The following is a 60,948-nucleotide window of genomic DNA, read 5'->3' as shown; positions in this document are numbered from 1 at the left end:
TGACCTTATGACCTCAATGCTAGAAGGTGGTAGATAAATGATGGCTCTTCATTGAATTGTACTAGGAGAGAGTACAATTTAGACAAACATTTGGAAGATAATTGTGTGGTCTGCAAAGGGACTCCTTTTTGGTATATCGCTATGGTGGCAATACTTTTCTGAAGAGGGTAGCTGGAGTTTAGACCCCATAAGTGAAGTTTTTTTTCTTGTTTCAGGTACCTGTCGACATGTTGATCCAATGGCTTCTGAGGCTCTTGTGTTTGCTCATCATTGCTGAAGGTGACTGTACTTTTTTTTAGAAGTAATTGTTATTAGGTACACAAAGTAAATGTAGTAGAATAACAAGCCTCTGTTGTCCTATACATTGCAAAACATAGAAAACACAAATGAACTTTCCTCAATCTTTGCCAGTGTGGTACACACAGCTTAAGTATTCCTCATCTAGCGCATATTTCCACGAAGACTTCTCTTGCCACCACATTACTCCAACTTTTGCTGTACGTTAAGCACAAGTAGTACCTTAAAGTCTTACTTCCTTAACATTTTTGCCCCTTCACTGCACTCCATACCATTGGAACCCTAAAAATGATCCAAGGGAAGCCCAAACATCTACATGGGCCAAATGAAACATTGAACAAACTCAACCCTGGGCAATGAGGCATCTTCCCAAGCAAACTCCAGCAGAACAGCCTCTCATTCCATCGCTAATAGTGTAACCCCCCCGCTTCTGCTATTTGCACATCCTGCTGATTTCCTGTTGGGTCTATCTGTCATTCTTCCAAAAACTGGATACCACCTCAGAGATCCAGAAGAGTTAATGCTTCTCTTTCTAGGATTATCTTGGTTTGCCTGGGTACACAATCTTATCTTCTACGACAATGCCTCTGAATGACCTCTTAATGGCTCAGTTAATCTCTCATCTTCTCCACTGCCTGGCTAACATCTGGCAGTAGCAAATTAATGAAAGGTGTTATTGTTCTTCCTCGATTATTTATCCAGGATTTTTTCTCACCTTTCACCCCAGTGTTCAATCTGACCAAGAAAGTAACACATTTGTCATCAATTCGTTTTTGCAATTTTAGGGACCTCCTGCACAAGACCCAGTTGCTCTTCAAGCCAGTAATTGAAGGGTGTTGCTTTCATCCCCAGTTAGATACCAAATCATGTGAACTTTTTCAGACCTCCTATGTTTTTCAGCTTTTTATGTATATTCAACTGTATGATTGTTTTTCTATTCAAGGCTTTAGTCCAAATGTTTATCTGCTGAATCTCAGTCTCTAGTTCCAGAAATCCAATTTGCTGAATTCTAGTGATACATTCAATCCCACCACCCTCGTTTTCAATTTTTGTGTGGACTCAGTCAGTTTATTCAGCTTAACGCTGGTCCTGGTAGACTTTTGCTTTGTTTCTTGGGATTGTTTTGTTGAGAGCATGGCTACAAGGTGGTAGGCGCTCAAGGGAATATCCATGAGAATTTCCCTCCCTTTGAGACCCTGTCCTGGAGGGAAGCTCTTACATTCCTTTGCCAACATTTATTTCTTTATTTGGCCTGCAAATCATTGCTCGGCTCCATGTCAGTCCTTGCCACGGTCTTCTATTCTTCCCTGCTCAAAAGACCTCCGACTGTCATCTCATGTGTTATGTTCTGTAAGTAATATGATAAGTCTTTCTTCTTGCAGCAGCCACTGTACCAAATTTTTAAAAGAGTCAGATAAGTCAATCCTCTCTTTCAACAGCAACATTCTCAGAAGCCCTCTCCCCATGCCTGACTGGGAAATTGTGAATTTCCTTACATGTTGGCCTTTTACTGTCCAGCAAAAGGCATATTCTATAGGATGCTGGTTCTCCTAAGGAGTTCCTGCCCCAGTCTTCTTTCTCCATCTTCCAGGAGACCTATGTGCACACGCTCTGCTGGGGTTTGCAGCTATTATCCCGCATTTTTTATCCCGCGGACTTTCAGGCCGCATACTATTTACCTGCAAGGACATTGACCTCGCATACCATCATGCCGCATTTTTTCAAAACGCATGTGCATTTATCACGCATGCCTTTACAACGAATTACGTTGTAAAGGCATGGATGGTAAATCCATTTGCGTTTTGAAAACCACGATGACGAGAGAGGTAAGGGGGTTTGGGTTAATTTTTTAGGGGTGGGGGTTGTGCTGGGGTAGTTATAGTGTAGTGTAGTGTTGTGTTAGTGTAGTGTAGAGTTGTGGAGGTTGTTTAGTGTAGGGTCGTGCTGGAGGAAGTGTTAGAGGGGTTAGGGTAGTGTTGTAGTGTTTGTGTAGTGTAGGGTCGTGCTGGGGGTAGTGTTTTAGGGTTTAGGGTAGTGTTGTAGTGTTTGTGTAGTGTAGGGTCTTGCTGGGGGTAGTGTTTTAGGGTTTAGGGTAGTGTTGTAGTGTTTGTGTAGTGTAGGGTTATGCTGGGGGTAGTGTTTTAGGGTTTAGGGTAGTGTTGTAGGGTTTGTGTAGTGTAGGGTCATGCTGGGGTAGTGTTTTAGGGTTTAGGGTAGTGTTGTAGTGTTTGTGTAGTGTAGGGTCATGCTGGGGGTAGTGTTTTAGGGTTTAGGGAAGTGTTGTAGTGTTTGTGTAGTGTAGGGTCATGTTGGGGTTAGTGTTTTAGGGTTTAGGGTAGTGTTGTAGTGTTTGTGTAGTGTAGGGTTATGCTGGGGGTAGTGATATAGGGTTTAGGGTAGTGTTGTAGTGTTTGTGTAGTGTAGGGTCATGGTGGGGGTAGTGTTTTAGGGTTTTGGGTAGTGTTGTAGTGTAGGGTCATGCTGGGGGAAGTGTTATAGGGTTTAGGGTAGTGTTGCAGTGTAGGGTCATGCAGGGGTAGTGTTTTAGGGTTTAGGGTAGTGTTGTAGTGTTTGTGTAGTGTAGGGTCATGCTGGGGTGTAGTGTTTTAGGGTTTAGGGCAGTGTTGTAGTGTTTGTGTAGTGTAGGGTCATGCTGGGGGTAGTGTTTTAGGGTTTAGGGCAGTGTTGTAGTGTTTGTGTAGTGTAGGGTCATGCTGGGGGTAGTGTTTTAGGGTTTAGGGTAGTGTTGTAGTTTTTGTGTAGTGTAGGGTCATGTAGGGGTAGTGTTTTAGAGTTTAGGGTAGTGTTGTAGTGTTTGTGTAGTGTAGGGTCATGCTGGGGTGTAGTGTTTTAGGGTTTAGGGTAGCGTTGTAGTGTTTGTGTAGTGTAGGGTCATGCTGGGGTGTAGTGGTTTAGGGTAGTATTGTAGTGTTTGTGTAAGGTCATGCTGGTGGTAGTGTATTAAGGTAGTGTTGTAGTGTATGTGTAGGGAAGTAAAGTGCTTTATGGTAGTGTTGGGGGGTCGTGCTGGGTTGTGTAAATGTAGGAAAAGGACTGTGTGTCAAGGGTGGCTGGTGCAGGGGTACTACATTACAGTGTAGTGTAGGGTTGGGTAGGGTACTCATACTTACCTTAACTACTTTAACAACCAGTATACCTTTAATATGCATGCCTTTTCGTTGTAAAGGCATGCGTGTTAAAGGCATATTCGTTTTAAAAGTATTCGTTCTTTTTATTTGCGGCCCAATAGTACTTGCGGGATCAAATTTGCGGTATGATGGTATGCGGATTGTTTGTCTGCGGTCTGACATCATATATTCCTCTGCTGGTGGTCACTTCTCCCCCACTCTGCGATCCTTAGGCTCAATGGTGGGGTTGAGTCATCTGCATGCTTTGGCAAGCTGCTGGGCATGGCAATGCTGCCATCAGTACCAGCTGTCTGTTCAGCAAGAAGACGCAAGAGTGACTCCCAAGGGCCTGCACACCTTGTTCCATGCTGGGCCCTTTCAGTTCTACTCTGCATATTCCGCACAATCCGCAAGAGAACTCATGGCATACAAAGCTATCATCATGGTAACTTCACTGCCTATACGTGGTAACTCTAGTTTTTTTATGAATCTTGTTATTCTTTATCATATACCGGATTTTAGAAAGCAGTGAGAAAAATATTCATTGATTGAAGTTAGACATAGGCAACTTTCTAACAATGTGATGGTTTAGTGTTTCGGTACTGCTCATTACTTTGAATGTGAAAGAAGGTTCATCAAAAAATGCCTTTCGGTATGTTTTAAAGTAGTACTTTCTAACTAAGAGTAGGTTATTGTCAATGTTGTCTCAAGCAAAACATACTTTTAGTATTGCCCCTTTTTAAGAAAAAACAAAAACACTTTAGAAGCTGTGAGTAGTGCCTACCTCTAACTTAGCCTGAAATAATGTTGCCATGCATTTTCTACCATTGACAGGGGATGGATTTGCCCACTGGAAAGACATTTCACCACTCAAGGATTTAATGAAATCATAGTCTGTGCGGTGGGTGATGCTGTGAGATGTATGATGTGGTGATATCACAGGAAGTGACCTGCTAGAATGTGACCTCATAGAGAGTGGATAAGACAGCTAAGCAAAAAATAGAATTTCACTGTAGCAGACACAAAAAACCCACAATTTTCATTTGGCTGTTGTATGGTAAATATGCTGATCAACTTGACAGTTCCATATAATGGCACATGTGTAGTTACACAGGGTAAGAAGTGTAAATAAACATATCAAGTCCAAGTTGACTGTTTGATGCTGTAGATATCCATTGTACCTTGCAACAAAATGTAATATTGTTTAGTAATGTAGACTGCAGTCACTAGCTTAACAAAACTTGAGGGGGCCTCCCCTCTGGACTCAGTCAGGAGCTCCCAGGCAAAGGTTCAGGTTCAGAAACAAGTTTATTTAGACATTTGTCCATAAAACATTCTAAAAACACACTTGACAATGAAAACCTTTAAAAGAACCCACCTCCTGGCTACCTCAACCCCCCAACCCATTACATTTCATCATAAAAATTTTGTTTGAGAGATCGTAAAAACCGAGCCAACGCAACTGCCACATCTAAATAACGCATCCCAGACAATAACTCCACCGCTTTGTTCCTATGGAGAGCATCATGTTTAAAAACAGAGGTCTTAAAAACTTCATTTGATTTGCGAGATAAAAGACGCAGACCATAAAAATATGCCTAAGGGTAAATTTCGCTTCCAAGGGGCCGGGGCAGAGCCCACTATTATTCTGCACCCTAATCCTATGTGGGCGTGATGTATAGATTGGATTACAGCCCGCCCTAGCCCTTAATATTTCGTTTCTCAATCCTGAATCTGGTAACCGTGATAAATAAGGGAAGACACTCTTCTGGCCTAATGTAGCAAACAAGAAGCTAATGGATGATTTCTTCTTTAGATACCGTAGATCGATCGATTCTGACGCCATAGCAGCAGATTGTCTTAGTGCTCGTTTGCCTGGAAAGGGGAGCCAAGATATAACTGTACCACTATTTAAATGGCGGTTCTTGGTTGCAGTTATTCTGGTTCTTACGACCTTTGCCCACATCCTTTCACTACTTTGGATCTCTTCCCAACACAATTTGGATACTTTAACCACCTCGTCATCCTCCAACAATGTGTTAAAGTATCTTAGAGCCCGAGTAGAAGCTGCCATGTTCCAAGAGACCAGAACTAATGAAAAAGATGCAGTGTTGAGCCTAGATGCTCATAAAGTCATCAACACTCTAAATTGGGCTTTCATGATACAGACTCTACGTAGTTATGGGATATGAGAGGGATTTCCTTCTGTACCAAGATAGTACGGAGTGGGTTAAATAGGTACAATGTTATCAAATAGCTGGCATATACAAAGGGGACTAGACAGGAATGCTGTCTGTCACTGCTGACATTTGCACTGACATTTGAGCCCCTAGCGTGGCTGGGTTACGGACAGCATATAAGGGACAGGATCTCCTTGGGAGGCACACACAGTATAATCACTCTGTACGTGGATGACATTCTCCTGACGATACTAGAAACCTTGGAGACATGGCATAACATAGAGTGCACATTAAAAAAGACAGAATATGCAGGCTCCATTTGAATGTGAATTATTCCTTTAAGTATTCTATAAATGGGGCAGAGTTGAAGGATGTCTCTGTCATAATGTTTCAGATTATCACTACCTCTTTCAGACACCTGGGGATAATGCTTTGTAAGGCCCCAGGAGAGATTTAGAATGTGGAAGCAATGCTGTGTAAGTTAGAGACAAATATGAATACATGGCTGCACTTTCCATTGCATCTGATGGGAAGAATAGCTTTAACTGAGATGATAGTTCTCCTCAGGGTTCTGAATGTGTTTACACACATGCCGGCGTTTATTGCAGAGAAGTGTTTCCGGAAGTTGGATGACTTGCTGCAATTACTATACTGGGGCACTGAAGGGCCAGGATGGTGCTGGACATATGGAGACTGCCTTGGGAGACCTGGGGAATGTTGGTACGAGCTTCAGGAAATATTACCAAGCAACACAATTACAATATGTGGTCCCCTGGATTCTTGAAGGGACACTAGATCCAGTAAGCCAACTGCTGAAGAATCTAATCAACCACAGAGAATTGTTGTCCACCATGTTAATACCCAGGAATTGCTTAGGCATACACCTATACATCTCCAAACACTGGTTGCAGGCTGGGTCATAGCAGAAAAGTTGGAAGGCCATAAATGCATGTATATGCCACAGTTAGAGCTGTGAGATAACAATGCTGTTCCGAAAACTGGCCAGATTTGTAAGGGAGGGGACTGAGAGGGAAAAAACCCAGACAGGTGGAGGATGTCTATGAGGGGAGCATTGATGGGATTTCCTGCCTTCAGTGACAGATGGTGCTCCCCCCACTACTTTTCTAATGTATGCATGGATTGCAGCCACAATATGGAAGGTATGATCAGATTTTCCACAGGAACCTGAAATACACAGGCCAAACCAGCTGGTGGTGTCGCTAGTGGAGAGTGGGAAACTGTCCACCATTTCCAGAGTATAGATCCCACTGGCGCACAAAAGAATATAATGCCTTATAAATCACTGGTACAGGGACATGGGCGAGGAATTAGAGGGTGCATTTTGGTACACAGTTTTTGAAAGCTGCAAAACAGTCACACGTAAAGCAAGACTGAAACGTATCCAATATAAGTGTGTGTATGGAATGTATATTACTCCAGTGATGCTCAGGAAGATGAACCTGGAGCAAGCAGATACCTGGTGGAATGTAAAATAACCACTAGCACATATACACATATGTGGTGGGAATGCATGGCTATGAGACATTTCTGGAATTACATCACCACAAACCTGAGAATACTAACAAATGTGAGCGTGCACAACATTCAGACATGTCTCTTGGTGTGCACTGGCCAGAATTAAAAACACGAAATAGTCAGTGAAGATAATAGAATTAGGGCTGACGGTAGCAAAGAAATGTATTTTGATAAAATGGAAGCACACTGCACACCCTAACATGCGCCACAGGGAAAAAGAATTTCTGAAGTGGATCACTGCTGAGTGCAGGGTGCATAATAGTCTTCAATGTAAAATTTGGAGTGGGATCCTATAGCAATTGAATTCAAACACTTAGAGGACAAAACAGAATCTGTACCAAGTGATAGTGGAGACACTAAATAAGTTGCTTGAATGTGAAGAACACAACCTGTTTGATCTGGTGCTGGAAGGTGCAGGATAGCAGGAACAAAGTGTAAGGTTGATCTTCGATTTGCTATGCATTGTGATGGTTATTGAGTGCTCACTTTCATGATGGGGACATAGAGAGAATGTTTATCACTGTTATTGTAGTGTTAATTTGAAGTGAAAATCAATTTTAAAAAGGCATTGCCATTTGAAAAAAAAATCCGACCCCACCAATGAATCAGACTTTTAATAAATATGAAAACAACTTTCAATGACCATTTTGGTCATTTTCTATCAAAAGGTACAGATTACATGTTCCAATCTGTACTTTGACATTTTCTAGGATCCAGCTACACTCTTACCAGTGAAAAGAAACATTTGAGGTTTAGTCACTGGAAGAACATGCCAACTTTAATTTAACATATGTTCCACTCTTAAATATCAGGGACTGTGCATTATGGGTGACAAGGCTTACTTATGGGTGACTTATTACTATTAAAAGCATGATTTACCACCCATCAATAAGGGCCTTATTGACATGTTTAACATTAGGCTTTTTAGGCTAATGTTAAACATGTCAATAAGGCCCTTATTGAATACATGGTAGGCATGACGGCACATTGTAAAGGCCAATCCTGTGAATGGAACAATGGGAGCTAAAGTTCATAGGTGGCAATCAGTTTCCAGGCCCTGACTGCATTTTCTACACTATATACTAGGGGATTTATGCAAGTTATATATGTCATTAAGTGATGAGACAATTTAACTATGTTTAAAGGGAGAGAGCAGGCAGTTTTCTAACAACTAAAGCTCCATTAGGTAATAGATAGGATACAATATATTCTTCAGAACTGACGCAAGCATCGTACATTTCAATCCTTACAAAGAGATGTGAGATATCAGATAGGGTGTCTTTGTTACCTGTGTACTCTAGAGGTGCTGATTATCTGTTGCTTTATCTTCTGTGCAGGAGAAAATGTCGAAGACAGGATTATTGGAGGTTACAAGGTGACAAAGAATTCAGTGAAGTTCATGGCATCAATCCAGGGCCCAAATGGACACTATTGTGGGGGAACTCTTGTAAGCCCCCAGTGGGTTCTCTCAGCTGCACACTGCTTGTACCCGTATGTTTCTAAACATTACTCTTTACTTTCCATAAAATGTAAAAGTACGTAAAATTAATGGCTCCTTTTATGTTCCAGAATCAACACACTAACCATCATAATGGGATTATACAACCTCAGTCGTCAGGAACCTACTTCACAGAAATTCTCTGTGATAGATGTTGCCCTGCACCCTCAATACGACAAGAACACACTGAATTACGACGCCATGCTGTTAAAAGTAGGTGCAGCTTGGTATTCATCAATAATAATTCACCTTCCTTATATGCAGTTCCACCAATGCACTTCATTGAAGTCATTGATATAGCTCTCACACTTTTCCATTGCGAAAACCCCATAGGCCTCTATCTGTTGACTTCAAACAAGCCTCCTAGAGGACAAGGAAGGGATTTACACATTATTGAATGCAGGGATATGTGCCTTGTGAAACTTACATCCAGACAGCACACAAGAGCATTTAGAAATTGGAGTTTGTGCATACATAAATTAACATATTTTTGAGGTAAGGGGGTATATGAAGAGGGGGACCGACAAAGGGTGAAGAGCCCGGCCTGGACTTGAGTCAAATGGCTGAAGGCAGATTTGATGAGAAGAGTTCGTTTTTTTTTTTCTAAAGTGTTGCAGAATGGGGAGAGTCTGAGAGTAAGAGCAGCCCAATTCCAAACCTTGGAGCATAAAGGGAGAAGGCTTGTTTGTGTGTATATTTTACTTTATATCTCCTTACTTTTGAAGCTTCTGTGGAGTGAGCAGAAAGCAATTTGCATTGAGAACATTCCTGGGCACTGACAAACAATCCCAGAGAAAAGAGGTACTGGTGTCCTGGATCCAGTTCTGTGACTGGGGGTGAGTGTCTGAAAAGTGTCAGCGCTCTATCCATCATCCTCTTGTATTTGCTTTAATCAATCAAAGTTGGCAAAGTATGCCCAGACGTGGGTCCCTTGCTCTCTTTGCCCCAGGATTCAAGCTAGCCTGGCTGATGAGAGGTGTTACCCCAAAACCGGTCCCAAGATGCTTGTTTCCAGTCCAGGGAAGACCTGGCTTAGCAGTTCGGGCTGGACTGGTCCCATGAGGAACAGGATCAAGACTGATTTGCATATGGCTGGGTCTGAACTGGGGTGGTGAAGTGAACTAAAGAACGATGATGGACTTAACCTAAATCTGTGACTGGGGTGAGTGTCTAAAAAGTTTCAGCACTCCGTCCATCATCTGCTTGTGTTTGCTGGATCCAGTTCCCATCAAAAATCCCTACAACCCAGAACATATCTACAGCTGAGTACTCAATCCATCCAGTGCTAATGCTCAGTCGAACAATAAGAGAACACAGTCAAGCTCATTACCCCAGTTTATGGGTCACATGGTTTCAAATTAGCTTCTGTTGCGTGTTTAGCCGATCGTAGACCTTCAACATACTATCTTATGGATGTTGGTGTCATCTGGTTGCCTCGAAGGCAGACTAAAGACAATGGATGGTAACTGAGATCATTTTGCTAACAAGGGTGCTTTATGGCTCCAGTGACATCATCACATATCCCAAGCATTTCAAGTGAATATGTGGTTTAACCAGCCATGCAAAAGGGAGAGGTTTGGGTCAGTGAGGATCTGAAGGTAGATATAGTATCCACCAGAGAGAGCGTTACCAAAGGTATGTGACGTTTTCTTCTGATAGATACTTCTATCTGCAGATCTCTAACCTTTGGAATAGATTTCCCAAGCAGTCCTTAAACCAGGAAATGGATACATGGGTGGTATTACAAGAAATCTTTAAAGACCGAGCGAGCAAAGTGACCTTCCCTCCTCACAGAGCCCGAACAGTAATGCTTTGCAAAGATGTGGAGGGACACCCAGGTAGCTGGTTTACAAATGTCTACAACTGGCAAGAGTTTAGCCAGAGCAGAAGTGGAAGTCTTGGCTCAGGTGTAATGAGCCTAGAAGATCTTAAAGTACAAAATTATCCATCTTGTCAGTATCCTATTATGCACTGCCTTGCCCTTCATGTTTCCAAAGTGCCCCGAAAAAAAACTGGGCATTCAGTCTAAATTCACTGGTCCTGTCCATGTAGAAGCTTACTGCTCTCTTGTGGTCATGGCAGTGAAGTCTTTCTTCTTCATTCTTTGAACGCTGAAAGGTTAATGGGCTGGGTAAGGAGGGAGTAGATAACCACCTTTGGCAGAAAGGTAGCTTCTCAAACCAGCTTGTCTAGGAAGAAAGAAGTAAATGGAGGCTTCACAGTTAAGGCTTGTAATTCACTGACACATCTTGCTGATGTAATAGAACCAAAAAGACCACCTTAAAAGTTAGTAACTTTAAATACAACTGGGGGTGGAGCTTGCCTGGCTCCAAGATGGCGGCATTTGTGTAAAGCTCCCATAATCCTGTAGTACCAGACATTGAATAACGTTTGCTCGCCTCGCTGGAGGGCGCCAAAGTGCTTCTGGACTTGGCGCTCCCATTTTCTAGTCTCCTAGGACCCAGCTGGCGGGCGGTAACTGCTCCTGACTGACTGCCAGAGTGAGGCCTGTGCCACATTGCCGCAGGCAGGGAGACTGGGTGCAGGTCAGTCCCAGGCCTGCTAATCACTTTGGACATCGCTTCCTCAGTCCTGTGAGACAGGGCAGGATCACCAAGGTGCCTGAAATTGCTAGTGTTCACGGAGCTGGTGGGAACATGTCATCGACTGTGGGGCTGCGGAGACACCTCTGTCCGAGTTGCGGCCGGATTGGTCATACGGCCGTGGCGGAGGTAGGAGACTGCCACTCTGCTGGCGCCCCCTCCTGCTGTGGACACAGCCTTTGCCACCCCCGCTTTGGGATAATATGCAATAAATGGGCGTGCTGGTAGCACCTCTGAGGAGCCTCCCTGCTTAGAGAGCGCACTATCGCATAGATCACCAGCGGTCAGGGACACAATACTGCGGGTCTTTTTGTGAGTGCCATTGTGATCCACTGTATTGCTGCTATACTTGTGGCACTGCTGCTCCAGGCTAACAACAGGAGCGGCTGCCACAAATCGCTAGTGATCTGGGGAGGACTACATGAGGATCGGGCTGCTTTCGTCCTACCACCCATTTTTCCTGCTCTGGATTGCTGTGGCGCTCCTTCCTGGTGGGAGCAGCTCATGGATTTCCTAACAACGCTATAGTCTGGGCCTGGGAGGGGAAACCCAGCTGATCAACGCTGGATTTCATCGGTTTGCCTTCACCGGGAAAAGTGCAGATCCAGTGTGCTGAGCCGATGTGACAGGTGCATGACGGATTTGCTTGCGAAGTGTAGACAAACCATTGTGGAACAGCACTGGCCTGCTACAGATCCGCTACAGTCTACGATAGTGATAGCCTCCCACCAAGAGCAAGAACGTGGTGGCCTCCATTTCAGCGGGTTGTAAGGGCGGGCTATAGATATAGCGATTCGAGCATCTGATTATGCACATGTTAAATACCAGTTGAGACAAGCCAGTACAGGTAGCCTGCACCATGGGGAGAACTGATAAATCTCAATCTAAACTACAATTTGAGCCATGAAAGACAGCCAGGCAGCAGGACATGGACAAAGCTGCATTTGAATCTGGATCTGAGGCTAGAGAGACATTAGAGGATCTAGAGCTAAAATAAATCCTAGCGGCAATGTAACGAAGTCTGACCAAAATAGATAGGAAAGTAGAGCTTTATCATTCCGCATGGATAGGATGTCGGAGTGCTTAGACAAACACATTAAGTGGTTAGATTTGGTAAAAAAATGAGTTTCGGACACAGAGAAACACTAGCTCCCTGGCATACAACTAAATGGATAAGCTACTGCATGCGGTTCAGGCCAAAGCCGAAGATTTGGAAAAAAGATCTTGGCGTAGCAATATAAGACTGATGGGCATTGTGGAATCGACTAACATTCCAAACATGGAACTCTTTGTGGAACATTTGCTGGTTGCACTCCTGGGCAGAGTTACATTTTGGGCGTCTTTTGACCGGTTTCGGGAGCCCCCCAAGCCAATAATTGCCAAATTGCTCAACTATAGAGATCGGGATACTACTTCACGCAAAGCTAAAGAACTGCATACTTTGCGACATGAGGGCACGGACATTTCCGTATAGCTTTACTTCACACAACAGGTGCAGGAAGCAAGACACCTGTTTCCCCCAGTTAAGCAGAAGCTCCGCCGACCTAAATTTGGAATACAATATGATGTATCCTGCCAAACTGCACATACAAGCAGATGGTAAGGCATATTCACAGACCCAAAGTAGGCTCTACAGTTTTATAAAGAAGCGGGAGAGCGGAGGACATCAAAAGGAACCCACATGTTCGCCAGCTGTCATGAGAGAGGAGGAACCAGCCCTAGACAAACAGTGACTTTAAACAGTCATTACTTGCCTCTCATAGAGTCAAAGTCTGCACAGAATGCAAAACTGTGGTGGATGCTACCTAAACTATTGCTGTGTAGGCCATTGAACCTGAGAGTGCAACACTGGTCTGAAGATTATGCTCTAAATAAGTCTTTTTTTTGGATTACGACTTGTCTGTCAGTCATTAACAATGTATAAGCTTTACGCAGAGCTACCTATACCCTCAGGGAGCCTTAGTTGCCATATTTAGCCCGGTATCAATGGGTATATGGGGACGGCCGTGCCCAGCCATAGAGATTGTTTAACGAATTTTGGGGTGCCCCCCAAAGGGAGGTATGTCAGATATATCATGGTGTTTGATGCTGGATATTGGAATATGTTTGCAGCCGGTCACTTCTGCCCCTGCGAGTTGCTCAAAGTTTACTAATGAATCTGTTTAGGGGGGGTATGCTTTGGGGTCTATCCTTCTTTGGGGGTGGGCAACTTTTCGACTATGCCTGGTTGTGGTTTGCATTGCAAAAAACACAGTTGATGGACAGAATGTAGAACAATGTCATACATTCACCCCAGTACAAGGATCTGGGCCTAAATCCATCGTTTTTTTGCACTCCACACCACCCTGGGTTAGACACTGGCTATATGCAAATCAGCTCTGACCCTGTGCCTCATGGGAACAGTCCAGTCCGAACTACCAAGCCACGTCTTTCCCAGACCGGAATCAAGCATCCAAGGACCGGTTTCTGGCTATCAGCCTTCATCAGCCTGGATAGCTTGACTCCAGTGGTGTGGAGAGCCTGGGACTCACGTCTGAGCATACCCAGCCCACTCGGGGTGAAAATTGCAAAAAACACAGTTGATGGACAGAATGTAGAACAATGTCATACATTCACCCCAGTACAAGGATCTGGGCCTAAATCCATCGTTTTTTTGCACTCCACACCACCCTGGGTTAGACACTGGCTATATGCAAATCAGCTCTGACCCTGTGCCTCATGGGAACAGTCCAGTCCGAACTACCAAGCCATGTCTTTCCCAGACCGGAATCAAGCATCCAAGGACCGGTTTCTGGCTATCAGCCTTCATCAGCCTGGATAGCTTGACTCCAGTGGTGTGGAGAGCCTGGGACTCACGTCTGAGCATACCCAGCCCACTCGGGGTGAAAATTGCAAGGTCAGAATGGCTCGATCGGAAAGGAATCCGGGAGACACAGGCGACACCCTCCGGTTCAGTCGGAAGGGCTCCGACCATCGTTCGGAGCCCTTCGGAGCCCTTCTGACAGAAATCGGAATCGCCCCCAAAGTATAAAATTCTCAGAAAAATATTAGCATCAAGATTGCTTTCCCTGCTACCTAAAATGATACATATAGATCAATGTGGGTTCATATCTAAATGTAACACCTCACTAAATATCTGCAATCTTCAGGCCCTGATACACTCAGCTCATACACTAGCCCCACAAGCGGGATGTCTTTCCTTAGACATACGCCAAGTGTTTGATACCCTGAGTTGGCCAGATATGATGGCTGTATTAACCAATTTTGGATTAACCCCGGAATACTGCAATTGGGTGAAATTTCTCTAGAGTGCCACCGCAGCTCGTACCAGGACGGGCACCACTATCTCTCCGTCATATCATATCTCTAGTGGGACTCAGCAGGTTTGCCCCCTGTCACCTTTACTGTTTATGTTAGCATTAGAGCCCTTAGCACAACATCTGCAACATATTATGCCCCCATATGGCATCCACACAGGAACAGCAATCCACTCGGTATCACTCTATGCAGACAATATGTTATTATATTTTAAAGATCTGAACATAGACATGCAACCTATAGCTTCCTTATTTTCACAGTTTGGGGAGATATCCGTCTTACATCTTAATGCTTCAAAGTCTGTGGAATACTCCTTTCATGATACATACAATGGGCTCAATCTGCAGTTTGGTCTATCGCAGTTCAGATTGGAACCCACTACTTTTAAATACCTTGGAATACACATTTATAGGACCGGCACAGACTCCATAGATGGAAATGGGGTCAGGTCTATTAATTCCCTTTGGTTGTGTTCTGGAATACCTACCATTAACAGTAGCAGGCTAAAATGGTCATGCTGCCCACACTCCTGTATCATTTTGTGAATCTCCCTGCAGCCCTTCCAGCATGGATTTTTAAAGCACTTGATACATTACTATCTTCTCTACTCTGGGAGACAGGTCGACATAGATTAGCCGTGGCCAAGATGCAATTGCCGCCCTCCACGAGAGGTATGGGTGCAACTGATTTAAAGGCATATTGCATCGTCAGACACCTACAATGGTTGGCATACTGGTTGGCCGGCCACAACCTATTTGAAATTGGTTACTCCCCAGAGTGACTACAACTTGGAACACTGCAGGCAGTGTTCTGTCCCGGGGCCAACAGGGTGAGAGATCCCCCTTTTCTCCTACACATAGCACTCCACTACTGGAAACAGGCATTAAAATATGTGAAAATACCTACTCCGTATGCCCCAAATATCCCACTCTGTGGCTTGCCCACCAGGTGCAGAATACTATCATCTACTAGATTACGGAGCTGGACACAGACTGGCACAGTGACGGTGGGTGACGTATTCTTAGACGGTAACTTGATGCCTCATGATGAACTGGTACGGACTAACGCAGTCCCAGACACACTATTTTTGGCACATGCAGCTATCACACATTTCATTCGTAAGCATTGGTTAGTAGATCAAAGGGAACCCCCTATCTTTCAATTATTAAAAGCAATCCACATAATGTGGCATGGGAGTCACTTGATCCGGTGGCTTTTAAGTGGGCTAAGGGAAAATCTGCGTAAACCATTACTTACCCTTCGTCAAAAATGGGAGGTAGTGATAGTTATGCAATTGGATGATAGAGAGTGGGCTCAGACCCTAGAACACCCCAGGCGAGTCTCTCACAATTATCGACTGAAAACAATACAACTGTTAATATTACATAGGGCTTACCTCACAGAGCTGATAATACAGAAAATGTACCATACCGCCTCTTCGGATTGTCCACGATGATCTGTATCAAATGCAGACTTTATTCACATGGTATGGGCTTGCCCTTCATTAAGAGAGTTCTGGTCTGAGATTGCAAAAAATCTTTTATATATTTATTTATTTTTGATCCTCATCTCACCAATAAACATCTGCAATTCTCAAAGAGAAGCCGTAAAATTCGTACCTAAGCGCCCAACGACTGCTGCATATGCTTAAGCCACTCAGGGCCCACCCCCTTTGTTGGAGGCATGGTGTAATGATAGGATTTCCCCTTCTTACAAACTTCTCTTCGAGCTATTAATATCAAATATAACAAAAGGCCTCTATGTACCTGCTGGAAATACTTCACAAGGATTCCATCATCCCCACATATTACCTGGATTTTAAGTTTAAAAATGCCACTTAAAACATCCTCTACCTTCTTCCAGAAAGATCTAAGATCAGGGCAGTCATAAAAGATGTGAATATCATTGGCATTGAGAAAGTTACACCTCGGGCATTTGGGGACAGATAATGGTGCAAACTCTGCGATCTTTGCCGGGGTGTAGTAAAGCCTATTGATAACAAAGAAATGATTCTTTTTTAGAATTGTTTGTTTTACAAATTAATACAAAAGCTTCAGGGATGGTTCATACAAATCTTCAGACACAGGCTCAAGAGCCAACTGGTTCCACACTGTATACTGCGGGAGAAGCTCCAGATCTTCCATTGCCATAAACTTCTTATACCACAAGGGAACCTACTTTCGTTTAATACATTATTGTTGTAGCAATTGCTCCATCTCCCAATTTCCTTGTGTCTCCTCCTTTTCTGATGCATACCAGGAGACCAATTGTAAATATTTAAATCTAGAAAAGCCGCTACCTACTTTAGCTCTTAAGACTTCCCATGGGTACACACCTTCGGCCGACACAAGCTCTGACCAGCTAGTAATCCCCGCCCTTTTTATTGGGGTTGCGAGGCTATCCCTCAAACATAACGGAGTCCCAGGGGATTCCCAGATTGGAGCTAAGTCTGAGTAATGCCCTATACCCCATCTACGTCTAACCTTGTGCCAAACCATAAGGACTACCCTAAGAACTTTCAGCCGAACCTTTTTGAAGAACCTAGGTGCCCCAAATGTATACAAAAACGCTTCTCCGCCACCCCTCTATGACCTCGCCATTTCCCCCAATAATCTTCCCCAAGATGTCTCTACTGATTTTACAAGTAGCAACCAGATGTTTTTAAATTGAAATGCAACTGAATACCAACTATTATCTGGTAAGGCCAATCCTCCCTTGATGAGCCTACGCCTTAGCTTTTTCCAGGACAACCTTGCCCCCTTGTTAGCCCAACACAAAACTCCCGATCTTACTCTGGATTTTACATATATCTTTACTGGGGAATTTAAGGGGGATGGCATTAAACAGGTAAGTCGACTTGGGCAAGATATCCATTTTGGCCAAGTTAACCCTGCCATAGATTGTCAATTAGAGATTTTTCCATCTTGCAAATGTACGATCAATTTCTTTTATGATCTCATTCAAGTTACTCTGGGGGATTTTATCCAGATCTTTGACAATGGTAATACCCAGATATTTAAACTCCTTACTTGTAGTGCCATCCGAGCCATCGATGTTCCAGCACATCACCTTGGTTTTGGTGGTGTTAGCCAAGTATCCCGATAATGTGCCAAATTCTACTAACAGGGCCTCAGCCCTTGGAATAACTGCCCCTGGATTATCCGTGTATAGCAACAAATCATCAGCATACAGAGCCAACTTACTACCATATTGCTGAGAACGGAAAGGGGAGATTTCATCATCTAATTTTATAGCTTGTGCTAGTGGCTCTATATAGATGTCAAAGAACAAGGGGGAGATAGGACAGCCCTGTCTAGTTCCTCTGTAAATATTAAAACTAGTATTTAGCATACCATTTAACAGAATTTTAGCGGATGCACCTTGATAACAGTTTATTAAGGTTTGAACAAAGATAGGGCCGAAGCCCATCATCCTAAGTACCTCCCATAAATATACCCAACAGACTTTGTCAAATGCCTTAGCTGCATCAAATGCCACTATGGCCAAGGGATCCGCTTGACTTACTGCCAGATCGATGTTACCGATTAACTGCTGGGTCTGCTCCTGAATATATCTTCCTGTGATAAACCCTTTTTGATCCGGAATTATTAACTGAGGTGCCAACTTGACCAATCTCCCTGCAAGAACGCTCATAAAGATTTTTTAATCTGCATTTAGCAGAGAGATTGGTCTGTAGGAATCTGCTTTTAGGGGATCCTTCCCAGGTATTAAAATGAGGACAATAGTTGCTTCTTTCCAGGAAATCGGGCCTGACCTTTCACTCTATAAATCGAGTTATATAATATAGCCGTTATTGGGACCACTTCCTCAATGAGTAGTTTGTAAATCTCACTCGGAAGCGCATCCGTACCAGTTGCCTTGTTGTTTTTACATTTTCTTATTTGTTCTCTAATTTCCGTCTCAGTGATTGGGGTGTCACCCAGATCCATCGTTGGTTAACATTGGTAGAGATTTACTTTTCAGTCAACTTTGAAGCATATCAGTATTGGGCACAATCTCTTTCTGGTATAATTCTGCAAATAAAGAGAGAAGGCGGGCTTGCATATCCTCCAGACTACTTGACTTATCCCCGCTATCATTTATTATCACTTCATTAATGTTATTTTTTGTGCGGTCTACTCTTGCTTTCCACGCCAAGAGTGCACCTGCCTTCTCACCATACTCAAAGTTTTGCATATTTTTTTATGATCCACTGTGCCCTACATTTGTTATCTAACTTCCCCCTATAATCCTGGCGGGCATCCTCCAAGCACCTGTTAAGCTAAGAAACCCTGTCTGCATTCCCGGAACAGATCCGAGACAACTCCTTCTCCAATGAAAGAATGTTCTCCTGCCCTATTCTTAGAGCAGATTAGGCTATGTAGGATGCCCCTGATATTAGCTTTAAAACCATCCCAAACATAGTCCATGGAAGTGGATCCAATATTAACGCCAAAATGGTCTACTGTGGCTGATTTAAGTGCCCTACTATATCAACGTCTTCCAACATGGGCTTTTTTAGTGTCCATCTGGGGGACAGGTTTGGCCTTTTCCCGACATTGGAAAACAATATTGGGGCATGGTCAGAAACATGACGATTCAGGACCGTAATACTAGTAATATTAACCACACTTGGCCTATCTGATAGTACATAATCCAATCTAGAAGAGTGGCCATGTTTCTTGCTATGAAATGTAAACCCTTGTTTATTGCCCATTTTTTCCCTCCAAACATCCACCAAATCTAAACCATGTAACACCTTTTTCAATGCTCGTCGTACTCGAGGAGCCCCCACAAAATGACTCTGATTTGATCTATCTTTCATAGGGTCAAGAAGGACATTAAAATCACCTTGAATAAATACTGGTGATACTATTTAAAGCATGTTTGATTGTAGTTTACAAATATACATCGGGTCGTCACTGTTGGGACCATAAAAGGAGGCGCATGCAAGCTCAAAACTACCAAAATTCAAGGAAGCCACTAACCACCTCCCTGACTGGTCAGACTGGATAGATTTGACGGAACATCCTGCTCCCCTTTTTATCAAAATGGCAACCCCCTTGCTATGCACTGTCTGTTTAGAAGAACAAAAATATTCCATCCAGGGATATTTAGGGAAAATAGATCTACTCTCTTCGTAACTTAAATGTGTCTCCTGAATAAGGCAAACCTGAGCAGGGGATAATTCTAGGTATTTCATGGCCAGCCTTTGTCTACGAGGACACCTTAACCCGTTAACATTCCAGGTGATAAATATAACCTCATTATTCATGGGAGAAGGCCCTGCCATCTAAGAGTAAAACCCATATCCACCATAGCATCCGGCTTATAATGTGAGATTGAGGATACTTTAAAAAAAAAATTCCCACTGCTCCCCACCCAGTGCAAGCTTCCACTTCCCCCCCTCACTCCCCCTGTGACCCCCCTCCATTTGGGAAACCCTAACTTCTATGAGGCCAATGCCTATTCGGCCTCTGTCCCATGGGTTTTAGAAAAATGAATATCTTAATAATCAATCATAGGACTCATTGACAGTGCACCCCTTTACTTCCCCCAACCATCTTTCACTCTTCTCCGGTCCTTTGTTAAACATCTCCTTTAATCTTTGCTATAAGAATATCAGCATCTTCAACCAAGCGAAAAATATACCTATGATTGTTCCACATAACACGCAAAGAAGCTGGAAACTTCAATTGAGCCTTCGCCCCCAGTTTGTTCAATGTCTCCACTCTTTTGCCCAATTCGCATTGTTTTGTTGCTGTGATATGCGAGACATCCGATCTTATAAAGAAAGAGAACGGACTAGAAAAGGCTTTTGAAGATATACTGCCCTCCTTTAAGGCCAAGGAGAGAATAGCCTCTTTGACAGTGTACGTTAGAAAATGAATTACAATTTTCTTTGGCTTTTGCTTAGCCGGGTTCCTTTTAAATGGATCGCGATGCACCCGTTGCATCTCCTGGGCAAGATCTACATTGGGGAAGTTTTTAATCACAGTTTCTGTTAGCAGAGAGATTACAAATCCTCTAATATCCGCACCTTCGATTGCTTCCGGAACATTGATGAGTCTCAAATTATTCTTCCTAGAATGGTTCTCAAAGCGCTCAAGGTCTTCCTTCAGTTCTTTATTCTGATTTGCTAATTTTGTCATCTCCGCTGTTGAGAAATGGAGCGCCTCCTTAATTTTCAGTAAATCCTGTTCTAATGCATCCGTTCTCAAAGAGACCTCCTCCAATCAATTTTTAAGCTAACACCGCACAGGAGGCTTGAATTGCAGCCTGGTTGGTCTAAGATACGGTAAACCTACATCTCATTTCATCCTTCAGAGATAATACATTTTCTGCCAGAGAGCCAAGGGAGCCAGAAGAGCACACTGGGTTTGTACTGCCTAAAATAGCCCCTGGATCAACACGCCCCCAGGGAGAATCTTGTTGACCTTCACAAGCTTCACTTGGCTCTAAGACAGTAAAAAATTAGAGTTGGGAGCTCCTGACGGACCAGGACTCTCAGCGCCCATTACTGGATCTCCCAGAACACCCAGATTGCTAGGAATGTCCAGGGATTGCATGGTTACTCGCGAAAGATCTGGACTGCCGAAAGCACTACGTTGTGTGGGATCTAATATAATGACAGATTGCAGCCTCACAGTGACATCCTTATCTGGCGCTTTATCTGGGGCCAATATTGTAGAGGAGGATGTAGACAATACTTTATAGAACGATTTTAGGGATGGTGTTATCTTCACTTTTGAGGACACTATTCTCTTGCTCCTACCTCTACCCTTCCCTCTTCCTTTGAGCTCAGCTGTGGAATCAGCACAAGTTCCTTTAAGCTTAACTTGCTTATCCAATACACGCACTTCCACTACTGGTGGAGAAACACTCGGCGTAAGGGAAGCCTGATGGATATAAATTATACCTTGTGCCCGAACTGCCCTAGTATGCAGCGTATATCTGCAGGCCTTCAAGGTGGGTAAATCGGATTGCTGCTCACTTGCCTGCTGCTCGCTTGCCTTACTTGTTGCCATGCAGTACAAAGGCTTCGAGACTCTGCTGAGAGCTTGATCGGGCAGAACACTGGATATCACTCGATACCCCTTACAGGAAACTATAGGGTTAACGGCCAGTAAAAGTCCAAAAGGGGCTCTTGCCTTTTCGCTGGGTACACTGGGAATAAGCCACCAAATACTTGCTGCATGGTCCTACCTGAATATTTGTACCCTCAGCAGGACATTGCCAACTCTACCTCCATTACAGGGAGTCAGACTGGAATAATCCCCAGTGCTGACTCTGCCGCCGGAGACACAGACCTGGAAGCATGAAACGCTGCTGCACCACCACTCCCGAGCCGTGCCTTCCCACCGGGATGCCTGAAGCACCAGCAGAGCCCTGCGGAGCTCCGTGGCCATACACAGTCCACAATGGAAAATGAGAAAAAAAGCAGGCTGCAGGAAGGAACAAACACCTTGAAACCGGTAACAGGAGAGGGTAAGTTCCGTGCTATTTTTCACCTACGATCCGGGAAAAACCGGGGGCCCCTGCTTGAGACCAAACGAAACCCATGGGAACAGGAGCCACGACCGTCTAGCTTGCGGACGCCATGTTTTCCCGCCTCTAAGAGATTGCACAAAATCTTACACAAATCACTGAGCGCTCCTCTTGGACCACTATAGAGGCCTGCCTTTTGGGCCTTTTCCCTCTACCCAAAAAAGCAGCATTGCTGCGAAGCTTTGCGGGACTCGCCCTTACACTCGCCAAAAGACTAATCACATAACGTTGGAAATCCCGCACTGCACCCCGTATAGGAAGGTGGAAGGAAGAAGTTATTAAATGGGCCACAGCCGAAAGGGAAGCTTTACAATGCGAAGAATATAGAGGATTAATGAAAAATCCAATTTCCATGGAATGGGCCCAGTTGATAGAACAATTCAGGCTAGAATCGGACAAAGAGGCTGCAGAACAACAGATTACGCAAGGTGACCCTACATGAAGTGAGATATACATAACTATTTGCCCCCGCTCCTCTCCCTCCCTCCCCCTTCTGTGCACTGAAATTAACACCCAAACATACTATAACAATGGACATGACTAGTTAGCCCACAGCAGCAAAGGTTTTAAGGGAATGGTTATGAAAGGGTAATTGTTGCGGGAGGGAGGAATGGGAGGATTTTTGAAGTTTCTTATAAAAATGTATAGATATAACTCCAATAACAGGATCAATGTTTGTACGTGCACAAACGTTAGTGTGTAATTTAAGTTCCATTATATGCACAAGGTATCAAAAGTGAAAACTACATTTTGAGATATGCTTGTACAAACTCTTGAACTTTATAAAATATATTGTTTTTAAAATCAGGTGGGTAAAGAAACCAGTGAGACAGAAGGAAGCTAGGAATATTAGGAGATGAAAGATAGTTGGCCCTGCTGTATTCATACTGGTAATACTGCTGTATAGGAGGGTTAAATACGAAAGCTCATTATTAATGTATATATTTCTAATATGCCTTATATTTATAAATTATTGTTATCATCTACTGGTGACGATTATCTGCTCTGTTAGACATGTACGAATGTATACTAAGAGTCTTCAGTCAACTTGCTTTACCACTGGCCAACGTACGATGTACAGTACTGGATTATTGTTATGCCTATGGCTTTAAATAAAACAATTTAAAGCAAACTTTAAAGTCAACTGTGAAACAAATCAAATGGAGAACACATAAGCAATGTAAGAACAAGTTTGAGGTGTAATTGGCGCATAATAAATCGAGTAAGGAGAAGTTGGTTTGTTAGCCATTTTAAGAATCTTATAGCAGTAGGAACTGAAGCCCTTCTTTACCATTGGGTACATGTACAAGGACACCACCTCTTTAGATGGTCTTACAAGAAAAAACTTAACAAACTGCAAGAAATGTTGAAGGCTTAGAAAACCACTTGATTCACACCTGACTTTAAAGTGTCCCAGGATAAGGAATATACTATGCAGACTAAGGGGCTCATTAGGATGGCGAGTGGACTATGTCCGCCCGCCACCCTAACGGAGAACGGGACCGCCCGCCATAAGGGCGGGTGTCCCGTAAGGGGAATTAGGATGTGCCCGCCACTGTGGTGGGCACGTCCTCCATGCTTTGCATTGTGGCGGGCGATGCACTCTGCACCGGCCGCCACAATGCAAAACACTCAGGAACGCATTTGCATGTGCAAAGCGGCAGGCACCGCGCGGTGCCTGCCGCTTTGCATATGCAAATGTAGGGGGGGTACCTAACCCCCCTGTCCTCCTCCTACACCGGCATCACCTGGGGGCCCAGCAGGGGGGCCCCGCAGCAAACACCGCCTGCCTTTCCGTGGCGGCATTGCCGCCGCGGAAAGGCACCTATATGTGGCCATTGTAATATGGCTGGCGGTGTCCATTGGACACGCCACCATATTATTCCACCTTGCGACCACGGCGGTAAAGCGGCGGACGGTCTTTCCGTCCGCCGCGCTCCCCCCCGCCATCCTAATACGGCGGGGGGGAATCCGAGCATAGGTGTCGGGCGGATTGCCTCCGCCATGCCGGCGGTGGCTACCGCCAGCCTGGCGGAGGCAATCCGCCCGACATCATAATGGGCCCCTAAATTCATGTAAATCAAAGCTTACCTTCTAACTAAGAAAAACCAAAGGTGGTGATGAACGGAGCGTTGATAATACAAACACTCACCCCCAGTCAACTGATCTGGGTTTAATCCATCACCGTTCTTTAGCTCACTCCGCCACCCCAGTTCAGACATGGTCATATGCAAATCAGTCTGGCCCTGTGCCTCATGGGAACAGTCCAGCCCGAACTGCCAAGCCATGCCTTCCCTGGACCAGAAACAAGCTTCTTAGGACCGGTTTCTGGCATTTCAGAACGGTGATGGATCAAACCCAGATCTTTTGACTGGGTGTGAGTGTTTGATTGGTTCAGATGCTCCGTCCATCACCACCCCCTTTTGTACCGCTTTTGGCCGCCATAAGTGTGGCAGGGTATGCTCAGACGTGAGTCCCTTGCTCACCTTGCCACTGGATTCAAGCAAGCCGGGCTGAAGATGGCTGGAATGCCAGAAACCGGTACTCGGAAGCTTGTTTCCAGTCCAGGGAAGACATGGCTTGACAGTTCGGGCTGGACTGTTCCCATGAGGCACAGGGTCAGACTGATTTGCATATAGCCATGTCTGAACTGGGGTGGCAGAGTGGGCTAAAGAACGGTGATGGATCAAACCCAGATCTTTTGACTGGGTGTGAGTGTTTGATTGGTTCAGATGCTCCGTCCATCACCGCCCCCTTTTGTACCTTCTAACTATGGCTTATATTCGGAAAAGAGATTTGGAGGTATTTTTCAATTCTGCCTCCGTCCATATAACTTGTGCTAGAAACCAGACACCAGCTTTTCATTTCAAAACATTGGGCAATGCAGGCCCAACAGATGTTCAGCAATTGCTCCTGTTGCTCTTAGACACCCAGACTACTGCTGTCCCCCAGCTTCCGACACCCACTAAATTTATCAGAACTTTAGTGACCTATTAAGTGGTGTAAGCCTACTTGCATCTAATCTGACTTTTAAACTGATGTCCTTCGTTTAAGCCATTGTATGACAAAAATCTAAGGGTATCATTACGATGATGGGCGGATAAAGTCCGCCCGCCACCGTAATGGTATGCGGGGCTGCCCGCCAGGGGTGCGGCGGTCCCGCCTTACTCACTAGGATGCCCCCGCAACACTTGTGGGCGAATCCCGCATTTCTTACATTGCGGCGGGCGCACCAGCCGCAATGTAAGAAATGCATGTCATGCATTTGTATGCACAACCTTACAGGCACCGCACGGTGCCTGCCACCTTGTGCATGTAAATGCATGGGGGTTCCATAGGTACACCCCATGTCCACCCAGGCTGGATCTAATTCTTAATTTAAATCATTACCAGATTTGAATAATCATAATCCTCTAATCATCATCAAAAACTTTATTTCGGCCAAAAATGGCTATAAATGCACAGATAAAAAAACGACATCACGTTTTGTTAAAAACAACTAAAATTGACATCATTACATTCAAACATTGTCTTAGGCCGTTACCCCAATGAGGACATCAGCTAACGCTATAAAGACCTATTATTCATCACATTTTGTTGCAAGCAAACTAAGAGTGATACCATTGCATTTAGGCACTATTTTAGCCATTGCCCCATAGGGACAAGGGTTTCTCCTGGTGGAGAAAGATGAGCCTCCACTGGAAGATACATGGTGGTTACTCCTGTGTCTCAGTGAAGCGAGCAAACTACAGCTATGGACAATTGAGAGAATCACCAGTTTACAGCAGTGCTTCTGATCTGCAAAACCCTTACTAGCCACCTTATTATTGAGATTCCCGAATCAAAAATCTTAATCATGAAAATATTCTTGCAATTAAGTTGATTGCGGATTTATTAGTATACTATAGTAATAAACATTTTCTCACGAATGGTGATTTGGATATTTAAATGCTTGTGTGTTAACTGGTAGTATGAAAGGCAAAGTAATTCATGTTTGTAAAGCACCAACATATTACCCCCATAATGGTTTCAAGGCATGTCGGGGACATTAAGTGAGTTATGCCCAGAGTCACATGGTGCTGAGTTGCTGCCGGTACCGTGAGCCCCCCACTACAGAGAGAGACACTCTGGCCTGTGCAGCTCACCTTTCCCTATACTAGATAACTGATCATAGAGGTATCCAATTGATGTTCTGAATAGTGGACTGAGAGCTGAAGTGCCAGGTACCTTCACCCATAAATCTTTTGGAGATAGTGCTGTTTGTAAGTCTCCACACATTTGCAAACATTCAGAACAGAACTTTGACATTGCCCCCAGCTTGAGAGTGACCCACCCATGCAGGTGCTATATTGCTCATTTCCTTAGATCACAAAAGCAGTACACAATGTAGTGTGTAATATAGAATCCTTGGTAGTCTCCAGAAGACTATGTGGGTTTTAGAAAAATATGTCTCCTCATAAACTACTATAAATCCCTACATTTTCAAACCAGAGTGTTACATTTGCATCTGCTGGTCTTGAAATGTGTTAATATGACAGTGCTTTTCCAGTCTAGCTGAGCACTACTTCACACTCACTAACCATATTTGTAAGGTAGGTAGGTAAGGTAGGTTCCTTGAAACTGAAATTAAACGCCTGGTTTTCCAACGTCAAGCATCTTGTACCAGCTGCCTAAAGATCTGTCTAATAAAACTCACCTTGTCATAATTTCCAGGTTAAAAAAAAGATTACAAGGAACATAGGAAGCCAAGGTTGACTGGAGTGAAGCCAAGTGCTTTGTAATGTATAAGATATCTAAACCAAATTAATCAAATACATTTTTGAGGTTCATAAATGCTCGTAACAAGCCAAATTCATTTGTGGTTTGAACTGTAGTCCTGGACTGTTATGCAACACTATCATCCACTTTCATGATGCCACTGATTTCCAAAAGGTCCACATATAATTGCCTTAGGAGTGGTATCTTCTTGTCACTGATCAACCAGCATATCAACATATAGTCGCCACTGGAGGCATTTTGTTTTTAAATTGAGGAGATGGTGCTTGCAAAAGATATGAAGGACTTACGACCAAATGGAATTTCAACATCTTTTTTAAGACTCATTTTGAGTAGGTAATCCTTAGCTCTGAGTAAGGTGGCCACCATCCACAGAATCCACTATCAGTGCCAGAATACATCCCCTGCCATCTGAAATCATTTGCCATCAATGAAGGAATATTGACGGTGAGACGATGCTGTCAAGAGCAAGGGGCTTTTCAGGGTTGGAAAATCTTGGATGCCTGAGGACTTGAAGTGGAGGATGAGAGCACCCATGGCCTGGTTGAGCCACTTAAGCAAGCTTGACCTCACATCAACCCCTGCTTCTTGGCTTAAAACACCGGGGAGAGCCTGCATCAGCACCTGTAGTGGTTTGTCGGTTTGACTGGCTGCCCCCTGAGACTGGGCCCTGCCATTCTGGAATGCATGAAGTAACTGACTTAAAGACCCCTGGGTCTTTAAGCAGACACTGGACAGCTAATGCTTGTGCAATAACTACACCCAACGCTGTTACTTGAAGTGTAAAAGGCCATTTCATTAGGACAAGGTTGCAACAGTTAACTTCATCAACAAACCATCAATGCAAATAATATATAACTTTTATCGTAACCATACAGCTCCTCCTCCCCAGCCATCCATAACCATCACACCTGTTTCACACCCCCTTTTTTACTCTGGGTTCTCCTCCATAACCCCCATTCTCACCTTTACTTGTCCTCCAAACAACCTCTCTGGAATTTCTTCCATTGCTCATTGCATCCAGCAACCCGCCATCAGTCACCTGTGTACCCTCCCCCCGAGGGCTGGATCCACCTGTATGTGACTCACCACTTCTCCAAAGTAACGCTACGCCTACTGTCCCGCAACCTTTCCTAAACTGGCATGCTAAAACATCACCCATACCGTTTTCCTACAACCTGTAGGGTGGATTGGAGGCCTAACTTAAACTGCCCTAACCTGCGGTGCTAGGTGTGAAGAAGAGGCCGTCTCTTCCTCTCCCGACACCTTTATAGCCCACCCGATTCCCGCCCCCATCCCATTCCCTTGCCGCTTTCCCCTTTCCCACTTTGTCCTGCTGGCCTGCGCGAAGTTCCCAGGGGGAAGACTGGTCTGTGACCGTCACTTCCCCCGGAGCTCGACATTGCAAAGCGGCAGCACTGCTGCAACACCAGGTGCTAGAATCGACTCACCAGTCCAGAGGTCTTGCCCCAGATGTACATCCATTGATCATTCAACTTGGGACTGGCAAAATTAAATTATTACATATTGTTGAAAGGTGACCTGCCATTGGGCTAGGAGGATGAGGCTGCCTACTCACTGTAAACATCTTCTACCTTTGTCTCGGCAGTGAAAAACACTACATTTCCTTTCTCTGCAGCCAACCACACCATGCTACACAATGCACCAAACAGTGCATGTTCTTCCTATCTGGAGAGAGGGCCTAAATCCACAGAGTTGGCAGCTTTTCTCAATGTTTTGGGCTTATGACAAAGTTTGAATTTTTTCAATCTTGATTCACTGGTTTTGCCGTCGCTGTTTACACAATGCAGTGAATCTGCGTCTCACATCCCCACTGTAGTCATGCAGCATAATTAGGAAGGAATTTAGTCTCAAAACGGCCTTTGCATACAGTAGCGGCCCATGGTGGGAGTGCCTCCGTGCGCTGACGCGGGGCGGGGAAGGGGCAGGGTGGAGCATAATAAACTACAGATTACTGCAGATTAAAGGTAAGTAAACATATAAATAAGTAAAACGAATTTCATTGCGCGCGCTGCATCGACAAATTTATTTATTTATGTGTTTACTTACCTCTATTCGGACGTAATCCGTAGTTTACTACCCCCCCATCCTGCCCCTCCCCTGCCCCACGTCAGCGCCCGGCAGCACTCCCACGACAGGCCGCTACTGTTTGCATATGTTCTGTTACCTGAGCACAATGGATGGTACTACCAGTAAGTAGTGACACAGCTTCTCGCAATCTTCAAGATTTAGGATGTACATTTGTTTGCCTTACAACCTGCTTTTGGTCACTAACTTCTGTTTCAGCTTGGTGATTACTGTTAAAAGCAGTACACTGAATTTTAAAATGCGCTTACATGCTTTATTCTATAGACTACATTGTAAATATTCATATTAGAATACACTCTTCACTTAACTTCATGCCAGATTTTATGCCCCAGCCATCCAAATAATTCACAAATTATTGAAGTTCAGTGTTGTACTTTGTTATCATATGAGGGCATGACGCATAATGTCACATGCCAACATGCATCCTCCACACCCGATTGGGATAAGCACTTCAATGCCACAGGACATTCACTGCCATATACGCCATAAAGATGGGTAGAACATTCATACCCTTAACCTGAAATAAAGTAAGCATTGGCAACGCCAATAGGTTTCTCCTTTAAAATGTGACTGCTAATCTATGAGCTTTGCAGTGCTTATTTATAAAGTAAAAGAAAAAAAATCAAATTCTGGAGGAAAATAAAAACATATTTTGAGACATCTCGAAAATGAATATTGCATTCAATATATTCAATCTTTACGTAGGGCATAGTTTATTTTTAACATTTCATGAAGGGAACTCTGTACATAATTTAAAAAGACTGTTGCGCATGGTCCAGCTTAAGAAGGACCAGGTGCAGGTACTTGAAAGAACATACCAACTTTCTGAGGAAGTGACGGAAGTTAAACGAAAAATTCTTGCCATATACTTTGCACATGACTAGGACCTGGAACAAATACTCCCAGCGATTTGGTGCCCTGTAGCAGCCTGTGGCGCAGTTTCTGAGTCTCCAGTCACTTTAAGGTACAGCCTTTGGAATTATGTGACAGAGGAGCACCAAATGACTCAAGGGTGTTTACTAAATTGGGCGGCAAGAAAAGCCAAATTAAACGGAATTATGCAGCACGTTTTGACCGTATTACTTGATTATTTTGTGATTATGCAGAATTATGCAGCACATGTTTTGCCCGTATTACTTGATTATTTTGAGATTATGCAGAATTATGCAGCACATGTTTTGCCCGTATTACTTGATTATTTTGTGATTTTTTACTCGTGGGAAAACAGTCTCTGTAAAGATTTTGTCCCATTTCTACCAGTTAACAACCAAACATAGTAATAAGCAACTGAAAGATAACCACTTAACTTTTGCAAAGGGCCGTCCTCTACATGCGAACACATGTTGCCATGTTTTGAGTCATTTATGATCCATTTGAGCTATAAATAAATGTTTTTTGGGGGTAAAATCTGCAGATTATGTAGCAGGTGGCAGATTATATGACAAATGCAGCGAATCCCTAATTATATGAAAAAAAGCTGTAGCCACAGATGCGCATATTTCCAGTGACCCTGCTCTAAGTACACCTTCTGCCTCAAAGGCAGGCTGAGTTACTGCAGCTGCCTGCCCTTCCCCTAGCGCCACAAACACTGCCTTTGTGCCTATAGGACTGGGCTTTCATGCATCATGTGAAAGGCAGGAGATAAAGGAAACCCAAGATAAATCTGCTCTTTTGTCAAACCTGGCAAAAAAATACCTGTTGCTTTCTTTGACAGATGTGAGCGGGGATGTAGCATATGGAAAAGAGAAAGAAAAAAAGCAGTTCTTTTGAGTACTTAACAAATAAGAAAAAAATACTTCCACGATTTAAGTCATTGGATGATATGACTAATCTAGTCAAAAGAATGTCAAAGTAGTTAAGGTATAGGTATAAACAGAAGAGGAAGCAAAGCTGTCAATAAGATGGAAGCAAATGAGATTGGCTATGTAGCCAGAAAAATGATAAGCAATGGGTTGACCCAAAGTGCACTTAAAGTGTAGGTAATGTACACAATAAGTCTTCCACTACAAAAACTTAGGGCCCGATTCCGATCTCGTTCGGAAAGCATACCGAATGACTCGGGTCCGGAATGCTTTCCGTACAACTCGGATTGGGGAGTCTGACCCAATGAGTATAATGCATTTGAATGCATACGAAACGATTCGGTCAGACTCACATTGACTTTAATCGGAGCCTGTGTACTGAATGCCTACACAGGCTCACATTGAAAAAAGGGGGTGGTTGGGGATAATCATGCACCCTGTGGCAGGCTGCACGAATCAGATCCGATAGGCTCGTCCTGTCTGAATGCCTTCTGAAACTGATTTGGTCAGCGCTTACGGTTTCCAGGCATCGTACTTGGTCGTTCTTAACTGTGAATGATTCAGTCGGAAGCAAGGGCTCTGTATCAGTTTAGGCAAGTCCAAATCTGATTCGGAGCCCTTCAGGCCGAGTTCGGAATTGGGCCCTTAAAATCTCGGCTGTTTGTAGCGGTGGACTACAAAATTAAAGAGGACATTCTTAATTTACTAATATTACGCAAGAAAGTAAAATATGATTCAGTTGAAAACAAACAAGCACACATGCTAGGATTAACTCCTATATGATAGTTCTCAAATTAGTGTGACTGGACCAATTACTGAGTCACAAACAGTGCCAGGTCAGTCAGTACAACACTTACTAACTTGGGCATCATTAGCACCAGTGCCAACAGTGATTCTCTTAATAACTTCATCAAAAACAGTGAGGCGCTAAAATATTATGCACAAAATATCCTGCTGCAAAAATATTGTAGCAAAAATATCAATGCCCAAATATTGCCATAGTACGTATATGGAGGTAAGTCTAGGTTTACTATACTTCACTCCACATCTATATAACGTGATGTTAGATATATCTTCAAGGTTCAGAGATGTGGAGTTGAGATCAGGCTTTGAGTGCTGCAAAAATTATGCAGAAAAGGAAGCAAGGATATCTGGGTAGTTCCCAAGTTTAGGTGGAGGGCAGCTCCTTTACATGGAGCGCCCTGTTACGCCACTGACATTCTGAATCTGCTCTGTTCAGATGTCTGCTTCTCAGGCAGTATTTAAGCCTAGGATAACACAGTGCCAACCATACCAAGCCAGAGAGTTACAAACCCTTCTAACCTTTTTTTTGTTATTATTTATTTGTTTTTTGTTTATTTTTTGTTTTCATTGAAATGTACTACCACACTGGAAAGGTTGCTACAATTCCTGATATTATTCTTGTGCTCCGAAATCCTGATCTTGCATTCAGTTTTGCCCAGTCCACATGGGCATTTGAGTGTATAAATACAATTTTTACTGTCACAAGCTGTGTCATAGAACTCAAGAGTAATATTTGGAATTGTAGAGACAAGTCCACTGTGGCAGTACATTTCAATAAAACAAACATAATATTAGCCATTTGCAGTTAAACATGTTGGAGATTATTGAATCCATTAGAAGCATTGACATGACTAAAACGCTTTTTCAAAGAAAGATATTTTCGATTAAGCGGCTCAATACGATACAACCCAAAGGGATAAACAATAGAACTGATATATAATGTGTTTTTTTAATTTTCCTGGAATTAAAATTAGTATTGCTTTAAAGAGTGGTTTCTTTTCATCATAAAGAGACATTGCTCACAGCACACCTTGCTGTGTGCACTGTCCCATTTAGTTCACTTCACACTTTATATATTGATATAGTTAATCAAATCTACATTTGTGTATTTTAATCTTATTACTTAACTGAACATGATGTTTCGAAAGACTCATGAATGAATTATGTGTACAGGAGGAGTGTTTATGTCGAGGTGTTATTCACACCTTACCCATGGTGCAGTTAATATGACTCACACCTTAATTATGTACATAGTATGATTGTTCTCGGATGTAGGTTTCATCTATAAGTGTCAGTTACTCTACACAACAACCCAACAGTTGCAGTATAACAGTGTTCACCTTCAGGACATGAGCTCTTGGACAGTGCTTTGACAACACTTTCAGCTCTTAAAATGAACAAACAGGTTTGTAAAAAACATCAGTTTTATTGAGATAAGAATTGTACATCATCCTTCAGCTATGGAGTCGCACAAGCTGGTGTAGTTGTCATTCCACATTTAAAGATGGCTGCACCAATGCTTAGGACCACACGCATACACTTAATTTGTCACCTCTCTCTATTCTTGTAATTAAGCATTTGAAAGAAAAGGGCTTGTGAAGAGACATTAATTGTAGTTAGATACTAGTCTTACACTGTGGGGCCGATTACGATGTCGTAGGGACAGGAGTCCGTCCAACATCGGTCAGGAACTGGAACCGAACCACCTCTTGTCATCTGTTCAAGACCTGCAAGAAAGATGGACCGAATCCTGTTTGCTCGCAATCTTATACTTAACAATGGGAGCATGCATTCCAAATAGAATGTATGCTCGCATCGTTAAGTGCAGAGTTGCACTGCCACCGGGTGCAGGGATCAACAGAGGGGCACCATAGGTGCCACCAAGGCTGCCATTCAGCGGCCTCACACCCAAGGGGGCCCTGCTGGGGGACCCAAAGACAGTTTCCCACTGCCTTTTTGTGTCGGAAAGGCCGGCACAGAAAGGCAGTGGGAAACTGCCATTGTACTCCCTCGGCCAGAAAGAGCCAGCCGGGGGAGCACTGAAGCGTTTCCGGATGGTGGACTGGCTGTCTGAGCCCGTCAGAAGCCGTCCGGAAAACTGAGTTTAATTCCTTTTTGACCAAGCCCATCGGAATGGCTCTGTTGTAAAGGAATCCGAAAGGTCAAGTCAGATGCGGTTTGGATGGCTCTGACTAAGGGTCGGAGCCGTTCCTAACAGCACCGGAATTGGACCCTTTGTATTAATTGAAACCATTTAGTGGAAGAAATTTCCTAAAGTTAAATGTGGGTGAAAGGGGCACAGCACAGACCACTGACACTTTAATATGTGTAAAAAAGGCTGTTTTATTGAAACAGGTGCACATCATAAAATTACCTAGACATACTGCCTTACAAAACAAAAACCTCACTATACAAGTTTGTAAACTACTATTCCTACTACCACACCTAATTTACCGCCCCCCCATCTAAAGTAGCACAGCAATTATCTAAGTCATGACATACTGGATTCCGGCATTTGTAACATTTTAACTTTCCCTACTGTTTAACAGTGAATCTTTTAACATCAACTAAACTTAACTTCCTATAACCTAACCTTTAACTTCGTGCCTCAGTCTGGTGTGACCCTGTTTCACCCTCCCTTTTAGCCTGGTTTGTCTGTGTCAGCAAAAATAACTGTATCTAAACCCCTGCAAACTTGTGGGCCATCTGCCACCAGAAAAAGGCACTAACTCGACTTTTTCTGCTCTCCACCTGACCAGCTCATCCATCTATTCTCCTGTTCGTGCCAAAAATTCTTGAACTTCCATCAAATATAATGCTCAACCCAGCCCAGTTCTTGGTCCTTGCAAAATCTTCGCATATCTCTATTAGCTTTCATTCTCGCCTTATCGATTGCTGCCGACTTACAAGCACACCTCCAAATCCTCCTGGGATTTGAATTCAGTCCGCGCCACAGAACACTGTGACCACTTTGCTTTGACCTCATTCAGATACATATTCATTGCCCTCAGTAACGACAAGCCCATTTCCAGGACCCTATTATTTTCACCTAAATATACTAACAACACCTCTGTGTTGAATCAGTCAGTTCAGGGATTGAAGCAGCTCTCTCCAACGCATGCCCCCTCTACCCTGCCAAACAACCGAAAGAGCATTCAGGTGAAACACGAGATGAGTCCATGACGACTCTTGCCAGCTTCCCGGTCAGTCCATTTCACAAACAAATGCCCCACGCTCCATACCATCAAGTCGGCATTCTCCCCCAAACAGAACCTGGAATGGAAAACAAGAGTAAGGGAGAATGCTGCGAAAAGACACTCAGCACTCTCCCACGCCATATCTGGCATCAAGCTTGAAATAATTGGAAGACCATCTCCCCAGGCCCAAGATTCTCTCTCTGGACCAGCCCCGTGTGCCCACATCCATAGCCGCCTCAATGTGAAATGAGTGTGTACCTTAGCCTGTAGCTACTAATCCCAAAGTATTGATTGCTTTCCTGAATATTGCCAACAGCTGGAATGCAGCCACAGACTCTTGGCCATACCTGGAAATTTCCCCCAAGGGTGACACTCGTTACTCCTATAGTATCTACCCCAGGTTGCCAGGCAGACACCCTCCACAGGGTACACCGGCAGAAGTACAGTTGTTCAGATCAACCTCTGAACTGTTTTTGAGTGGCGCAGCCAGATTTCTATCCCTGTCTCCTGGAACCCCACTTCTACCATAGGAGCCCCCTACTATCCCTTCCTCCCAGCAATTCCAATACTGAATTCTCCAAACAACATCCACATCATCATAGTAGAAAATAAGATCGTTTCCCATTCTCAATTGCAAATCTCTGGAAATAAACCAATACCCTTCAGAAGACCTGCCACATTAACAGCTTCCGCTTCGGTCCTGAACAATCCTGTTCCCTGGCCAACCTTCCAGCCTCCTCTTACCCAATTCCCTTGCCAATGGAGCCCATCCATGTGTCCTCCACATATTTCCCCTTTCGTAGTTTGGTATCCTCCTCCGCCCACATCAAGCATCCACTCTAGTTTACACCATCACTGGGGCCTAACCTGTGTCTCCCATGTTCTTATCTGGCATTAAGGTGGGTGTCTGCTCCGAAGCCTTCCACCTTGCCAATGAAACCCGCCTTTTCACCAACCGCATGTCCGTGTGTGTTTCGGATACCTTTTGTGTGGCCTGAAAACCACTACTCAGGGAGTGGTTAACAAGACACCCCCCTTCAGACTGCCTCACACGGTTCAACCACCACCTCTATTCTGCAGCACCCAACACACATTGTCAATCTCTCCCTTCTCTAAACTGTCCTCTTCATAATCCAACTCTACTCAGTCCCACAAATTATCCAACCATTACTTGCATGTAAAAACTGTTACCTCATATGGCCCATCATCCCCCACCATTTGGTAACTGTCTGCTTTACCCTGATTGGCAGTACCAAACTCTCCCAGGAACTCCGTGATTGAGACTGCAGTGACGTTCTGCACTTGTCGTCCATGTGCCCTGATGAGGCCTCACTGGACCTTCTTGTGTCAGTTAAGTCCGGGTACCATGAGGCAGACCATCTGGCCGCTCTGCACCATGTCTTTGCTTTACCTCGGGGTGGGTGAGTTGCACTGTGCTCTTCCAAGTCTGCTGCCTGCTGATGTCCTAAGCCTGCAAAAAAGAGGATATATTCTTTGTACAAGACCCAAGAGCCCCTACTACCTGAATCCTATCACTTGACTTCTCTCTGCTCCACATGTGAATGCTAACCCTTCCTTGACTCTGTATGCTCGTGCACTGCACTCCCAGCGCCTGCGTTGCTACTTCTCTCTGACCCCCCGAACAGATTCACTGAAGAAGGCTCTTAACTACCATCATGTTCTCCTCCTGACATTCATCCTCACTTTATTCAAGCTTTACGACCACTAGGACCAAAACTGGACCCCTTTTTGCTGCCCTGGTAACATACATGTGCCCTGACGCCTCGTGAGCCTCTTGCTCTCTTACACATCTCTGCCCACGAAGGGACCCATCCCTCCAAGGCAAACCTTCCTGCCACTGTGCCTGCAGACCTCTCAGCGCACCCTCTACCCAGTCCCACATCCCCAGGGATACCTGAGATCTGACCCCCAGCTCAGCCTCTTTGACTTCCCGCACTGCTATTTCCCCACTGCCAGCTCCAGAGGGGCCATATACCACCCCCTTCTGTTACACTCCATGGTGTCCCATGCTGAGTTGGGATCTATCTTCTGGCCACTCATGCCTCCCAACCCCAACTCCATCGCTGCCTCGCCTCTCTCCCCCCTGTAAGTCCTTTGACCCCCTCACCTCCTCAACCAACAACCTGGGCCTGCTGCTCCTCTCCCCCTCGATCAATGTCCAGATCTGGGCTGGCGTCATGGTCAGTATAAAGACCATTGTTCCCCAGGCCTCCGGTATTAAAGTCCACAAATGTTCCCACCCTCCTCACTGCCACCAGTATAAGCAACTCTCCCACGAGGTGAGGGCCCTGGGGGGAGGGGGGGGCAATCGCAATGCTTTCATTGCTGTCCCGCTGCCCCTCATGACCCACGGACCCACCGCACCCCGACCTTTCCAACATCGAACGGTCACTCTGCCCGCAAACGATCTGCCCCTACTGCCTTCCTTGAAGCGCCCCGCACGGCATCCACAGGGCAGAGAGCATGCAATGATGGCAGTGGCTACCCTGCCTGATGTGCGCCTCACTGGGTGGCCCTGCGCAGAGGCTGCACTGGCAACCACAATGAAATCCAGGCACCCCACCTCCTCCAACAGACAGAGCATCTGACAACCTTGTCCTCGGGCCTAATACTGATGAAATGCTCACCTGCACTACAAACTGCTGCATAAAAACAGAAAAAACGTCATTGGCAACCTAGTTATGGGCTGCCATTGTGTACATCTACGACAAAATGGTAGGTGGCGACCCAAAATGCCCTCTTACATATTCTTGGGCCACATCCTCTAATGGATGTAGCCCAAATGGTGAACAGTCTTATGGACTGCACCGCTTCCCCCAATACCCCCAGGGGACTGACCTCCCTCTGCTTGTCTGTCCCCCAAACCTCTATTGACCACATCACTTTTTAATATATTTTAGCTTAATGTAGGTTCTGTTGGAACAGTTTTTAGGGTACTCGCTGTCTGCCATTCAAAGATGGCCACACCTTGGCCATACCGCCCATGCCATCACTCCCCTCATGCTATTCAATGCAAGCTCATAAAATACGAACAACACTCAGAACACAAACTATGGGGCAGAGTTACAATAACTGGCACATCCCTGCATATCAGCAGGGATGCGCCAGTTATTGTGCTTCACAGCTACGCGACAATGGATGCGCCACATTTAAAATGCAGCGCACCATGGGGCAAAAATGGACACATGCGTGACGCATCTGCTGCCGTAAAGGCGGCGCTTTGCTGTAGTTGCGTCGCAAATGCGACGCAGCTCCAGCAAGGCTCAGGGGTGCCCTATCCTGGAAATGCTGCGTCAATCCTTTCGCCTGCTTCAAGCAGGCACAGGGTTTTGATGCAGCATGGCTTTAAAAGGACTAAAATCTTGTAGATTTCACTCAGCCACGTTTAGGAGGCGTTCCTGCGCCGGAACGCCCCCCCCCTGCACCGGAACGCCTACCTGTGGTGCAGGGCTTTACAACGTGACATCTCCCAGATGCGTCACATTGTAAATACCCCACAGCATGGCGCTGGCTTTGCGCCGCCGCTGCGTCACATAAGTGACGCAACGGCAGCGTAAAAGAGATGCAAGGAGCTTGTAAATCTGCCCCCCCAATCAGTAGAGGCAGCAGGTGGCATCCCATTAAGCAATCTGACATTTCCTAAACGCTAAGAGTTCAAGCTAGTATTCGAGTAATATTGCAGGCTCAATTACCACTGTTTACCAAACCTTGTGATCATTTATAGAGCACTGCCTTTAATCATATCTCAACAAAGGCATTCTATTTTCTGACAAGGCGCAGACAGCATGCTTTTTTACAGCAGTTCAAAGGTTTGCTTTACGGAAATACAGATACCTATGAACAAATATTACAAATGGCTGGGAGTTGTGAGATTATATGTATTAGTATTTGTGCTGTATTGTATAGGATACACAAAAGTGAGCAACCCAATATACCCTTGAGGGTTTGGGCAATAGATATGTTATGGTAATTGGACCTTCAAGGGTTTTAATTGTCTTTATGTTTCAAATATTATTTTAATTATCTACAATCGTACGACCTGATATATTTGATGCCGTTAATGCACAACAACTGTGACAAATGTTTTTTAAGTCAATTTCTGTTTGTCACTAAACAGTGATCTTTTTGAGACAAAAGAGAGCAAAAGAAAGGCTGTATGTGAAAGAGTATTCGGATTTAATATTTGTTACAAGGGTACATGATAGATATACAACGTTGTAAGAGAACATACAAATAAATTGATCTACAAAAATTCTCTATACAACAATTGCAAGAGCCTTTCTACCTATTTACAATCTAATTTATTATCCGGTAGAAAAAGCAAGCGTCGACGTTTCGGTCTCTATTCTTGCGTTTCCGAGACCATCCTCAGGACATAAAAAATCATATCTTGGGAGACCCTAAAAATATTTTGTGTATCTGTAGTTGGAGGGCACACCAAGGGAGCCCGGCCTTACATTTGTATCATTTTAGTGAAGCGTGAACATGATTTTCTGGTGTGCAGATTAAAGGTTTGATCTTAAATACCTTATTGTGGTCATCAGATTTGATCAGAGTCCAGGACACCTGTAACAACACCTAATGGATCCTAATATGCCCTGCCTATCCCAAACTATTATCAAATGTCACAAACATTGAGAACTGATGACAGCCGGGAAACCTTAATCACCTGTGAATACTGTGCCATATTCTCAAACTGGGCTCCATTAAGACTGACTCATATTTTAAGTTTACTAAGGACATACCTTGCTGTCCCAATACACTATCCCTTTCCTTCTTAAGGCCTTATAATAGAGCTACTTTTAATTCCATTGGAGCGGGTTATTATCAGCCACCGTCAGCAATAAAAAGTCCTCTGGAACAATTTGGTTCTGTTTAACTTCAATTGGAAATGTTGCCTATAGTAAGAAGCCAAAATCTTTAGCTGAAAGTCTGTGGAAACGAGAAATTACCAGGGAAACACAACCCAGAATATTAATTACCCTAGAAAGTAGTATTTTTGAATTCTCAGGGCACAGCCCGGAATCCATGTATATTTCACACCTCTCGTGTTAATCGGAGCTTGTTTCTGGGGTGTGAAATTAACACCCCATACAGGGGACACTGCTTTAGCACTACAGAGCTGTGTGTTCAGTGTTATTTCTGGATAGGGATGCAGTTACTGTACATCCCAAAACCTAGTGAAGACATTAAGTATAAATGAGAAGGCACATATAGCACAGTGGTAGACATGACACGTCCCCACAGCATTCGCGATTCCGGCATCCAAAGCACCATTTCAGCTTCTCTGCAGTTTGTGTCCCCACCAGAATAGCGAGCAACACTTTACCATCTAAGTTTTATTATATTTGGCTGGAACATGAAGATAACAAGAACTATACAATGCATCTGATCTCTTACTTAAGTTAGTTATTTTAGCCCTAATACAATTATTTATGCCATATAGATGTGCTTTGCCCTGTGTAGTAAGCTGATGTATGGCCCATGCAGTATGTTGGTGTTTTCTCTGTGTAGTTAGTGTTCCCCATCAAGCTTTATGCTAGTGAGTTTCTCATACTCGACATCTGTCTCTGCCTCATGCTGTATGTCGGTGTCTACCATGTGTCTTATGTGTTGCTATTTGTTCTTCACAGTTCATTGATGCTTGCCACTTGATATATGCTATTGTTTCCCACCTCTATGTCCTTATGTGTGTCCCTTGCTATACACTTCTGAAAGCCCCCTTTTACATAGTAGTATTGTCTTCATGTTACCTTCTTTTGCACCCTCTTGAAATACTTACATAAAGTTTCTTTTCTCTGTAGCTTCATGTTAAAGTAATTCAGACAGTGGCTGTGAAGCCAGTTACAATGCCTAAACAGGGAAGCACATTCAAAGTCCCAATATGCACAGCCTATGGATGGGGAGTAACAAGGACCAATGGCTTTGCACTATCAGAGATGCTTCAAGGAGTTGATATTCCTGTAGTAAACCAAAGCCTATGTAACCAGAGGTACAGAGGGGCAATAACTGCAAATATGATATGCGCTGGTGAGGAGAACAAGGACACCTGCAAGGTAGGATGCTCTCAATACATTCTTCTGCCACTGAGTACGATCATGAGTTTGACAGATGCAGTAGTGTCTGTCGGAATGGTGTAGGATAATATTTCCACTATCCCGCAGGTACTGCACCTGCAAGATCCATCGGTCATCTCTGTACATTAAGGGCCTGATTCATATGCGGTTAGGAAATCTTCCCGATCTAATCGGTTTGGAAATGGTTCCTGACTGACTTGGATCGGGAGAGTCCGACCAACTGAGTGTGATGCATCCGAATGCTTCCAGATACAATTTGGTTGGACTCCCATTGACTTCTATGGGAGCCTATGTTCCTAACCGCATCTTAGTCTGGTCCTCAGTCGGGAAGACATGTTCCCGATCTGATTTGGAAGGAGCAAATGCCATTAGGAGGCATTCCTAACCGCATCGTAATTGGGCCCTAGGTGGGAATGCTTTCCAAACCTGATCGGAATCTGGCCCTCAAAAGAACCGCCATCATGGCGATTTCTTTCTATGTACAAAAATGTTGGCGTAAGGCCACTGTTGGTTAAGACTGCTGTACACCAAACTTTAGACATTGTCTTGTTTTTTAGAAACAACCTCCAAAAGTGGAGATTGTTTTTGAAAAACAAAAAGACATAATGACCACAAAATCCTGGGAGTTTTCTTCCAGGCTGTAGGGAGTCATTATTGTTTTTCCCAGTCCTAGGTGTTGACAGACAGGGAAATAAAAAGACATTACACTGTTCACTGTGAATAGGGCAAACAGTGTAATGTCCTTTCCCCAATTGCCCATACCCTGATGGGCTATTGAGGGAAGTATCCCATCGACGCAGCCAATGTAGGCTCTGTCAACGGAATACTAACAGTCTGCCTGTCTCTAACGGGCTGATTATGATGATGGTGAACCCGCCACCAACAGGCTGTCGGGTACCGGGTTCACCGCCATTGTGAGGCCATTTCCCACCCGCCATATTATAATGGCGGGCGGGTCCGTGGCGGTCGTAAAATCTGACAGCCACGCATCCGATGGGCTCCTGGAGCCTGCCGGTGCTGTGGAGGCCCACGTAGTCCCATATATGGCAGCGGTACCTATCAAGCACCGCCGTTGAGATTATGATGCTCCACCCCTGTCAGCCTTTTCATGGCGGTTCACCCGCCAATGAAAGACTGGCTGGGATGGACTTTGGGGGCCCGTAGCTGGCCCCCCTTTCACCAGGGCACTTCGGTGTTGGGTTCAGAGGACACCTATGGTCCCCCTACATTTCCCTGCACCATGTGGCAGATACCGCATGGAGCCTTCCACGTAGCACAGGGAAATGTAAGATGTGCATTTTTAACACTGCGGTGGGTGCTGCAGCCAGTATCACTCGTCGCAATGTTAAGTATGGCCATTGCGGCCGCCGTGGTGGCGGCCGCATCGTAATCCCACCTGTGGGACCTCCACCTTTTAGGCGGGTGGTCCCCATCCCCGGGATGATGGTGGACGGACAGGAGTCCGTCCGCCATCGTAATCAGCCCCTAAGTGAGGCGTGCAGACAGAGGGTTTGATGGCCAAGGTACTCCATCATGTTTGCATTGTACCCTTTCTACCAAACTCCAAATTAGACCCTACGTTTTTCTATGTTAATCCTACTTCTGATAATGAATCTTCTTTTTGCCTAGGGAGACTCTGGTGGACCCTTCATATGTAATGGGGTGCTGCAAGGAATTACATCCTGGGGCTACAGTTGTGCGTCAGTGTATCCTGGAGTGTATACCAAAGTAGCCAATATTTATGCATGGATAAACAACATCCTGGCCAACAAATGACACAAGAGCATGATAAACACTTGCAGATACAAAAGCTGGGATGTGAGAGCTGGACAAGAAGATTACAGTCATTCTACCCGAACAAGTTGATAACTTAAAGTCTCTGATGTGCAAAATAATGTCTTTATCTTCTCTGAACTACCCTTCATTGTGACATTTCACTCAAATCTGGTATCTCTCCTGGTGATGCTTCTCCTTGTGGTTTCTCTCACCACGTGATCTCTCTCACCTCTGAAATCATTCTCCGTTCTGGCAATTAAAGTCTATCTCTTTTCTGCAATATTGTCTCTCCAGGACCTCACCTCAGAGCTCTCCCTTATTACTTATGCTTTGTAATGATTAGAAAAGCTTGCACACCATGTAACACTCCGGAGAACAGCCAGTTCTTTCCAGGCTCTTTCTTAGCCTATAGAGGTAATATTTTCAAGCAGTAGATATAAGCAGACAGTACCAATGTTACACTAGGAGCTACACACACACACCCAAACTCTCGATCTCTGTGTCTCTTATCAGACTGTTTCGTCTTTCACTTGGTCAAAATGAACTTTTCTTTTCTCTATCAAACATACACACTAGTCTCTCTAGTTCTCTTTCTCATTATGGTCCCCTTTCTTAGCTTGTTTCTCTTTATGATCCTGAATAATCTCATACTGTCTCCGATCATCAATCATTTCTCTTCTTTCTCACAGTTCTACCCTTCCATTTGTCTTATTATGTGACTTCTCCATTGTATTGTCCCTAAGTCTTGTGAAACTTTAATAAATTCATCAAACAATAATAACTTTGTATGGCTTGGCTGTGTAGTAATATGTGGACTCCCCCCTCCCCCCCCCAATTTCTTTGTGTCTGATAACCATGAGGTTTTACACCAGCGATCAGGATATGTTCTGAGCACATCTCATGACCATAAACAGCATTGATTGCTGAGGAGCACATGCAGGCACTTGGTATGACCACAGTGGGAGTAAATGCTAATGTAATGATCCACACCACAACAGATTACCCACGGAATATAGCCTGACAGTTGAAGCATAAAGGAGAGGGGATGCTATGAGTTTAGTGACCATACATGAATAAAAGAAGATTGATGTAAGTTCAGCTGATAACATCCTTCAGCAGTCAAATGCCATGGAAGTATAATAAAAAGTGCCCCGTGTATAGACAGTAACAGTAGCAGTCGGCAGTAGGTGTTTCTGTAGGGCGGTGACGTGGGCAGGGGGAGGGGCAGGGTGGGGGGTAGTAATGTATGGATTCCGAAGTTTTACAGGTAAGTAAACATTTAAATAAATAAAACGAATTCCGTTGCGCGCACTGCATCACCAAATGTGATGTCACACCTTGGTTCAGCTATGATAAATTGACTAATAAGAGAAAAAGATCACAATGTGCAAAGAATATTTCCTGTGGATAGTATAATTCAATGCCTAGAGAGGATGTTGGAACACAGAAACACACAGAGCTTAGTACTCTAAAATGTATAAATCTTTTTTCCAGCCAAGATGGCAATTGGAGCAAACTGAGCTTTCATTACTCTAGCCTACACCTGATAAACATCCTCCCATAACAGCCCACAGATGTAGAGGCTGAGCGTAAAAACTGTGCGAGCTTGTAGGGCAGAGCCCCTGCCAGCAGGGAAGGAGCAGAACAGAGTCTGGACAGTCGAAGAAATAAAGACTGCGTCTACCCCATGGCGGACCACACTGGTGCAGAAGGACAAGATGGTGATCTCTGGGCATGTTGCCTGGGACTGTGGGTGATCGGCCTGCAGGTGAGGTGCAGGCCACATAACAGGGAGTGGGAGAGGGCACGGGGAGAGGTGGTGGCACGCGGGGGATGACAAGACAAAGAGTAGCAGGAAGGTTGATCGAGAGAATAGTGCGTGCAACTCCCTGACTCTGTCATATGTCCCGTACAGGCCCATGGCAGAATTCCCTTTGTTAGTATGAGCACTTTGCAGCCTGCCCTCTGCTTTGCGCATGTTACTATTCAAACGTAGTCTGTTTTGTGCCACACTGTACTTTCACACAGAACCTGCTGTTGTTTTCGCATTTTTTTCTTTCCTGGGATTTAGTCTGAACACTGTAGACAAGGTCAAACAACAATGCTCATTGTTATTTTGTTCTGGTCAGGCCCTAGCACCTAGACAAAATACGCAAATGCAGCTGTCGTTTGGGAACACATACTGTTATATAGCTATGCACAGAATAGGTAACAAAACACTTGGACAGGGATCTTTCCAGGGAAGAGATCGTGACTGCACCTGAAATGTAGAATTTTCATCTGTGCATGCTAAGGGTCTGCTGCCAACATCCAGACATCTTCTGGTATCATTTTGCTTCGGGAGAAGGGGAGAGGGGTTAGGCTACCCAGCCTTATAGAATTCCAGATCCCTTTATGATTTATGGACGACTTACTATGCTGACCGTATTTGTGTTTAGCATTTTCTTACTTATTGTGGTACATATGCTGCATACTAGAGCATAATAGTTAAAATGAACATTTAAAACTTTTTTCCTGTGTCTCTGTCAGATCTTATTGTGCACTACTACGAGCGTGAGGGGGAAAGGGTGTGTCCTGTAACTGCGATTCATGAGAGGGTCTGGAGTATTGTGTTCTGGGGTGTCTAATCATTTGTTCCTCTGTGAATGAGTAGGAGGACAAGTGAGACACTATCGCTAGTAAGTCCCGGGCACATGGGTACTAAGGTGGTAGGATGACTCAGCTCCTGCCTAGTAAGGTTCTATGGCCCCATGCATAGTTATTTGACTCTGCAGAATCCCTGCAACAACTCTTGGAAGTAATCACTTAGGGTGTATCCTGTGCGCCACATCACCTACTTGTTCTGCTTGAAGTAAAGGTCTCTCCCTTGATCTCCAGTGGCTTTCATGTGACAGGAAGAATTATCCCACTCTCCAGTGTCCTAATTCAGCGCAATTTACTATGTCAGCCAGGATGCCCCTGGCTGGTCAGATGTTACGGCCATGTGCTTTGGCCATACGTTCAGCTGCACCTTGGGCATGTGCCCTGGCATTGCAATGCTTACTGGCTAATACCAAAGTCTGTGTTACATCATTCCCTATAACTAGCATTTCGAAATAAGGGTGACTTCCATTGTTCCCTCTAACGTGCGCGCGTGCGCTGCCGTGCAGCTCCTGGAGCGCGCACCTTAAAATACAAAGCGCGCACAGGCAACTGAGGACCATGGCGCCACCGCTTTTAAAATGAGTGTGGCGCGAAAATGGTTGGATTGAGTGCCTTTGTTAAAGTAATCATGTTAATCGCTGCGCCCACCATGCACTGCAATTAACACAATTACTTTAACAAAGGCACTCAACTGCCCTGCAGCTGTGCCCTATCAACAAATGAAAGGCAGCAAGTCTACAAGCATGACTTGTGCATCACACATGTCGTGCTTGTAGACTTACTGCCTTTCATTTGTTAATAGAGAAGTTCTGGTAATTGCTAGGGATACCTTCCTGACCTGCCAGTGTCTTCATGTGTAACAAGGTCATCAATAAATGCAGAAATTCGTGTTTTAACTCGATCATCCTCTGGGTGCCTGCCTCCGCCATCGGCAGAGCTGCGGTGGCGGACGGCACCAGCACGCCACATACAGTTAATGGTGAGTACAACTGTGCCCCCAAAGCAGGTGGTGGGGGAGTAGTGTTAGGAGTTAATGTAATCTGCTCCTTTCATGTCATACATAGAGCACATAGACAGCGCTACCTCTTCCTCTCAAGATAGAGCTCCTGCCCCCTCATCCACAGGCAGAGTTCCTGCCCCCTCAGCCACAGGCAGAGTTTCTGCACCCTCAGCCACAGGCAGAGCCCGCGCCCCGCAGAGCCAAAAGCAGAGCTTCCGCCCCCTCAAACACAGGCAAAGCTCCAGCCACCCCAGCCACAACCAGAGCTCCTGCCCCCTCAGCCACAGGCAGAGCTCCCGCCCCTAAGCCTCCTTTTCTGTTTATTTCAGCCACAGGCAGAGCTCCTCTGAAGTTCCCTTCCTCTCTGGGCGGGTAACTTATACTGCGGGTTTGAAAGACCGCAGCGGGGCAGGCCTAGACTCTGCAGGCCTGTCACGGGTCCAGCCGAAGGGAGTGTGGTCAGCGGTCTTGACAGGGTCAGCTGGGAGGAAAGAGGAAGGACGGGGGCGGCAGCTGGGGAGAGCCAGTCTTTCACAATTTAGCTCTAATGAAGGAAAACAACATGGAAAAAAACATATTGGTTTCGCTGATTTTGGCTCCGAGAAGGGCAGAGTCCCATCTCAGTGATGTCAGAGTGGCAGCAACGGCTGGGAAGGTGCTGGTCACAGGAAGAGAGGAGCAAGCTGGGGGGCAAGGACGGAGGAAGGAGGGGTGTCTGGGGAAGTGGGGTGTAAGGGAGAGGGAAAGAAGGATTGCAGCTTGAGGACAAATTGTGCAAGTGAGCAGGGAGACAGGAGGGGAGGCAAGGAGTTAGAATAGTAAGTGAAGCGAGAAGGGCAGGAAAGAGGGTCATTAGGGAGAGAGGAATGAGAAATGAGGGAAGGGAGGTTTGAGGAAGAGATTGGTAGGTGAGGAACAAAGTTTGAGAAGGCAAGGAGTAAGTGAGGGAGATGGGGACAGAGGAGAGAGAGTGAAGGAAATTTGGGGAAAGTGGAGAGTAAGTGCGAGAGGCGAGGATGGAGACAGGGGCACAGGAGGGCAGGTTACAAGAGGGAGTGAATAAGGGAGGAGAGGTGCAAAGTAGCCCGGAGAGATGAGGGAAGTTTAAGGAGAAGTTGCATAAATTAGGAGGTGACGAGGAAAGATAAAGTAACAAAGGTAAGAAAGGCAGGGAACGTAGTAAAGGCGAAACCTGCTACAAGATAGGAGAGACGCAGAGAGAACAGAAAAGGAGTAAAGCAGGAACAAACAAAAGAGCATGGACAAGTAGGAGTAAGCAAGACTCGGCGAACCAGAGAGGGAGAGGAGTATATGTGAGAGATGAGAGGGCGAACAAGCAGGTGAGATGAGAAAGGAGAACATGGTATACGTGAAAGAGGGAACGGTAAACCAAGAGAAGGTTTGGGCAGAGTATGTGGTAGTGAAAGGTGGCAATGGAGAGCGAGGATGATGGAGATAGGAGCGATCTAATGAGTGAGAGGTGGTTAGAGAGTGGGGAGAAGACAGAGTGAAATGAAGGCACGTTGTATTTTTAGGTTGAGCCTGGGCAGCGCATGTCCTGCTCTGCAAGGCATGCTGTATTCGAGTATGGACTTGAAGGTCCGCCCATATTTTTCATTGGCTTGTGTCATTGTCCTTTGTTAATGCTGGCTTCTGATTCGTTAACAGACTGTTAAACCCCTCTTAGTACCGCCTTGTCTTCATTCGTAAACTCCCATGAGGACTCGCCCTTTTACTTCACGGTATGTATTATTTAGTCAGTGAGCACTATTTTCTTTACTGAGTTTCTCCTACTCCTGGCACGACATGCTTTCCTGCAACATTCTGCTTGTCATGCCTGCTTTCACTTTACAAGCAGCCTGCGACAATGGCGGCCACTTCTTTGAAATGAAATAGGTCTCGCATTTACAAGAGTTTGAGCTATTGGCATTGTAAATGACAATGCCATTTATTTATGTGTTAATTATCAAAACAGATAATTAAAAGGCATTGCCATTGCAATGGCAATAGCTTAAACTCTCGCAAATGTGAGACCTATTGCATTGCAAATGCTTGTTTTTTAAGTTCTTGTTGCAGGTTTTATTTACATTGCTTATGAGGATGTCTGGTTCTTGTTTCCTATGTGTCCTGGGCTGTGGACCTCGCCGCCTTCTCCTCGGAAGTAAAACTTGCAGTCCATTCATTTTTGGAAACAATTTGGTCTACCTTTACTACTTCACTGCATATTTACAACTCCATAACATGTTCTGCTGAATAACATTACTACAGCGAGCTTCCACTCACAACAAGCCAAGCAATGTTTACATGCTTCAACGGTCATACATAATATGTGCATTTGTAAAGCGCACGTATCACCCAAGCTAGGGTCTCAACGCGCTGAATAACAGATGTTTATTGTTACCCAACTCAATGGTACTCATTTTATCGACCTCAGATGGATGAAAGGCTGAGTGGACCTGCCAGGATTTGAACCTGTGACCATGAGGTCAAACACAGGCCCCTACAGTGGATGCATTAGTCCACTATGACACCAGACCTGGCTTTTCTGCAGATACACCATTTCTACTACTGTCATATCTTCATTGGGTGAAAATGTACAACATATTGCCAGACATTTTGTGCGCTATATTATTGCCCACATCAGTTCACTTTTGAGTTTGGTTAACCATACTGTGAGAAGTTAGCCTGGCATATGATGTCCACTATTCTAGTGGGCACCTTGCACCAGTCTAAATTACCCTTATTGATGGCGGTTGTAAAGTCAACCTTATAGACAAGCTATCCTAGTGGTACCATGGACCAGCAGTCCTAGGCTAAAACTTCAGAGAGCATGTAAAGCAAGCTGTTTTACCAATTATAATTCCTTGAATACCAAATGAAAGGACACCACACAAGGTACCACACGAGGTATATATTAAATATATATGTATTTATTTCTAACACAACCCCTCTGCACTCTTTATGAGGTCAGAGATCGACATCTCTTCTAAATAGGCCTTGGACTAACCAATTTTGCTACCCTAACCAAGTGCTACAATGGGGTACTTGGCTTCGAGTCAAAAGACAATTGCAGACTTATTACTTGCACACAACTGTCATCCTCCCCAACTAATGACTCAGTTTCTCATAATCTCTCTGTAGTTTTGACATGTTTCAGCCAATACGGATTTGCAGACCTCCTCTGTACAATCCTGCTAGGACCTATACCAAAATTCTTTACTATACACTTGAATATTTCTTGTCTGTGCACAAGCGAGAATATTATATGCGTGTGTGTGTTTGCGTGTGTATATATATATGTAGGCAAACACAACTCACTCAGTACAGGTAGAATATATTCATAAGTGTCCGTTTCTTAAATGTCCATGTATCATTTGGTGCTCTGGAGGAGGGAGAGACACCTAGTCTTCCTCTATTGGAAAGAGAATTTTCCAAATTGTATTCAAAAGGGTTCTCAGAGCATTCAAAGAATTGATTCGAGGTCGCTGTGTCAACAGTTCATGCCCTACAGGAACTAGAGATGCATGCACACAGGGGGGCATAACATGTGCCCCCCTGCATGTATCCCCAGTTATGCGATCTTGTATAGGCTCCCAACATTTCCCCACCCTATGAACAAGGCTCTAGTTGAGAATCATTAGTAAATCTTATCTTTGTACCACCGTTGGAACCTTGTGCTTTTACCAAAGCCAAAAGGGGGCTTGCTTGTGTAACCAATTCATGTCATGGTGTGTGTATGTAAATTGCAAACATGCTTTAAAACCCATCATGTGGCGCTTTATGTGTGGAAATGCACCGTATTGTCACTTTTTAAGGAAATTGTTTGGAGTGATTTTTGCACTGATATTTGTCGCTGCACCCACATGCGCGGTCTGGTTCTTGGCGCACATAGCATTGGCTGCAGCGCACAGAGACCTTACACTGCCGCACATAGAGGAAACAAATTGGCGGGAACATTGGCGACTTGTATATGTTTACCTAACAGCAAAAGGGCAAGCAATGGAATCAGACTATTTGTGCTCAGCCTCGTAGCACTGAACATGATGTCAAAAAACACAGTGACTTTAACTAACGATGACCTGAAATCAAAACATTGATGACTTAAAAGCAGAAATTGACAGATCAATAACAGACACTTTGTCCATCCCATGTACCTACCTCTGGAAGGAAATGATGGACACCTGGACAAATGTTAAATCTTTTGATCAAAGGATAGAAATTCCAGAGATATGAACTGAACACATTTTTCTGAAACAGACCACCTCATCACCACCACAATCTGTCATATGGATTCCAGAATTAAATGACTGACCCCTAAATGTAAAGACCTAGAAAGCAGGTGAAGACAAGAAAATATCCACATTGTAAATCTGATGAAGGGTACAGAAGGAACGAATATCACAGCCTGTGTAATGAACGGATGCTGACCCCATTGGGCTAGAGTGAGCCCGCAGGGTGGGCACGCATGGATAAAGCCCGAGCAATCACTCAAAAGATGGGGTAATGAAAGCAGTGTTATTGTCCCCTAATAGAAAGATTGCGGCCAGGGTAAGACAATGAAAATTGCACAACTTACAACAAAGGGAAGTTTCAGTTTTTGAGGTTCTGGCAGGCATTACTTTATAGCACCATAGAGACTTCCAAGAAGTGACTCGGGAACTGAGCATCTGACAGATTAAATATAGATGTCTAACTCCAAGGGGATTTGAAATGAAATGGAACGGTTGAGAAGTGTCAATATTGACACTGATGGAAGACATTTAGCGGATGAAGCCCTGAAAGGAGGCATTGGATATAGAGGGACCTCCCTCGTCGCAGGAGGGTTCTCATGTGCTAGCTTGGCAGACACTCCTCCTGTGTTCACAATGGCATATAGCCCCAGAGACAGACCTGGAAAGCAGACCAACACACAGAAGTGATAACTGGGGGCCTGTGTGCTGCCTGGCAACACAATTGTCTCTTGATTCAATGGTGGTACCCAGCTGGGCACGTGAGATCTACTGTTGTTCAACGTTTTGCTGGAAGTACTGAAAAGTTACTTGGGACGATTACAGTGGCAACATTAACTGTATGTAAGGCTATGTAGGTTCGGGAGCACCAGTGAATCAGGATGATGACTGGTAGGGATGGAGAGGGAAGGGAGGATATTAGGACAAATCATATTTGGGGCTACCTAGGATGTCACTGCAGTTAGTACCAATTATTCCCAAATCCAAAACTTGCCTTTCCATATGCGGAAATCATCAGATACAGTGGGTGCTATTTTGGAACATCTAACATAACATTTTTCTCTTTGCAGATGATCTAATCCTCACAACTATATAGCCTGAAGTTACCCTTCCAGAGGGTATGGTAGTGCTAAAGTTGTTTAAAGGACACTGGGATTTAAAATATAAAAGAGCTAATCTGAGAAGAGCATGCACATAACTAAATTGGATATTTGAGTCTTAACATCTCAAACACAGTCACAGACCAAATCCAACTCGACCTTTTTGAAATCACAAATTGTTGCAGACCTGGCCAGATGGTGCAGTCTATAATTGCACTGCCTGGGGAGATTTAATGTCATTAAAATAAATATACAACCCCCCCACTTTATATCTATTTCAGTCACTGTCATACAAATATCTGAAATGAAATCCCTAATGAAGATGATATTGCAATTTGCATCGGCCCAAGGAAAAGCTTAAATAGCTAAAAAGGTGATTATGTTGCCACACAAAAGGTGCGACGGGCATGTCCAGAAATATTGAAGTATTATTTTGCTGCCTGTTCGCAAATCATTGTTGAGTGGTCTCTGAGTGAGAGAGAGAAGCACTGGATACACAAGAACGGGCTTTGGCGGAGAGACCTATATGTGACACTTCTTGGCTACCTAAAGACCAAAGACTAACCAATCTATATATCTCAGATATAACAAAAACAGTCCCAGAAATTTGGGAAAGAGTTGCAAGGAGAGAGGGGCTCACTAGATTTAATGAATAATTTATAGAAAAGCACAACTACTCTATGGAGTGTTCTGGTATTAAGACCATGACAAGGCTATGGCAGCTGGCCACGTTAAAGTGATGCAACTAGGTGGGGTTTAAGTGCCTTCCTAAGTGAAATTTAATGGGAAATGGTACAAAGTGATAGTAGAAGTTGATTCCATTTGTTATTAGCAAGGACCATGAAGGAGCTTCCTCCCTTACTAACCCATCAGAAGTTCGGTACCGTGACCAGTAAGACAGACGCAGATCGCAAAGTTCTGAGGGGATGATAATAGATGATCCTATCGAGCAGGTGCTATTGACCGTGCTCATAAAAATCATATGAACGAGAGTAAAAGCCTAAAAATAATCCTTTTCTTCATAGGAAGTCAGTGTAAATTATGAAATTGATGAGAAATAGACTCTCGCTTGGGAATGTCCACAATAAGGTGAGCAGCTGTACTTTATACACCTTTCCAGCTTTTTCATCCATCTTTTTGGTAGGCCATAGTACAAGATATTCACATAGTCCAGCCTGTACATTATTAATGTGTGGACAACCATCCTATGAGCTCCTGTGGAAAAAAAGATCAAGGAATTTTCGATCGAGCAGAACAAGGCATTTACCTTCCCAGCACCATTCACCCAACTGCATTTGAACCCTGATTTTACCCCAGTTACGGATGCTAAAATGACCGAGAGGTGAAAACTGGGAGAAGGTCTCATGTTAAACTATCTCTGCACGAGGGACAGTATCAAGCCTTCATAAACTCTAACAATACTTTTAAACTGACTGAACAAAATAGACCCCAGTACACTTATCTAAGTCATTGGGCATGTCGCAGCGTTTGATCCTCAGGGTCGTATGTTGCTCGTTATGGTCCACCTCTCGATACCCCCACGGTCTGAATTAATATACAGACTCAATGGAGTGATCAAGCAGGGGAAGGGAAGGATGGGGACAGCGGAGAGGGAGACCTGTAAGACAATAAAAACCCGGTAATGCACTATGAATAAACACAACCAGGAATCTACCATAAGACTACAGATGCACCTTCCCCTGTCTATGTACCTGTAAAGAAAAAATCTGTCATATTCTAGTCAGCATATAGTGGTTATCAAGGTTCCATACATATCTATGAAATGAAACAACATGTTAACACTAGGATTGCACTGACTCACCAGCACCTCTCTTTTCTTCTCGTGCTAACACCTACCCAAAGATATGCAGTGCGTGGCCTTACAGTGGTGCAGGGCTTACTTGAGTGAATTCTGGTTCCCCTGTAGCAAAACAACACAAAGAGGGCCCCAGGCATAGGCATATAAACATACGGTGCATAAAATACGATGATCCTTAACTTCAGGAAAGTTTCATAACTCAGCTCCACAGTTGTCAAGCTCTTTGGAAGTGAAACAAATATACCCAAAATTCTGAGATACGTCTCAGAGCAATGATATAGAACAGATTGTTAGTCATCCACTTCTATAAACATGGGATTGTTTTATAAGAAGACGCTAGCAAATAATAACGCCCTTTTATCTTTCTCTTTGCATAAGAATCCAAAGGAAGATCCGATATAGAGCATTCCACAAAAGTTACCTTTAAGAACACAACCGTTCAGAACACGGCTTGGGCATAGGAATCTACACATTCTCTCAAAGGTAAGACTTTCCTAAAGGAGAGAACGCCATCAAAGATTAGGGAAGGCAGTCGCCTCCCTTCTGAGTCAAACAAAGTAAGAACTCAAGAAAATAAAAACCCTGTTTGTTCACAACTAGGAACAAACGGGGCTCTTTCTGCTCTCCCACAAGATCCCGATAAAAGGTTCAGCCAACGGGACAACAGAGGCTTAATTCAGAGCATCACCGGTATGCCGCAACCGCTGAGCTACAAGGAAATTGAATGCAAAGAAAAGCAGTGCAATATTGCACCCTTACCAGACCTCGAAGACTCCGGCGTCCCAGCGGGAAGAGTAACCGGCACCCGCGGTTTCTTCCAAGGAGAAAAAATAGCGACCTTCCGGGTGCGCGATGATGTCATCAACGCGGTCCCCACATGGGATCATGGGAATTGTAGTCCAGGTCGCGAATATTATGCCTCTTCAGTGTCTTCTCTGATGAAGCCTGACAGTACATCCCTCTCCTAAAGAACACTGAAAGAGGCAAGGCTTTCGAGGAAATCGGTTGTGGAACAGGCGTAAGTATCGAGGGACATGGACCCCTGTAGCGGGCTCCCAAGAATTGTCCTTGTTACCATAAGCCTTTCAGGCAACCAAATACTATAACCTGGTTTGATGAATCTTTAAATCCAGTATACCCCTCACTTCATGTTCTACCTCCCCATCCATCAGCATGGGAACCGGCGTTTTCCTTACCCCAGAACGTGAGGGTTTAAGCAAGGAAACATGAAAGGCAGGATGAATACGCAAGGAGGATGGTAAAGCTAATTTCACCACCACTGGATTAATCAGTTTGACTATTTTATAGCGTCGGATGTATCGAGGATTAAAGATACTGTATTTCTTGAATCTTATGTTTTTGGTGGATAACCACACATAATCACCTTGTTTGTATGTGCGCCCTTCTTGCCTGCGTTTATCTGCATGAGCTTTATACAGGATCTTTGACTTCTGTAACTCCTTGCGTGCTTTCTGCAGTGTCTTTTGGATATGTTTTATCCGTTCCTGTACCTCTGGCACAGATCTCTGGCCCACAGGATGCTGGAAGGGGGTGAAACAAGGGTGATACCCATAGGTGCAGAAAAAAGGTTTGTGTTTAGTAGAGCTGTATAACGCGCTATTGTACGCTACTTCCGCCAACCACAAACTGTCTACCCAAGCCTCTGCTGTAACATCCACATAACATCTAAGATACTGTTTCAATGTCTGATTGACCCTTCCTGTCTGGCCATCAGTCTGGGGATGGAAGCAGGTAGACATGTTAGAGGTGATTTGCAGCGCCGAACACAACTTCTTCTAGACGTTAGCAGTAAATTGGGTACCCCTATCTGACACTATGACTTGCGGAAGCCCATGTAATCTTACTATACTATATATTTTAACAAGGTTTGAGCCAGCTCGTCAGCTGTAGGTATCTTTTTTCAGGCAAAGAAGTGGGCTAGTTTAGTCAATTCAATTCAATTCATAAAGCTTTATTCGGTACATATAAAAATGACCATAAAAGCACATAAAATATACACAAAGGATCAGTATTGCAGAGGTATACAACGTAAACATATAGGTTAAAACATCATGCTTTTCCTGGCATTAATAGATTTATATAAAAAAAGTAGCAGTAAAAAAGCAAACATCGGAAAATTGCATGTTAAAAATCAATTTCATTGCATCATTTACAGAACGGACTCTGTATTTAATAAACATAGGTTTTAGATAAACAATACGTGGGTTCATGTAAAGATTGCATATCAAAAGAAAGTACAATGTGCTCTGCTTAGATAGGCCATCACATGGGCAGGGTCCCGCCGGATGTTTTTTAGGGTGGGGGAAAGCCACCAGATGATGTACCAGCCCGAACCTAAGCCTGATGAGTACAAATCTATGTGAAGGACGAGTCACCTGGGTTAGATATAATTGATAACCTTCATTAACAGTGTATTTGTTATAAAACAAGGTAGAAAACAATAAGCCATTGCTAATTGCCCGCCTCTTGGCTCTATACAATGGAAATGTTGACTTCAGCTCGCTTTCGGGTATTGCGACAGCAACATGCGGGTCAGCCAATATATTTATGTCCTGGAAAGTATAAACAATGTATTTTAACCAGGGAATCTGAAGATAGTTGTCCAGTACGAGACAGTCCTCTATGACAGATCTATTAAAGGCTATCTCCTCCTTTTGCTAGATGGATCGCCAGATCATAAGGGGCCTTAGAGAGATCAAATCTGAAAAATAATTAATCCCCAGTTCTCTATGTATTAACTCAGTTGGGGCAGAGGTAGGTAGACATAATAGATTTTTGCGGAAAAAAAATTCCTTGGATTGCAGGCAGCTATCAGGGTAATATCTCCATACCCCAGCCCTGTATAAGGCGATTGACACACATCTGGACTGGTAGATCTGCATCATATCCCTGGTGTGTCTGTCACCGATCTTTGCCGCGAATCTAAAAACCCCGTGAGCACTTTTAGCCATCTTAGCGCGGACATTGGTAAATTCATGGGACCATGATCTATCTTTAGCGAAAGTAATTCCTAAGTAGCAGAATTTATCTACATGTAGCACTCTCTGACCATCTATAAAAAAGGCATGTGACCTCTTTCAGCTTACCCCACATGTCATGGTGTGTTTTTTTTTATTGCTAAGCAATTTTCTGTCTTTAATAAAAGCAGAAAATCTATCGATCAATCGTAGAAGGCCGATGGGGGTCCTAGACAGTAGCACGGCATCGTCCGCATACAGCAATACCGGCACTTCAATCCCTTTTACCTGAAGGGCATCAGCGTTTATGGTTATTAAAACAACATCTATTTCATTAATAAACGAGGTAAAAAGCAGGGGGGCAAGGACACAGCCTTGTCTAATGCCCCTCTTGACACTAAATTTGGGAGTACACTCTCCTCTAACGCCATAGCGCATGCTGGTTTGCAGTTTTTCATAGAGCCGGGCTAAGAGGAAAATTATATACTCGGGGGCCCCAAGCTCTAACAGGGTTGCCCATAGGATGGAATGATCCACCAGCTCGAAAGCACTACTTCGGTCTGCGAAGCAAAGTGTCGTATATGAAAATGATGGATAGTCATGTAGTTTCTTGATGTTCCTTTATTCATATAAGATGGTAACAAGATATAATGAAGAAAACCCCACCAGGAACAGGATGGTCACTGCTCAGCCCACTTTCTTCAACTGTCATTCCACATACACACCCGGCACACTAACATTCTACTCACTCTGTCATCCAGCATTCAACATTCTACACAGACATCACATTCATACTGGCTGAGCAGCTACAAGGCGATAATCCAATGTACAACATATCCCCTTTCCTTCAATAACAATAAACACAATAACATATTACATAGCTATTTAAATTGAAAAGATTACATAGCTATTTAAATTGAAAAGAGAAAACTTGCAATATATCACATAGTTCATAATAACCGAAGAGAAAGAAGAAACTAAGTGGTAAAGAATATGTAGCTGAAAGTGACGAGAATGAGGAAAGGATAAAACAGTCCTACTAATGGCACATACCTCCTTCCCTTGGAAAAATTTAGAAAAAAAAAACTTTGAAAGAAATGTTGTTTAGTAAAAGTGAAATAGTACAGGACTAAGAGAGAAGAAAAACTTTGCATAGAGGTCCTAAAACTATGTATATGTACTTAACGCATTGCCTAAGGCACAAAGGCTCAAAGACATAATACTGCATAAAGGCACAATGTATAGGTTAGATAAATATAAGTGCATAGCCTATTGTATACTGGCATAAATATATAGGTACATGACCCATGTATAATTGAAATGTATAAGTAGATAACCAAGTGCATAACTTTTCAAATACATATACAAATGTATAGGTACATGACCCATTGCATTTTATAAACTGAAGTGTGAACTCAACATAGCAATCTGTAGTGTAGAGACAATGAAAAAGGTGTGCGCACCACCCTCACTGAAGTATATAACAAATGTAAGGAGGCCTGCTCCTATACATGACTACACTACCCAACAAATCAAAACTAGAGTTCCACAACAGTCAATATCTTTCAGATAAACACATGCTACTTCTTTAAACTCTAGTTACAGAATCATGTAAAATACTGTGCATATAATCATAAATAATGAAAATACAGGAAACTTCAACTACGTCTTAACATCAGTGCGCAGGAAGCGTTTCGTGACTTATAATATATATGATCAAACTTAGAGCTGTACATATATTAAGATCAGCCAAATGTAACATATAACAAAGAAAACTCTAAAAATAACATCACGTCTTAGTATCAGCGCGCATGAAGAATCTCGCGACTTATAATATGCGTGACTAGATTTGGAGCTCTACTAACCTCAAGACTCATATTATGTATGTGAGTCACGTAACATGCATTAATACTAGTGCATGTAGGAAGCATTACGCGATTTATAATATGCGCGTTTTAATTAAATTGTCATATGACGCGTTTTAATATCAGTGCGCAGGAAGCATCTCGCGACTTATGAAATGCGCGTGTTCCTACCTCTTTATACATAACTATTGCTAAATACATCACAGGAACTATAAATTGTAGTACTAGTTAATATAAGCTTAATAAATTGGAATCAAAATCACAAATAAGAATGCATGTAATGTAATATAAACAGTGTAAACTCAATAAAACTTGAGTAGAGTTCACGTTGACATAAACATTGCAGATAATCAATGTTTAAGATAATAGCACTGTAGATTATAGTTCCACTGTTTGTAGCGAAATCACCACTTGTCTTGAAATCCCATGTTCTTAATATTAGAAATAAAAACCGGTTACCAGTTAAGTGCAGTCAGTTTCAATCGAGTATTACAGCTTCACTAAGTTTTGTCAGACGAACTTCACCATCAGCAATTTGCGGCAGTTCTCAGAGACAAGTCTAGGATGGCGGCACGTTACTTGACGTTGATCCGGGTGGTTCACGGTGCTCTAGTGCACACTGACGACTAAAAGCAGTTCCGATCGTCATGGAAATAGTTTTGCCTCACGAGGAGATGCAGGTGAGTTCGAGTGCATGGCTCGTGTTTAAAATTAAACTGACAACGGTTATACTGCCTTCGGGTGCTCCAAGTGATGTGCATAGAAAACATAAATAAATAAATAAAATCTGCATACATACGAATTGCTCACTCGCGTGTTCGATCACAGCGAAGGAAATTATTCAGATATCTTCTTTGAAACATTTTAGAGCAGATGTACAGTACTCGTACTCGATATCTAATTCCAATGAAATAAAAGTTCCTTTTAAATCCAGTAGATGGCAGCAGCACAAAACAAAATACATGGAGATCGTTTTCTAGCTTGTCTGTCCGTTTTGACAGTTGAGCATTCCTTCTCCTCAAATACCTCTCGTACCGCTCTTGGACTGGTGTGAGAGACGACTCATCACTCAGGAAATTAGCAGGAGCAAGTTCAGTATAATTACGGAGCCAAAAGCAGTAAACAGTCAACTGTATTAATATTCGCTTGAAGAGCCCCGAGTCCTGACACTCTTCAGTGTGTTTCTCCTGCTGGTTACACGTATTACGAGAGGTTACACATCTCATTAAATGACACAGCTCTCTGCTATTAAGGTCAGTAACTTTGAACATATAAACTTAACATGGCACTGGTTTAGAGTTTAGGGCGACCGATTTCGGGGTCACTGGTGGGGTTTAATAGTGCCAGTTTGCTTAAATGTATATTTTAAATTGAAAAAAAATCTTTACCTTGATCCAATTCTGTTTCTTAAGGTTTTATTCCTTGTAGATACCTTAGTTTGTTTGTACGTAGTTTCTTGCACGCTTTAAGTTCTCCAAACGTCGCCAAAATGTCGTATATGAAAATGATGGATAGTCATGTAGTTTCTTGATGTTCCTTTATTCATATAAGATGGTAACAAGATATAATGAAGAAAACCCCACCAGGAACAGGATGGTCACTGCTCAGCCCACTTTCTTCAACTGTCATTCCACATACACACCAGGCACACTAACATTCTACTCACTCTGTCATCCAGCATTCAACATTCTACACAGACATCACATTCATACTGGCTGAGCAGCTACAAGGCGATAATCCAATGTACAACACAAAGATAAAGAGAACCCTGTTTGGCCTGGGCATATTTCCCGATCAACAGGTCTAAATTTATGCACTGATCGAGAGTACCGCGGCCTTTCCGGAAGCCATATTGGGTACTAGCCAGGATCCCATTAGCCTCCGCCCATTCTTCCAGCCTTACCAGCAATACTCTACTCATAATTTTGACTGAGGAGTCTAACAGAGAGATAGGATGGTAGTTTTTATCATCCGACCTATCACCCTTCTTGTGGTTGGGGATTATAATAGATTCTCCCCACATCGAGGGGGCCCGCTACTCACAGCTGCATTAAATATGATTGTTAATATAGGACTCAACAGCGCCGGGGCGGCTTTGTAAACATCTATACGGACCCCATCCGGCCCCTGGGCCTTCCCCCACTTACTGGCACTAACGCCTAGTTCAACCTCCCCTACAGTAATATCCAAAGGCACAATCGGCCAGGAACTACAGTTAATCCCATAAGGATAATCGGATTTAAATATGGCGGAGAAATGGGATACCCAGGCCTCACTAGTGTCATTAGAAGTAAGCATAGGGATAGAGTCATCTTTAAGGAAAGGGGAGTTGACAGTAGCCCACAAAAGGGCACAATCGGACAATTCCACAGCCTGTGTCAATGTTTCCCAGGCCTGCTGTTGCAGCTCTCCCTTCCTACGCTTGAGAGCACGTTTATAATCTAATCTCAGCTGGATGATCAATTTCTGGTCCCTTGGCCTTGTTGTTAATGCCTGCTTTAACTCAGTCAGGAGTGCCGTACAAGTATGATCAAACCAACCCTGGCTATGGTTGGTTTTCGCTTTACCAGGCCTAGTAAATATTGCATCTATAAATTTATTAATGCCACTAAAATTATCTAAAACCCGATCTGGGTCATTATCA

The 60,948-nt window shown here is 43.9% G+C and overlaps 1 protein-coding gene across 1 annotated transcript; it reads left to right on the top strand.

The window, feature by feature from the left end:
* The first annotated feature begins 212 nt into the window (after positions 1-212).
* Positions 213-43,305, top strand: LOC144753313 (trypsin-like). The gene is made up of 5 exons (XM_078641052.1): positions 213-279; positions 8,479-8,632; positions 8,711-8,852; positions 40,622-40,873; positions 42,524-43,305. The coding sequence occupies exons 1-5, from the start codon at positions 228-230 to the stop codon at positions 42,668-42,670; spliced, it is 747 nt and encodes a 248-aa protein (XP_078497178.1). The 5' UTR covers positions 213-227; the 3' UTR covers positions 42,671-43,305.
* The last annotated feature ends 17,643 nt before the right edge of the window (positions 43,306-60,948 follow it).

This window comes from Lissotriton helveticus, chromosome 5_1 (genome assembly GCF_964261635.1).
Source record: "Lissotriton helveticus chromosome 5_1, aLisHel1.1, whole genome shotgun sequence".
NCBI lineage: Eukaryota > Metazoa > Chordata > Amphibia > Caudata > Salamandridae > Lissotriton > Lissotriton helveticus.
This window is presented reverse-complemented; position numbering and strand designations above follow the sequence as displayed.

Excerpts from the sequence above, each read along its gene's own strand:
- LOC144753313 (XM_078641052.1), top strand. The coding sequence starts at position 228 with ATGTTGATCCAATGGCTTCTGAGGCTCTTGTGTTTGCTCATCATTGCT. Across the intron at positions 8,853-40,621 it reads ACGACGCCATGCTGTTAAAA|CTTCATGTTAAAGTAATTCA; the intron begins GTAGGTGCAGCT and ends TTTTCTCTGTAG. Across the intron at positions 40,874-42,523 it reads AGAACAAGGACACCTGCAAG|GGAGACTCTGGTGGACCCTT; the intron begins GTAGGATGCTCT and ends CTTTTTGCCTAG.